At 35.1% G+C, this 72089-nt stretch overlaps 1 protein-coding gene across 1 annotated transcript; it reads right to left on the minus strand.

Annotated features, from left to right (window-relative positions):
* Nucleotides 1-7138: 7138 nt before the first annotated feature.
* Nucleotides 7139-50701, minus strand: LOC306662212 (vomeronasal type-2 receptor 26-like; the record flags this gene model as incomplete). The annotated part of the gene is made up of 11 exons (XM_079141750.1): nt 7139-7248; nt 11755-11856; nt 12645-12762; nt 13592-13889; nt 17548-18454; nt 24939-25062; nt 25671-25892; nt 43481-44293; nt 47920-48217; nt 48698-48858; nt 50657-50701. The coding sequence occupies 11 exons, from the start codon at nt 50699-50701 to the stop codon at nt 7139-7141; spliced, it is 3198 nt and encodes a 1065-aa protein (XP_078997876.1).
* Nucleotides 50702-72089: the final 21388 nt, after the last annotated feature.

Consider the following 72089-nt stretch of genomic DNA (forward strand, 5'->3'; position numbering starts at 1 on the left):
ACAGAGAAACAACGTGTATCCCATTTGTTTACAATAAAAAAAAAGAGAGAAAAAAAATTTTTAGGCATTTGAATTTTTTTGCAAAATATTAGAATATACTTCCCAAGTTATTTCCAGCAATATATTTAGGATTTTAATTTTTTAATCATTTTGGTTGACACAAATTTATTTTATTTTAACATGTATTATCTAATTACTAGCTAATTTGAGCATATTTTAATATTTATGCTTTCAATTTGGATTTGGTCTTTTGAGAACTCTTGAATGGCTCTGTTTTCCCCTATTAATACAAAATTGAAAGTTTCTTTCATCGTAAAGATTATTCTCCATTTTCTAAGCAATTTTTTCCAGTCTATTTAAATCAGTCAAATCATTGACATTGAAATTGTACTATTTTTGACATCCCCAAAATTATAAGCTTAGGGGAAAAAGTCTGATTTGCCCTTCTGTTGTTCATGTAACTATATAAGTATGCTTTATGATGATTTCAATTTTTTCAGTAAAGATAAAATTAATTTTTAATAATGTTTGACATGTTTTGTTTTCTCCCATGTGGATATTGAGTTTGTAGCACCCATTTTATATGTTTGCTTTTCCTCTTTATTCTATATCACACTTATGTTTCTGTATAGTTTTTATTATATTCTTATGTTACTTTTGAGTTCATCAATCATTTATTTTAGCCTTCATCTTATTAATTCCGTTTCCTAATAGTTTTAGATGATGCTTTAAATATACAGTCATCCCATCCTATCAATGCGAGCAGGTTCCAGAACCCACATATATGCCAAAATTTGTGGCTAGCCAAGACCCTTCTATAAAATGGTACAGATTTGCATATAACCTAGCACATCCTCTAGTATACTTTAAACCTCTCTAGAGTACTTAAGGTATCTAACAATGTAAATGTGATGTCAATAGTTGTTATACTATATTACTAAGGGAAAAAACATGTAAAAAAGTCTTTTTGTGTTCAGCGCAGGTGAATTTTTTTCAAAAACAATTTTTTTCATGGTTGGTTAAATCCACAGTTGTGGGGCCAATGAATACAAAGGACTGACTGTGTTAGTGACTTCATTTAGTAATACACACATTCAGTGTTTTACATTTTCTTTTCACCACCCAATTTTAACATCATTTGATGCAAAGTATTTTTCCTTTACTCTAATATCTAGATTCTTACTGGTTTACCTTACTTTTCTCTTTGATTGAAGAGTTCCTGAAAAATGTTTTTCTCCTAACTTCAAAGTCATTAAGATCCCTCTGACCACTTTTAATTATTTCTTTTTAATTTGTATTATTTAGGAAAAATAGAAGTGATGTTTTTGATTAAGTAGTTCCTAGTCTGGCAGGATACACACTCCACAACCAGCACACTTGTTTAGCTCTAACACCTTTGAACTGTGTGGCTTTGCGTGGGGTTATATAATGTACTTGTGTTTCAGTTTATTCATCCTTATAGTGGCTGTAATGATATTGCCCAGTTTATGTGACAGTTTTTAGGACTAAATGAATTGACAGATTTTCTAATATTTAAAAATTTAAACGAATAAATATTTTTTCAAAAATAACAAAATCTATAACTTTTTCTTTATCCCTGTTACTGGTAAAAGGTTATTTATAGATATTTCCTAATTTTAAATAAACAATTGAACTTAAGAAGTGTTTAATGATGGTACACCTTTGAAGAATGATTCTGTTCCACCTGTTTTAGTAGCTTTCAAGATAGTTTTAATATCTTGCTTTTGAAATATCATTCTTTAACCTCCTCCCATTGATACTGCTTTCAAAAGAATTTTATTGTCCATTTATTAATTGGGTCATTTGGGAGATTATTTTTGTGTTGAATTTTGTTAGTTCTTTATAGATTCTGGATATTAATCTCCTGTTGGAGGAATAGCTGGCAAACATCTTCTCTTACTGCACACTCTTAATCACTTTCTCTGCTGTGCAGAAAGTTTTTAATTTAATTTCATTTCACTTATTAATTATTGCCTTTATTTCTTGCACTGTAGGGGTCTTTTCAGGAAGTTGGTGCCTGTGCCAATAAGTTGGAGGTTGACCCTATGTTTTCTTCTGGCTGTTGCAAAGTTTCTGATCCATTTCCTAGGACTTTGATCCACTTTGAGTGGAGTTTTGTGCAGAGTGAAAGATAAGGATCTAACTCCATTCTTCTAAGAACTAATTTCTTGCTTCCCCAGTACCAATTATTAAAAAGGTTATCTTTTCTCCAACACTTTTTTTGTCACCTTTTTCAAGTATCAGATGACTGTACCTATGTGAGTTTTGTGGTCAGCTTTTTCATTCCTGTCACCAAAAGACCTGAGAAGAACAATTAGAGGAGGAAAAGTTTATTTAGGGGTTCATGGTTTCTGAGGTCTTAGTCCACAGATGGTTAGCCCCATTCCTTAGGGACTTGAGGTGAGGCAGGACATCATGGCAGAAGAATGTGGCAGAGAAAAGAAGCTGGGGACATCACAGCAAGAAGCGGGAGAGAGAGAGAGAGAGAGAGAGAGAGAGAGCACTCTGCTCAACAAGGTCAAAATATAAACACAAAAGCCACACTCCTGGGACCCTCCTCCTCCAGCCATATCCTCCCTGCCTACAGTTACCATCAAGTAAATCCCTATCAAGGTATTAAGGCCCTGAGTAGATTGAACTTCTTATACCACAATGATTTCATTTCTAAACTTTCTGGCACTGGCTGACACATAAGCTGTTGGAGGACACCTAATACTAAATATAACTTTAAGTTTGTCTCTAGAAATTCCTTTGGTCTTCATTCCTATTTTGATGTCAATGTCATGCTGTTTTAGTTATTATAGTTCTGTAGTATAATTTGGACTCTAATGTTTTGATGCCCCCAGCATCACTCTTCTTGCTCAGGATTGCATTGCCTGCTTTGGATCTTTTATTCTTCCAATGAATGTTAGAGCTGTTTTGTTCCAGTTCTGTGAAAAATATCATTGGTATTTTGATGGGTTTGCACTGACTTTGTTTAATGCTTTTGGTAATAATATCATTTTGACAATATTAATTCTGCCTCTCCAAGAACATGGGAGGTTTTCCATTTTCTAAGGTCTTCTTCAGTTTCTTTCTTCAGGGCTCTGTATTTTTCACTGCAGAGATCTTTCACCTCCTTGGTCAAATTTATTCCCAAATGTTTTATTTATTTTTCCCTACGTTATTTTGAATGGGATAGTTTTCCTGATGTCTTTTTTCAGTAGATTCATTATTGAAATATTGTAAAGTGATTGATTTATTATGATTTTATATTCTGACACTTTGCTCAATTCATTTATCAGTTGTAGAGATCTTCTGGTAGAGTTTCTTTTTTTTGTTTTTTTCTAATTTGGAGGGGGAGGTTTTCTAGATATAGGACAATGTCATCACCAATAGGTTATTTGATTTCTTTTCATATTTGTACCCTTTTAATTTCCTTTTCTTGCCTGATTTCTCTGACTAGAGTTTCATAAACTATATTAAATAGGAATGGTGAGAGTAGGCATCCTTGTCTTATTCCTGATGTCAGAGGAAATGCTTTGTGTTTTTATTGGTTCTCTATGATGTTGGCCTTGGGTTTCTTGTCTATAGTCTTTACAATGTTAAGGTAAGTTCCTTTTATCCCTGGTTTCTTCAGCATTTGTTATGTGAATGGGTGCTGTATTTTGTCAAGTGATTTTTCTGAATCTCTTCAGATGATCATATGATTCTTGTCCTTAACTCTATTTATATGATAAATTAAATTTATTGATTTGTGTCTGTTGAACCAACCTAGTATCCCTAGGATGAAGCCCACTTGATTGTGGTGTATTTTTTTTACTGTGTTTTTGAATGTGGTATGCTAATATTTTATCGAGTATTTTTATATTTATGTTCATCACAGTTATTGGTCTGAAGATTTCTTTCCTTACTGTCTTTGGCTGGTTTTGGTATCAGGGTGACACTGGCTTCATAGAATGAATTTGGCAATGTTTCCTTCCTTTCAATTTTATGGAATTATTTGAGAAATATTGGCTTCAGTTCTTCTTTAAAGGTCTGGTACAGCTCAGCTGAAAATCTTTCTGGTCCTGGGCTTTTTTTTTTTGTTGGAAGGCTTTTAATTGCTGCTTCAATCTCATTGCTTTATATTGTTCTGTAGTTTTTCTATAACCTCATGGTTAAATTTGGGTAGGGAATATATGTCTAGAAATTTGTCAATATCTTCTGCATTTTCCAGTTTGTTTGAGTATAATTTTTCAAAATAATTTCTAATGATCCTATGGATTTCAGAAGTGTCTGTGGTAGTATCATTCTTCATGTTTAATTATGTTGAGTTGGGTCTTTTCTCTCTTTCCTTTGGTTAGTCAGGCTAAAGTGTTATCAATCTTATTTATCTATGGCAGTGTCATGTTTTGAAGGCAGAGATATTTTAATTCCTGGATAGCCAGATAACTGGTCAGAGATATGTGTTCTAATACCAGTTCACTTCCAATTAGGACTATAATTCAAAAGTAGTACATAATCTTACATAATAAATGTTAAGTATGCAGATTTATAATATAGAAATGTGTTCAGGGAAGCAAAATAGAGCAAGGTCACCATAATAGAAATGAATTCAAATCCGTATTCCCAATGCATCAGAGAGGACTTGAATAACACTCCTTAAATCCCTCTGGCTGCACATGCAGATTAGTTCAGTAATTAATGTGGGGCTGATTCTGGAAATGGGTGTCAAAAATTTCGTCTGAGAAAAATAAAGGACCTGACAACTTTATGTAAGGATAGGTTCAATGAGTATTTAAGAGACCTTATAAAATCTAAAAGTTGTAACCACTTTGAAGTCCTTTTCAAGATTTCTATTTTCTATTACTAGATTAGACCATATTTAGTGATCTTAATCAGAAAATCTAAACTTTTATTTATCTCTGATTAAAATATAAGGAAAGATAGTAGACTGAGACAGACAGTATTACCCTATGTACATGTATGATTACATGAATGGTGTGAATCTACATTGTGTACAACCATAGAAATGAATTTGTATACAATGAATCAAAATTTAGTCTGTAAAAATAAAAATCAAAAATATACTGAAACCCAAAGCTATTTTCTTAAATATTTTATTTCTTTAGTCATTCATTTATGACTAAAAAAATATTCATTGATACTGGGTACATAGTGAATGACTTAATCTCTACAACTCTGGAATTTTTCTAAGAGGGAATTGTTACAACTAATAAGATATTTACAAAAAGATAGGGAATAGTATATTGAAGGAAAATGTATAACTTTGAATAGAAGAAACCTAAATTTCTCAGGAACCTATGAAATGCTCCTAGAGGAACTATACACTGAACCTGAAAGATGAATGACACTATAACATGAAAAAGAATGAAATTTCAAGTAAAAAGGGAAGTACTATGAAAGATGAGGTAAGAAGTCACAAGTCTGAGAACAGTAGAAGGTGAGCCCAAGGCAAGAACCCAAATCCAGCTGAAGCAAGAGGGATAGGCAAACAGATCATGAAAATCTTGCAGGACATTTAAGAGTTTGGAATTCATTCTAAAGAAATATATCTTTGACAAGCTTTAAACAGACAGTGTTGTATGGGTTTTTAAATATCTCTGGCTTCTGTGAGGAAAAGGTGGTTGGGATTTGGACTGCTTTAGGTTTTGTGAAATTATGTACATGTTTCAGGGAAAAGACAGTGGTGGCTTTGGATTACTATCAAAAGGCAGGGGAGGGCTGGGGAGATAGCTCAGTTGGTAGAGTGCTTGCTTCACAAGCACAAGACCCTGGGTTCAATCCCCAGCACTGCAAAAAAGAAAAAAGAAAAAAAAAAGGCAGTGTAAATAAATGTGGATAGGTTTGGTTTGTGAGCTATTTTCAAATTGTGAATAGATGACATTTGTAGGTTGATGAGTTATGGAAAACACAGTGTAGGGAGGAACCAAAGATAATTCTGACTTGGGTAACTGGAGAGAAACAGGGGGATACCTAGTGATTCTGGGGCTCACGATAGAGTTCAAAGTGGAAGATGAGGCTGAGGAGGCTTCAGAACAAGTACTACAGTTAAGCCATGTGTGGAGGAATCAATGGGAAAACAGTGTGTAGTAGAAGACATAAAATACAGTGGAACAAATGAAAATGAGGAGTTTTCATGCTCAAAACAGACAAGAAAAACACTAGGATATGGTATTATGCAGGTTAACAATAGTGATTATTTTGGAAATAACACTGTTAAAGTGTGTCAGACACAGTCAATAGGTCATGAAGCTGACAACCTGTTCTTGAGAATTATAAATACTAATGTCATTACAAATTATAGCAAAACTAATGTAAGCTAGCGAATTGACAGGAATTGGTACGTCAAATGAGAAACTTTACTCGTTCAGTAGACATTACTTTCTCTAAATTTGGCTGTGGAAGAAATATTTAGTCTGATTCTTTTTTATTTGTTGTTTCTTTTAATGTAGAGGTTCAAATACCAAAATGTTGATGGAGATTTCCACTCATCAACAATAAGTCCCAGGAACAATATTCTGTTGCTTCTCAATAAGTTGCACTAGGCATGTGCACTTAAAGACTTATAGTCATGTATTATCAAAGCACATATTTTTATTCTTTCTAGTAACTCTCCCTTTAGAATATGACTTCCTGTCAAAAGTCAAATATGTAGAATGGGCTGTAATGGAAACAGTAAGAACAAACTTTCCTGACACATGAAAAGAGGATCTTGTCAATGTTGAGAGAGTTTTTAATAGTTTTCTCTCATGTGTCTTTATTTCTGTTTTCTTTCTCTTTTTATTCATTAGCTTATGTTGCTGGATATACGTGTGTATACATATATATATATATATATATATAAAAAACTGTATCATATTTGTATAATATATAATATCATTTAGAAATACTAATGATTTTATTTTGTCATTTTTTTCTAGTATTTTTTCACCAAAGATTTCTCCTCTATAAATTTCATGTGGATAGATGTAAGCTGATTCACATTGTTTTTTAAAAAACTAATGTGCTGCTTAAAGAATATAACATTTCTGAGATTGAATTTTGTAGAAACCTACCTATTAAGATTTTTATCTAATGACCTGTCTGAACATAACAACTAGCATTTTTCAAACTTCAGTCAATATGTTTCTGCTTATTCTGCGCTGAATCCAGGTTTTAGTTCAGATAAAGAATGTGTTTTGGCAATAATCGCTCCTTTCAGTTCCTCAGGTTCTGCAAATCTTTCATTCCTCATTCCTGATCCTATAAACCAATGGGTGGCAAATGCCTTCTGTGTGAATGATGATACTGGATTTGGCATTTCATCAACAGTCTCCTTGAAAGCTTCCCTGTCTTCGTTGAAATCATTGTCTTCTTTTCTTTTTTTTTTATTATTTAAACAAATGGGATACATGTTGTTTATTTGTACATGGAGTCAAGGCATACCATTTGTGTAATCATAAATTTACATAGGGCAATGTTGTTTGATTCCTTCTGTTATTTTTCCCTTCCCCCCCACCCCGCCCACCCCCTTTTCCCTCTATACAGTCCCTCCTACCTCCATTCTTACCACCCTCCTTATCCCTAACCCTAAACCTAACCCTAACCCTAATGCTAACCCCATGATATGTCCTCATCCGCTTATCAGCGAGATCATTTGTCCTCTAGTTTTTTGAGATTGGCTTATCTCACTTAGCATGATATTCTCCAATTTCATCCATTTGCCTGCAAATGCAATAATTTTATCATTCTTCATGGTGGAGTAATATTCCATTGTATATATGCCACAGTTTCTTTATCCATTCATCAACTGAAGGGAATCTAGGTTGGTTGCACAATCTGGCTATGGTGAATTGAGCAGCTATGAACATTGATGTGTCTGTATCTCTGTAGTATGCTGATTTCTAAGTCCTTTGGGTATAGGCCAAGGAGTGGGATAGCTGGGTCAAATGGTGGTTCCATTCCAAGCTTTCTGAGTAATCTCCACACGGCTTTCCAGAGTGGCTGCACTAATTTGCAACCCCACCAGCAATGTATGAGTGTACCATTTTCCCCACATCCTTGCCAACAACTATTGTTGCTTGTGTTCTTGATAATTGCCATTCTAATTGGGGTGAGATGAAATCTTAGGGTAGTTTTGATTTGCATTTCTCTTATTACTACAGATGTTGAACATGTTTTCATATATCTGTTGATTGCTTGTAGATCTTCTTCTGTGAAGTGTCTGTTCATTTCCTTAGCCCATTTGTTGATTGGATTATTTGTATTCTTGGTGTAGAGTTATTTGAGTTCTTTATAGATTCTGGAAATTAGCACTCTATCTGAAGTATGAGTGGCAAAGATATTCTCCCACTCTGTAGGCTCTCTCTTCACATTACTGATAGCTTTCTTTGCTGAGAGAAAGCTTTTTAGTTTGAATCTATCCCAGTTGTTGATTCTTGCTTTTATTTCTTGTGCTATGAGAGTCCTGTTAAGGAAGTCTGATCCTAAGCCAAAAAGTTGAAGGTTTGGACCTAATTTTTCTTCGATAAGATGAAGGGTCTCTGGTCTGATTCCGAGGTCCTTGATCCATTTTGAGTTGAGTTTTATGCAGGGTGAGAGATAGGGGTTTAATTTCATTCTTGCATATGGTTTTCCAGTTTTCCCAGCACCAATTATTGAAGAGGCTATCTTTTCTCCATTGCATACTTTTGGTACCTTTGTCTAGTATGAAAAAATTGTATTTATTTGGGTTTGTGTCAATGTCCTCTATTCTGTACCATTGATCTACCTGTCTATTTTGGTACCCAATACCATGCCATTTCTGTTACTATTGCTTTGTAATAGAGTTGAAGATGTGGTATTGCGATACCCCCTGCTTCACTCTTTCTACTGAGGATTGCTTTAGCTATTTTGGGTTTCTTATTCTTCCAGATGAATTTCATAATTGCTTGCTCTATTTCTGTAAGGTACATTATTGGGATTTTTTTTTTTTTTTTTTTTTTTTTTATTGTAAACAAATGGGATACATGTTGTTTCTCTGTTTGTACATGGCGTAAAGGCATACCATTTGTGTAATCATAAATTTACATAGAGCAATGTTGTTTGATTCATTCTGTTATTTTTTTCCCTTCCCCCCACCCCTCCCACCCCTCTTTACCCTCTATACAGTAGTTCCTTCCTCTATACTTGCCCCCCTCCCTAACCCTAACTCTAACCCTTCCCTCCCACCCATTATGTGTCAACCTCCACTTATTAGCGATATCATTCGTCCTTTGGCTTTTGAGATTGGCTTATCTCACTTAGCATGATATTCTCCAATTTCATCCATTTGCCTGCAAATGTCATAATTTTATCATTCTTTATGGCTGAGTAATATTCCATAGTATATATATACCACAGTTTCTTTATCCACTCATCAATTGAAGGGCATCTAGGTTGGTTCCACAGTCTGGCTATTGTGAATTGAGCAGCTATGAACATGATGTGGCTGTATTTCTGTAGTATGCAGATTTTTAAGTCCTTTGGGTATAGGCCAAGGAGTGGGATAGCTGGGTCAAATGGTGGTTCCATTCCAAGTTTTCTAAGGAATCTCCACACTGCTTTCCATAGCGGCTGCACTAATTTGCAGCCCCACCAGCAGTGTATGAGTGTACCTTTCTCCCCACATCCTCGCCAACCACCTGTTGTTGCTCGTATTCTTGATAATCGCCATTCTAATTGGGGTGAGATGGAACCTTAGGGTGGTTTTTGATTGCATTTCTCTATTACTAGAGATGTTGAACATTTTCCATATGTTTGTTGATTGCTTGTAGATCTTCTTCTGTGAAGTGTCTATTCATTTCCTTAGCCCATTTGTTGACTGGACGTTTGAATTCTTGGAGTAGAGTTTTTTGAGTTCTTTATAGATTCTGGAGATTAGTGCTCTATCTGAAGTATGATTGGCAAAGATATTCTCCCACTCTGTAGGCTCTTTCTTCACATTGCTGATAGTTTCCTTTGCTGAGAGAAAGCTTTTTAGTTTGAATCTATCCCAGTGGTTGATTCTAGCTTTTATTTCTTGTGCTATGGGAGTCCTGTTAAGGAAGTCTGGTCCTAGACCAACAAGATGAAGATTTGGACCTACTTTTTCTTCTATAATCTGCAGGGTCTCTGGTCTGATTCCGAGGTCCTTAATCCATTTTGAGTTTAGTTTCGTGCATGGTGAGAGATATGGGTTTAGTTTCATTCTGTTGCATATGGATTTCCAATTCTCCCAGCACCATTTGTTGAAGAGGCTATCTTTTCTCCATTGCATATTTTTGGCCCCTTTGTCTAGTATGAGCAAATTGTATTTATTGGGTTTGTGTCCGTGTCCCTCTATTCTGTACCATTGATCTACCTTTCTATTTTGGTACCAATACCATTGCCGTTTTGTTACTATTGCTTTGTAGTAGAGTTGAAGATCTGGTATTGCAATACCCCCTGTTTCACTCTTCCTGCTAAGGATTGCTTTAGCTATTCTGGGTTTCTTATTCTTCCAGATGAATTTCATAATTGCTTGCTCTATTTCTGTAAGGTACATCATTGGGATTTTAATTGGAATTGCATGGAATCTGTACAGCACTTTAGGTAGTATGGCCATTTTGACAATATTAATTCTTCCTATCCAAGAACATGGGAGATCTTTCCATCTTCTAAGGTTTTCTTTAATTTCTTTCTTTAGTGTTCTGTAGTTCTCATTGTAGAGGTCTTTCACCTCTTTTGTGAGATTGATTCCCAAGTATTTTATTTTTTTCGATGCTATTGTGAATGGGGTACTTTTCCTAATTTTTCCTAATTTCTCTTTCTGAAGATTCATCACTTATGTATAAAAATGCATTGGATTTATGAGCATTGATCTTGTTGCATTCATATTTGTACATAGGAAAATTATTTTGGATTCATTCTACATTTTTCCTTTTCTTTCTCTCCTTCCCTTTATTCCCCTTTGTCTGATATACTTAGTATCTATTCTTCCATGCCCCCCTTATTGTTAACTTCCACATATCAGTGAACATCATTTCATTCTAACTTTTACTTATTTCTAATAGTCTAAATAGTTTATTCATATCTATGAAGATAAATATATTTTAGTATTTATAAGTTTTTAAAAATATTCTAATATTATCAGTTCAAAATACCTTCTATCCTCCATATTTTTTATTACTCTTCCGGGAATCCAGATCTTCTTATTCTATCCTGGTTATCTTTACGTTTGCCTGCCTGGGCTGCATTCTGGGAAATTTCTTCAAAGGTACTTTTCTTACACTAATTCTCACTTCAGTTTTGTCCAAGCTGATACTTCCCAATTCAATGACTTTTTAATCTAATATTTTACTCTTCATTTTTAAAGAAGTTTAAAAAAAACTTTTTTAAAGATAGTGTTTTCTTACTGCTCTCTGATTTTTTCTTACTTTTGATGGTTTTTGTAATCTGATATATCTTGCTCAGGTTTAAGGTATACAACATAGTAATTTTTATATTTTGCATTTGGTTATTTCACAACCTAAGAATCCTGAGAGTTCGATTACAGGATACTTTATTACATAGAAAATTGACATATGTTCAAGAAGATAGGCAGGGGGTGCCACCAACCTGAACCACTTACCCACCTTCTAGTTTTGCCTGTGACCTAGGGCAGTGAAAGGGTAAGGTGTTCTCTTTCACAGATTTCAAGATTCAAACCTCTGAAATTCTTATTTAATGTATTTTTGATTCATATATCAGTGTAGAATTTCCACAATTAGAATAATTTTCAGAAATGCTTACCTGTTTTATTGATAATCTCCCCATCTGGGAGGGAAACAATCAAAACAACAAAATCATTTTCCATCAATGGCTCTTTTTCTGAATCCAGATGGACAACTTTAACTGCAAGCAGTAGAGGGAGTCTGTGTGGAAGAATGGTAAGAGAAAATTGGTCAATAAACACCATTCAGTAACAGCATATAGGGGAAAGATTTTAGAACTTCTGTGTTGTGTAACAATTTAACCAAGAACTACTGAAATTTTAGAAAATGTTCAATGACTGTAATGTTCCTCATTACTATGCCTTATCTCTCTTTCCCTGATAACATGCTGAGATGTTAGGGAGAATATAGTCTTAGTGGCAATTAAAATATATGTGAATATAGTAGTAAATCAAGTGACACATTATGTCCAAGTGAAGAGAATATTTTCTGCTCAAATATCCATTTCATGTTTCTCATCTGATCCAGTCATTTTCATTATCAAAGTCAAGGACTTTCTAGAATCTATCTACCCTAGAAAAGTTCTATACGGACATTTTCTTACCATGTAGTAAGCATGTGTATCTGATCATTATAGACACAGTCAGCCTGTTCAATTAATTCAAAATAAATCTAGTTTACACAATGATTCTGAGGCCAGAAAGTTCATATTTGGTATTCCAGCAAAGCATGAACTAGCTTTGAGTCTCTGCCTAGTGGAATTCGGGAGCTTGCCTAAATCATGCTCTCATGAGAGCACTTTGTTCTATGGAATATTATTATCTTTCCTACTTGATATCTTTCCTACTTCAATGATGGTTACCTCATTGTATGGCTCACCCCACATTATCAAGCTATCATTTAAGGAAAGATGCGGAATGCTATGTGATTCAAATATGAACTGTCCAACTTTTACTTGTTTTTTAGTACCATCTGGCAAAGACTGATAATTGAATATGTCAAGTGTGGTTGTTGAAATTTTCTCATTCACGACTCTCTTATTACCAAAACTTATTTCAAGTTGACCTTTTTGCAAAAATGAATGGAGCTGAAAGTGAAAAAAAAGTTTTAGAACATGAATATGCAAACCATAGAAATAGGAGACCTTATCACTTCTACCACCATCATTTCTCCTAGCTAATTATTCCAGTGATTTTCTTTCATTAGTTGGTCTATCAAATACCTTTATAGAAATTAATATGCTTAAGACATGGGCATTCTTACTTCATATATATTAACATATACTTTTATATAATATATATAATAATTTTAAGATGTTTTATGTAAACTTCATGATAACCACAAAACAAAAATCTGTGGTAGATACACAAAAGAAAAAGAGAAAAGTGGATCCAAACACACATGACAGGAAATTATAAATGAAGAAAACAAGAGAACGTTATTCTCCTTATTAAAACTACAAAAGAATCAGAAAGCAATAACAAAATGACAAGTCTTTACTGTCAATAATTGCTTTAAATGTAATTACAATCATTTGTTGACTAATGATAGAGATACAGTCTGCAAAAAATGTGTCAGTAGAAAAATTCGTTATTAGGAAAACCTTATAGAGTGTACCTGAACAAAGTAAGGTGACTACAACATCACTAGAAAATATAATTTATGGGCGAACCTTATCTATGAGGTTTATTACTGACTGAATCACTACCATTTGGCATGTCACTATATTTAAATGGACTGAATTCTCCAATCAAAAGAATAAAGTGGTTAAATGAACTTTAAAAACAAGAAGATCCAACCAGATGCTGCCTACAAGAAACTACATTATTATGAAGTGCCATATTGTTTCTACAAGCATAAATTAAATTTGATTTATATTATTATGTTTAATATAAAAACAGAAATTCTTCATTTACCTGGGGGACATTGTAGAGACTTAGCACCTGAGAACTCTGAGCTGTTATTCCTGTTGAAACGCCTCCTACCACAGCCACCAGCTTGTTTCTCTTCTCAGACGTACAGTCATAATTAGGAACTGGAGGACTCTTTCCTGAAAGCAGAGACATGGAACTCTCCACAGCCTTCATCTCAATAAAGTCAACATTGAAGAGGTGGAATCCCAGAGACATATTGAACAACATATTCTGATCCTTGTTAATTTTCTCTACAGCAAACAGCATGGCCAGCAACTGCTGATAATACTTAGTAAGATCCCTAGAAAACAAAGGTGCAAAGACTCCTTTGTTTTTTGGATTTTTATTTCTAAAAAAGGTAAGATTCATACAAAGAATGTGCATGATAATATAAGAAGAAAATAAAATATTTGAGGTTGAAAATGTTGAGAAATTTGGTACCTAAAAGAAATCAGAATGATAATCTGATGATTTACAGTCAAATTTATAATTTTGGTTTTTGATGTGCAGCTGAAGGCTGAATAAGTAAGGTCAGGGATGAAGTAAATGGAAAATGGCAGACATTAAATTTGCAATTTAATTTCCTTTCCTTGGATAAGAAGACGATTTCATGGAAAGTATTTTTTTCTAGATTACTCAAGTTAATACACAAAAGTAGTATCAAATAAACCAATTCAAATGGAGACAATAAAAATGTTCTCAATGTCATGCCCTGCCCCTTTATACAAAAAAAAAAAAAAAAAAAAAAAAAAAAAAAAAAACCCAAGAATTCTCAACATAGGGTGATATTTAAACTTTCTTGGGCATTTCAGAGAAGTCAAACACATACACATGAACATAATCTGGTTGTAGAATTTATTGTTAAAGCCAAATATGCTTCTGGTGTCACCATCAGTCATTCTTAGGGAAAAAAGTTCACCTATTATGAAATCTCCATTTTGATAGAGATAGGAAGGAGATAGGAAGGAGAAGCAGGTACATTTAGTGAAGAATAGAATTTTCTTTCTGGGATACCAAGAGGATAACACCCAGCAGAAGAAAAGAAACTGGCAATTTCATATTAACACTGATAAATATAATTGATTTAACTTCAGAAATACACTTGAGAATCTTTCAAGAACTAATTAATGTAAAGAGTACTTGAACAGTCTATTCCAAACATATTACTTTCCAATCAGTGTGGGACAAAATTACAAAGCATTTACCTTGGTCTGATACAAATATGGTAATATTTAAACATTCCTTCTTTCCTGGGAGTATTTTCAACTTGTGCCTGCTCAGCCTCAATTCATGTCCCATTCCTAGAGTTAGTGCAAGTCCCAAGCAGTCACAGTGGCTCTAACTTAGCACTTTGTATACAGAGTCTCATAAGAAAAATATTTAATTCAATATAAGTGTTAAGCAATAATTTAATAATAAAGTATTAGGAATTTTGTATCCTCAATGGATACTCTGTGTTCATTGTTTTTGATCTAATAAACGTGTGGCTTCTGATGATCACCAACTAATCTGGGTACTTGCTAATCTCCAAAGGATGACTTTGCTGAGTCTGATCCAAACTTGAGTAAAAGTATCTACTGAATATGACATTCACTGTATTAAAGGTTCAGTTCTTCACATTCACTTCTATCTCTTTCCATGGATATATTATAAAATAGATGCCTAAATATAATATTGACAAATTTTATCAGGATGTTGAAGGACTGCACACAAAGTTCTGTGTATTCATGTTCTTCATAATTTCTAGAAAGTTGGCATCTTCTGGCTCATAGACTGTGAAACACATGTAGTTATATTTAGTGGCAAGGTGAACAGGGGGTATCTAACTTGCCTCCATCCATCAAGCCAAGAACTCTGGCCTGTGCTTGTCGCTTTTGCATTTTCTAATGTGTAAAAGGTTGCTGCTTGGGTTGTCCTCCACCCTGGCCTCTGATATAACAGAAGATGAGTGCCAAGGCCCCTCTGCTTTTGCTTCTGACCCTTTATAATGAGTTCTCCCAATTCAGGCTGCCAACGCAGCACTTTAGAGGGAAGAGCACAATGGAGAGTTTTGATGAAGTCCATCAAACTGAATTGAATTATGGAGCCAGATAGGCTTTCTGCTAGTTCATGTCTTTAAAGTAAGTTAGGTGGCCTAGGGGCTATAATAGCTTTTTCACACTAAATGTAATACCATTTAGAAAATTACTTTCTCAGTAAAATGTTATAAGTTACCTTTATGTAAAAGTAAATGCAGACTACTCTTGGGTAAATTAGTGTTTCAGGGCAATGGAATCATTTGCTGTACAGAATGGAATGAGTGCTATCCTAGTGACCTGCAATTCTTTTTAAAAAATGTTTAATTTGTTCTAATTAGTTATACATGACAGTAGAATGCATTTATGTATATTGATAAATCATACATAAATGGAAAAAAATTTCTCATTCTTCTGATTGTATATATTACAATTCTTAATGCTCCTTCCAAGTGGGTCCATACAAAGGAGTAGACATCCTGACTGGAAAAAATTTTTCCAGTTTAATTATAATTCATGGAGAAGGGAAAAACCAAGGGTTCATAGGAGAACAAAGTGCTCTCCTTATCTTCTTTAAGGAGAACTAGGAGCACACCACAATACTGTGTGTGTAAATATTTCCACAATGGATTCAAGATACAGAACAGTGCACCACCCTACAATTTCCAGGGGAAAATGCCTTTGAAAGGGGGAAAGAGGGAAGGAAGAGAAATTTTGTGTGGCTGATATAATGGTATATTTAAAGACAAAAACAAAAGGTTTTTAAGGGATCTGAATAATCATAAACACACTGATAAGGAGAATGAACTTTATAAATGCTCTAATATAACTTCTTGGTAATATGCAAATCATTGCCCCAGTGGATCTCTAATATGATTTTCCTCAGAAGTTTAACAAACTACCATGTTAACCAGTGTCTATTAATATTTTCAACATTCATCTTATGTGTTAATTAAATCTTCAAATGCTAAAAGTAGAGAAGAAAATACAGAAACAGGCACACACAGAGAGACCTGCAGGTACACACACACTTAGGCAAAACATAATAATTAGAGAAAATTGAGAAAAAGAGTAATTTTGAGAAAAGACAAAGAGGAGAAAACCACCTTACCCATACAGGAGGAAATATAAGAGTTAAATCTGACTTTTCCACAAAGCATACAAGCAAGAAAAGAGGGGAGTAAAATTTAAAGTTGTACATGTATGAATATATCACAGTACATTCCAATTTTATATGTGACTATCATGAATCAATCAAAAAATAAATAAATGGAAGACCAATGGAGTAGTAAAAGGGGCTTGGGGTAGTGAAGAAGAAATGGAAGGGGATAGTACTGGGGATTGAAATGAAGAATGTTATATACATTTATGATCTGTCAAAATGAACTCCACTATTATGTCTAACTACAGTGCACTAAAAATAATTTAAAAAATAAAATGGCTGTTCCTTTAGGGTAGTTCCTCCCTTTGCTGATTTCACCATTACCCTATGTAAATGTATGATTATACAAATGGTATGCCTCTACTTCATGTACAAACAGAGAACAAGTTGTACCCCATTTGTTTACAATAAAAAAATAATACTTAAATTTTAAAAAATAATAAAATGGCTTTTACATGAATCATTCAATTTTCACTCTAATCTCTTGTTACATTTGCTAATATACAAAGATGGGAAGATTGTGATTCAAAGAAAGGTTTAGTAATCACTGTGAACATCACAATTATTCATCAGGATGGTTGAATTTAAATATTTGTCTATCTGATCCCAGAGTTTTGTTCACTATAACTTGTTGCCTCCAATAATGACAGGGACACATTAACAAAAGGAAACTGTCATTATTTTAATAAGATGAATTTCTTTCACGCCACACTTTAGAATTTTTATTTCCACACTACAATTTATTTCACATTGATAGGTCACCTAAAAATCATTTTATTTGCTTAATTGCAGGAATTTGTTCCAGTAACTTTTTTCTTGGATTGTCATCTGCTCTCAGTAAGATCACATAGCACTTGGGAAGAAATATACAACACAACAAACCAGCACCAGAAGCCAAGATTGAAAAAATTTCCAAAGCTACCATGTTTTTGCCCTTGATGCTCAGGTAGGTAGGTATGAAACAAATCCACACACTACAGAAGACCAGCATGCTGAATGTGATCAGTTTTGCCTCATTGAATCTGTCTGGTAACCTCCTGGCCAGAAAAGCACTAATCAAGCTGAGAAGTGCCAGAAACCCCAAGTAACCCAGTACACAGTAGAAGGCAGCCGGGGAGCCTTCATTACACTGAAGGATGATTTGACCAAACTCTGATTGAGTGTCCATGTCAGGGAAAGGGGGAGAAGTTCCCAGCCAGATTGTGCAAATGCACACTTGAATGAGGGAGCCAGTGACGACTATGGCATTGGAGAATCGGGTCACCATCCACATTTGAAATATGCCTCCTGGTTTGACAGCTTTGAAGGCCACAACCACAATGAAGGTCTTTGCCAAAATAGCAGAAACAGCTACAGAAAATACAGCTCCAAAGAACGTTTGTCTCAGAATACAGGAGACTGGGCTAGGTTGACCAATAAACATCAAGGAGCAAAAGAAGCAGAGCATCAAGGAAACAAGGAGGAGGTAACTGAGGTTTCTGTTATTTGCTCTGACGATGGGTGTGTCTCGATATTCAATAAACAGTCCTAAAATCAGAGCAGTGAGGACAGAAAGACCAATGGCCACCGAGATCAAAACAGCCCCAAGCGGATCTTCATGGGACAAAAATGTTAGAATTTTAGGGAGACACTGATTCCTCTGGTCATTTGAATACTGGTCTTCAAGACACTTGACACATTGGTCCATATCTAAAAGAAATAGAGGTGAATTTATGATGTTCTGTGAATCATTTGCCAAATATATGTATAAAAGTAGCATATCTTGAATAGAGTTGTAATTGAATTTGATGAACATTTGCTCAGTTACCTTCATGGGACAATACCATTAAACAAATTCATAAATAAATAAATGCTTTCATATACTGGTAAAAATTATCCATTACAAATGAATCCAGAAAACATAAAGAGAGTGAGATGAGTCGAACTATTAAGAATTTTGAAATTGCTGATGAGGAAAAACCACACATCATATGAAAAATATATTTGATATTATCTGAAAAGCAAACATTCTGATTATGGAAGATTTAGAAAATTAATGATTCTAACATTATCAAATATTTGTATTAGAAACCATGTAAGAATTTTAAGTTCTATGCTGATTTCAATAATATTGTTACAAGTGATATACCATTATTTTACTACTTATAGTACAGAATACTACTGAAAAGAATAAATTTTAGAGGCTTTTAAAATCTTATAATGAAATATATTTATTTTGGTTAGCTCTTCAAAACTTCATTGCAATTTGAAAGAATTCTATTAAAATGCAAAATTATTTTACATGTAATTTTCCATGCATATTTATGATACAACTTTATGTTTCATTCTTCTTTTTAAAGAAAACCTAGCAGCATTCTCCACATATTCTCTTCATTTAAAAGTAGATGTACAGGTAAGATGGTGGTGCAGAGAAATCTGCATTCCAAACTGTGCTGGAGTGTGGAAATAAAGCAGTGAGTGTATAGCTTCTTAGCTCTGGGGGTAAAAGAGGGATTATACTAAAATTTAATATCGCATGCTCAAAGCAGCTGAGGGATTCAGAAATTTTGGTAGAATAAACAAAGAGGAAAGATCACCACCACTGGCCACCAGAAAAGACTCACCCAAAGGAAGTGGGAGTAAAGGAAAGTGCATTCCAACTTCTACTAATGTGTGTCTTGGTATGGAGAAATCTAGCCCTTGAAAGTTTTGCTTGGTGCTTAGAAAGGGTACTCTGTATCTCACCTGGTCTCAGAGAGCTGAGGCAGCAGCTATTTTGAGGTGAGCAAGTTGCTGTAGGGTCTGTAGGACCCAGAGATCACAAAACACACACATCCACACACACACACACTCCAACCACAATATCACACAGGTGCCTATCAAAGGACCTAGGCTATGCCTAATGAAACATGAGAGAAACAGGCTTGGAGTAGACTATGACCAAGGGGATTCAGAGTGGGAAGGGCAAAGGGGAGACTTTGTTTCTGGCCGGGAGTCTGAGTGAGAAGAGATGAATTCATTGAGGGGTTAAACCTGGGAAGACTGTGCTCCTGGGCAGCAGTGAGCAGAAGATCAGGCCCCTATGCCCCATAATTTGATGTCTTGTGAGGCACTTGAGAACCAAATCCACCAAAGAGATCAGCTATTCTCTAGCTGATCTATGGGCTGATCAATCTAGTCTCTCCAAAGAAAACCCCACCCAACAAAGTCTGATTAGACCTGAGGCCTGACTAGACCTCAGCACCACCCGCTGGAACTCCCCTCACAAAATGTTGCAAAAGCAGTACCCAGAGAGGGTACTGAACTGGTCGGACAGGTGAAAACACAAACGGAGTGTATGTATTCACCCATTCCATCTCAAAGTGGCAAGAAGTGAAACTGAGTCTTACATTAAACAGCTTCAATCTTAGGCTGCTCTGGTAACCCAGAGATCAAAACAAAAACAGGAAGGAGTTAATATCCTCTATCAGTACATATACCTGTATTCTACTCAGTAGAGAAGGTTTATTCAGTATTCACCAAGATTTGGTTTTTTAATTATATTTTTACTTATTTCTTGTGTGTGTGTGTGTGTGCATGTGTGTGTGTGTGTGTGTGTGAGAGAGAGAGAGAGAGAGAGAGAGAGAGAGAGAGAGAGAGAGAGAGAGAAAGGCGGGGAAGGGAGAAAATGTGTGAATTCTGACTGTGCTGATTGGTTCAGAGAAATATACATACACTTATTTCTCTCATTTTCTCTCATAGTTAGCATTTTTTAAATCCAATTCTCTTTTCCTAGCATTGTCTTATGAGGGTTTTGGGGTTTTTTTGTTGTTTTTTTTTTGTTGTTGTTGTTGTTTGTTTGTTTTTGGTTGTATGTCTTAATTTGATTTTATATTATTTTCATTTGCCCATTTTTCTTGTTTCTCTTTCTCTCTTGTCTTCTCTTCCTAACGGCCAAAGTCTATTTGTTCTCTCACCCTCTCTGCCAATACCTTACTCTTTTATTTTCCCCTCCATCTATATAAACATTACCCACTACATCTCTTCTGCATTCTCTCTGTTCACTTTCTGAAATTGTAAAAGTTTTTTATAACTTCCTTCAGTTATTTCCCCTAAATAACTGTATTTTTATCATCATTCAGAACTAATTGATTTATATAACTTCTGCCCCACCATTAATGCTAATACAATCATTATTTCTGTGGTTGAAATAGTTGACACCCACAAGAAAGAACTTGTTCAAGGTTATTGCTTTCACTGTTGACAATTGCTGAATCCACCATTCCTCTTTATTAGTGGCAATTAATGTTGAGTATATCACAGTAGGATCTGTGTATTTACTTAAACACTGTTTATTGTTTCTTCTTTACAACAGTTGTTGCAATTTATTTTGCCCTGTTCAGTGAAGTGCTGAGACCCTAGAAGAACACTAAAAGTTCACAGGTTAGAGCTGCTAAACTAAACATTTTTGACATTACTCCAAATGAAAGAAGTGAGGAAATAAACCCCAAAACCATCAACAAGAAACCAAAGAGTAACAACCAGAGAGGAAGCTCAGTTACCACCTCTTGGCATTTAACCATACACCAAAAACAGAAAATTCCCAGAAAAATAAGATGATTATACACACACACACACACACACACACACACAAACACATGCAAAAAACAAGACTTAGAGGAGTGCACCTCAATTGATGCATAATACCAAGACCTCTGAAAACATGAGAAAACAGGAAACAGGCAAACAAATCTCTCCCCCAAATCTACAGTCTCCCCAAAAAGGATCCCACCATTGAGGAGGAGGATGAAACCCTAGAGAAAGATTATAAAACCAATTATAAAACCAGGTATTCTGGTACCAGCCAAAGAAGATTTTAAGCAAAAATAAATAAGAAAAGAAAAAGAAGACCATTATAACGTAGTAAAGATAACATATTCAATAAGAAGATATAACCATAGTAAACATGTATGCACAAACTGACAGCACACCTGATTATGTAAAGAAATAATCCATGATAAATTCTAGATAGACTACAACACAATAATACTGGGTGATTTTAACACATCCTTATCACCAATAGGGAGGAGATCATCAAAATATAAAATCAATAAGAATATCTCCAATTTAAATAACACTATGAATCAAATGGACCTAAAAACTACCTACAGAATATTTCACCCCAGTGAATTTACCTTCTTCTCAGCTGCACATAGAACTTTTTCCAAAACAGACCATATACTAGACCACAAATAAAATCTTAGCAAATGCAAAAAAAATTGATATAATACCATGTATACTATCAGATCATAATGGAATGAAACTAAATATCAACAAGAAAATAATAGAAACCACATAAACCCATGGAGATTGAACAATACTCTCTTCAATGAAGAATGGATCAAAAAATGAGAATAGACGTCAAGAAATTTTTACAAGTGAATGAGAACAAAGGCAATATATCAAAATCTCTGGGACAGTATGAAAGCAGTTCTAAGAGGAAAATTTATAACACTGAGTGCCTACATTACAAAATTAGGGAGATTCCAAATAAATCAACTTATATTCTATCTCAAGCTCTTAGAAAAAGAAGAACACACTAACCCCCAAACATATAGAAAGCAGAAAACAATCAAGATCTGAACCTAAGTTATTAAAATAGGGAATAAGAAATATTATGCAAGATTAATGCAACAAAGTTGATTCTTTGAAAAGATAAATAGGATCGATAGCCAAACTGACTGAAGAAAAAGACTCAAATCAACAAAACCAGAGATGAAAAAGGAGATCTCATCAGAAACCCTTCTGGAATCCAAAGGACTATTAAAGCCTACTTTAAAAATTTATACTACAATAAATTGGAAAATGTGGAAAACATTGATAAATTTCCAGACATATACGACCTGCCCAATTTGAATCAGGAAGACACAGAAAAACTAACCACATCAATATCAAATAATGAAATTGAAAGAGCAATTAAAAGCCTTCCAACAAACCCCAGGCACAGATGGGTTCTTAATTGAATTCTACTAGATCTTTTCAGAAGACTAACAAAAGAAATTCTCCTTATAATTACTCCATGAAATTGAAAGGGAGGGAAGGAACACTCCCAAATACATTCCAGGAGGCCAGTCTAATCTCCATATCAAAACCAGAAAAAGATGCTTCAAAAAAGGAATACTACAGATTTATATCCCTGATGAACATACACAAAAATTCATTTAAAAAATATTAGCAATAAGCTGGGGTGGTAGCTCAGTGGTAGCACACTTGCCTAGCATGTGTGAAGCACTGGGTTCAATCCTCAGTACTGCATAAAAATAAATAAATAAAATAAGGTTATTGTGTCCATGCACAACTAAAAAAATTTTTAAATATAGCAAGCCACAATCAAAAACATACCAAGAAGATAATACACCATGATCAAGTGGGTTTTATTCCAACAATGCAAGGTTTGTTCAGAATATTCAAATCAATAAAAGTAATTCACTACTTAAACAGAAATAAGGACAAGAAGCACTTGATCAGCTCAAAATATGCAGAAAAGGATTTTGAGAAAATCCAACACCCATTCATGTAAAAAACACTGAAGAAGCTAGGAATCAAAGGAAATTACCTCAGTATTGTAAAGGTCACTTATGACAAACCCAGAGCCAACAACATTAGACTGAATGTCAACAAACCAAAACATTTCCTTTAAAATAAAAAATAAGACAAGGTTTTCCATTCTCAAAACTTCTTTTCAATATGATCCCCAAAACATTAGCCAGAGTGATTAGGCCAGAAAAGGAAATCAAAGGGATCCAAATAAAAAGGAAGTCAAAAGATCTCTGTTTACTGACAGTATGATCCTACACCTAGAAGATCCAAAAACTCCATGAGAAGATTTCTAGAACACATAAATGAATTCATGAAAGCAGCAGGATACAAGATCAACTCCATAAATCAAAATCTTTCCTATACTCCATCAGTAACTCATCTGAGGAAATCAGGAAAATCATCCCATTCACAGTGACCGAAAAAGAATTGAATAAGGGGGACTAAATCTAACCAAGAAGGTAAAAGAGCTCTACAATGAATATTGTAGAACACTGATGGAAAAAATAGAAGAGGACCTTAGAAGATGGAAGGGTATTCCATGTTCTTGGACAAGCAGAATTAATATTGTCAAAATGGTCATACTACCAAAAATGTAATTCCCATAAAATACCAATGACATTGAAATTAGAAAAAAAAAATTCTTAAATTCATTTGGAACAATAAGATACCTGGAATAGAAAATCCTGTTTTATTTTCCTCTCTCTCAAGACAAAGTTAAAGATTTTAACATAGAACAGGTGTAAATATTGGCTATCTTATAAAAGACTATCTCTCAATTCTACTGTCTGCATTGTGACTTTACAAACTACATTTATAAATATATATATATATATATATATATGCTTATTCTTAATGAAGTGATATTAATTCTTATAATCTGGGTTCAAGATTTTTACTGACTGTAAAATGTACCTAAATTCTGAGGATGCTATACAGTCGAAGTTAAACTTTCTACCCAGATGATGATTAACTTTGATTTTCATAAGAAGGACTCTAGCTGACAGGAATCTCTAAAGCAAATCTGACAGGTTGCGTTTAACAGAAAAGTTGCTTTTCTGTGGAAAAGATAACAAAACTCAAGAGACTGTGATTACTATTTTAAATCTTTTACACAGACTGTATTATTTTGCTTTTATTAATGATTTCTAGTTTTTTTGAACTGAGAACTAACTTTTCAAAAATCTTCTGTCACTTAGAATTGAGTGAAAAATGAGGTCTTCCGATGCTGACTCCACTGTTAAATCCCCTCAATGTAGGATAATTCAGGCCAAAGAATGAGACAATGCTCCCTCAATGTGGAAGTCAAGACATTTGGAAAATTATCAGCACTGTTTTCAGAGGAAGTCATTCAGAGACATGCGGAAACTCACATGGACTCACTTGTCTATTCTTTCCCCTTCCCACAATAAATAAGTAAGTAAGTAAGTAAGTAAATAGCTCTAAAATCCTGCTTCTACACGGAGCTATTATATTTTTCAGAATTTCCTGGAACAATGAAAATGTAAGGTATGAAATTCTCCAGGTTTATGCCTCTGAAATTCTTATTTCATTTACTGTTGATTCATTCAATATCATATACCATTTCCACATTTAGAATAATTTTCAGACTGCCTACCTGTTTCATTGGCAATCTCGCCATCTGGGCACGGAATACAATCAAAACAGCAAAATGGTTTTCCTTCAAGAGCAGTTTTTCTGAATCCAACTGTACAACTCTTACTACAACCAGCAGAGGGAGTCTGTGTCAGAGACATGAGAAGAAGGAAAAGAAATCAATATACAAGATTCGGTAATAGCATGGAAGTAGAAGATTGTAGAACTGTGTGCAAAAGACAACTTAACTTTTATAAAACGTTAACTGGTTGTAATATTCCTCATAGCTATGCCTCATCTCTCTTTTCTTTATAATATCACTGAAATATTCAGGACAAATAAACAGTGGAAATAAAAATGTGAGCATATAACAAATCAAATCACAATTTATTATTTCAATATGAAGACTATTTTAATCTGAAATCAGACATTTAGGCCCTCTCATCTGAGACAGTCATTTTCATGACCACCATGCTGTGAACTTTCTAGAATCTTTCCTACAACATGGCTAAATTGATATTTTCTTACCATATAGGCAACAGATCTATTTCATCATTACAGCAATCCATTTAATTAATTAAAATAAATTTTCACAATAATTCTGAGGCAAGAAAGTTCACATATTGGGTGTTACAGAAAAACACTGAATAAAATGTCTCTACCTAAATGAATCCAGAAGTTTACTTAAATCCTACTCTGAGAGTACTTTGTTCTGCAGAATAACACTATGGTGCCCTCTTAAGAGGCTGCTTACCTCATTGTAGTGCTCACCCCACATTATCAGTTCATCTTTTAAGGAAAGGTGCTGAACACCGCATGATTCAAATATGAACTCTCCAACTTCCACGTGGGCTTTAATGCCATTCAATAATGACTGATAATTGAAAATGTTAAACTTGGTTGTAATTTTTTCATTCACAATTTTCTCCTTACCAGTACTTTTTACAAGATGGCGTTTTTGCAAAAATGGGTGGAGCTGAAAGTTAAAATTACTTTTCAGAACTTGTCTTAGCAAAGCATAGAAATAGAAGTAAACATTATTAGATCAACCGCCCCCTTTCCTCTAGCCATGTGTTATAACAGACTTCTTTTATTGGTTGGTCTAGTGAAGATTCATATAAAGATTAATATGCACCAGATGTGGGTCTACATGCTTTATGTATATTAACATATAATTCTTAAAAATCTCTGTTACTTTTCTATATAATATTCACTTTACAAATCGAAAAACATTTTGCTAAGGTTATACATCTACTCAGTGAAGAAACCAGAACACTTCAATCTCTAGGTCATAACTTTAAAGGAAAAAATAGAAATTGAGATCAGGGATTTTAAAATATACACTTAATGGTCCTCATAAAATATATTCTTATTCTTTCACAGGTATAAAATAAAACATTCTAAAATTAAAACAATGAAGTCAATAAAATATGATTTTTTAAACTTTTTATGAAAATAAGCTACATTTCCATAAGTAAACATACTTTTATAATTTTGTCAGTTTTATATAGTTAATTGATGACAAATAATTGGGATATTTTATAGAAAATTTTGTTTTAAAGTTATGTATTTGTTGATGGAAAATAATAATTCTATCATATTGCAGAAAAAAGTAAGTTTTTCTATACTAAGCTAAAAGTGTCAAAATTTCCAACTAGAAAAAGTTTTGAAGGGATGCCTAAGAAGTACTTGTTGATTGATAGCTTGCTTATGAATTCACTTAATCATTTATTGTAATTATGTTGTAGCAAGGGTTCATTTCATTCTTCAAACATAATGTTTTCTGTTTTGCCACTAAGTTTAAAACTGGATTTTTTTTCTTTCTCTTCTCCCTCTACCTCCACACCACCATCCTGGGGCAGACAAGATTACCCTTTCTCCCATCCTAGGTTGACGTATTGGTCCTTTAGTAAACACACAAAAATATGAATTCAGAATTCAGGCATTATAACAGAAAACCTAAGAAAAAGTTATTGTCCAAGTCTGTAAGTGAATTAAAACCCCTGAGAAGGCACATTTGGCATGTAGTCTTTAAACTTTTTAAAAACCCTCTCTTCCTTCTGATGAGCAGAGTCATAAGACAGAAGCTCCTGCATTTCTACTTTCCTAGCAAATCGATAAAACATACTTTTCCTTTTTCTCAAAACCATGTCCTATTATTGGCTTGACATCAGGACTGAGTTTTCAGGACAGTATGACATCTCATTCCACAGAGAATTTATATCAAAAAGACAGGATTTCAAATTTCACAAGAAAGACTCTAAAATTAGCATGTAGATTAATGTCTGTGGAAGTAAGAAAAATTGCAAACTAAATACAGATTGATAATTATGTGACAGTTGGATGTAGTTATTGATCAACTGAAAAGACTGAATAAACTCTTGAAGATACACATAGTTTTAAAAATGAACAATAGTTCATGTGTATAAATATACAAATATGTTGGAGAAAAATAATGTTCAGATTTTTTGTGCATCTACTAAAACAAAATCATTTTATTATGTATATTAATAATGCTCAAAAGAACAAACTAAAAATGTTAAGGAAATAAAACAAAATGACTATAAACCTGGAAAATAAAAATGGAGGTTTCTTATGAAAATTAAAGGAAAATTAGTAAAGTAAATGAATCTCAACACTATGTACAACAAAGTGAAGAAAATATTTAAAAAAATAGAGGCAGACAGCTTCCAAATCTGAAGAGAAAGAGCTTCTAAGTGAGGTAGGTCATAAAAAAGGATTTTACTTGGATTTAATACCAGACACTTAGACTAGCTTAGGGACTCACAAACTTGGATAGAAGAAAACAAAGAAAGAAAGCAAAAAGAAAACCCCACAGGCACTGGTGGCAGCCGGGATGGGTCCACCATTGGCAAATTGAATGGGGGCCTAAGAGAACACATGCTTTAGGTGGAACTCTGGCATATCCTGATACAGAGAAAACAGAAATCCAAAACATCATTTAACTGATTATACAACAACAATATATAACAATCATAAATATTTATGTCCCAAACAAAGGAGCATCTGCATATGTCAAAAAAAAAAAAAAAAAAACTTCTCAACTTCAAAAGCTATAGAACTAAAAAATACAATTGATACTTTAGACTTAACAGACATGTATAGAATATTTAATCCATCAATGACCGAGTACACTTTCCTCTCAGCAACATAGTGATCATTTTCTAAAATAGATCATATCTTAAGAAATGAATCAACTCTCAAGAAATACAAAAAAGAGATAATACCTTGCATTCTATCAGATCATAGTGGGATGAAATTAGAAATCACCACCCACTGCCTCTGCTGACTCAGCATACCCTCACTGGGACTCCCCAGCTTCTTTGGAGGCTGGTGCAGGCATTTTGAATTATTCCTGAGGGCATGGTCATCATCATTGGAAGGGTGACTCCCTTTGTGAGACACATACAAGAGACTGGCGACCCTTTGACAGGTACCTCTATTTAATCACATACATCCTACACCCTTTCCCATCTTCTTGTTCACAACTAGAAACACTGTAAAGATCAATCAAACTCATCCTGTTTATTACAATAATGTTAAGGTCTTTATAGGGGCTACTTGGTTCAGGTCTGCATTTTCTCTGTATTAGGTGCTACTGGTATTGCTCTCCCCTTCAAAGGAGAGATATTGGAAAATTGTAGATTCATAATAAGCCTGCAGGGGAAAAACTTCAGTACCTTTGATCTTCACTGCTACAGAGGAATATATAGAAACAATAAGAAAAAACAAGGGAAGAAAGTGTCCCTAACAAACCAAGATGCTATTGTGATAGAATCCAATGACAGCATGGCAGTAGAAATGACAGAAAAAGAGTTTAGAATCTGCATAATTAAAATGATCCTTGAAGCAAGACTAGATAAGAGAACAAATGCAGGCCATGCATGATCATTCCAGTAAATAGTTAAAAGAGTAAATGCAGGAAGCAAAAGAACATTTCAATAAAGAGATAGAGATTCTGAAAAAAAACAAACAACAGAAATACTTGAAATGAATGAAATGATAAACCAAATTAAAAATGCAATAGAAAGTATCACCAACAGAATAGACCTAGTGGAAGACAGAATCTTAGACAATGAAGACAAAATATTTAATCTTGAAAATAAATTTGAACAAACTGAGAAGTTGTTAAGAAGTCATGAATGGAACCTCCAAGAATTATGGGATATCATGAAAAGACCAAATTTAAGAATTATTGGGATTGAGGAAGGCACAGAGTTACAAACCAAAAGAATGAAATAATATCAGAAATAAAATTTCAATGAAATAATATCAGAAAATTTTCCAAACCTGAAGAATGAAATGGAAAATCAAATACAAGAGGCTTATAGAACATCAGGTGCACAAAATCACAACAGATCCACACCAAGACACATTATAATGAAAATACCTCACATAAAAGATAAAGATAGGATTTTAAAGGCTGAGAGAGAAAAGCATCAGATTACTTATAAGGGGAAACCAATATGGATATCAGCAGATTTCTCAGCCCAGGCTCTAAAAGCAAGAAGGACCTGGAACAATATATATCAAGCTCTGAAAGAACACGAATGCCAACCAAGAATCCAATAGTCCACAAAACTAACCTTCAGATGTGATAATGAAATAAAATCTTTCCACGATAAACAAAAGTTAAAAGAATTTACAAATAGAAAGCCTGCACTACAGAATGTTCTCAACAAAATATTCCATGAGGAGGAAATGAAAAACAATAACACAAGTCAGCAAAGGGAGGAACTACCCTAAAGGAAAAGTCAATCAAAGGAGAAACCAAGTCAAGTTAAAAACCAAAAATAAACCAAAATGACCAGGAATACAAATCATATCACAATAATAACCCTGAAAGTTAATGGCCTAAACTCAATAATCAAAAGACATAGACTGGCAGATTGAATTAAAAAGAAAGACCCAACAATATTTTGCCTTCAAGAGACTCATTTCATAGAAAAAGACATTCACAGACTAAAGGTGAAAGGATGGGGAAAAACATACCATGCAAATGTACCCCCCCCCAAAAAAGGAGGGGTCTCCATCTTCATATCAGATAAAGTGGACTTCAAACCTAAGTTAGTCAGAAGGGATAAAGAAGGACAGTTCATACTGCTTAAGGGAAGCATAAAACAACAAGACATAACAATCATAAATATCTATGCCCCAAACAATGAAGCACTGATGTCCATCAAACAAACTCTTCTCAATTTTAAGAATCAAATAGATGAAAACATAATAATAGTGTGGAACTTTAACACACCGCTCTCACCACTGGATAGATCCTCCAAATAAAAACTGAACAAAAAAACTATAGAACTAAATAATACAATGATATAGACTTATTGGACATTTACAGAGTATTTCATCCATCATGGAGCAAATATACTTTCTTCTCAGCAGCTCATGGATCCTTCTCCAAAATAGACCATATGCTATGCCACAAAGAAGTCATTAGTAAATACAAAAAATAGAGATGCTACCTTGTATCCTATCAGACCATAATGGAATGCAATTAGAAATCAATGATTAAATAATGAAAAAATCTACTCATACACCTGGAGACTAAATAATATGCTATTGAATGATGCAATGATAACAGAAGACATCAGGGAAGAAATAAAATGATTCTTAGAGGTAAATGAGAACAATGACACAACATATCAAAATCTCTGGGATACTATGATAACAGTACTAAGCAGTACTAAGAGGAAAGTTCATTGCATTGAGTTGATACATTAAAAAAATAAAAAGTCAATAACTAAATGACCTAACATTACATCTCAAAGCCCTAGAAAAAGAAGAATAGATCAACACCAAAAATAGTAGAAGACAGAAAATAATTAAAATCAGAGCTAAAATCAATGAAATAGAAATAAGAGAATTCAAAAAACTGACAAAACAAAAAGTTGGTTCTTTAAAAAAGTAAACGAAATTGATAAATCCTGAGCCACACTAACAAAGAGGAGAGAGAAAACTCAAATTACTAGAATTCGTGATGATAAAGGAAAGATCACAACAGACACCATAGAAATACATAATATAAACTGCTTCGAAAATCTATACTCCAAAAAATAGAAAATATCAGATATTGACAAATTTTTAGAGACATATGATCCTCCCAAACTGAATCAGGGAGATGTACACGATCTAAACAGATCAATTTCAAGCACCGAAATAGAAGCCATCAAAAGACTACCAACCAAGAAAAGCCCAGGACCAGATGGATTCTCAGCCGAATTCTACAAGACCTTTAAAGAAGAATTACAATACCAATACTCCTCAAAGTATTCCAGGAAATAGAAAAGGAGGAAACACTTCCAAATTCATTCTATAAAGCTAATATCACTCTGATACCAAAACCAGAGAAAAACTCATAAAGGAAAGAAAACTTTAGACCAATATCCCTGACGAACATAGAAGCAAAAAACCTTAACAAAATATTGGCAAATCGTATACTAAAATATCTTAAAAAGATAGTACACCATGATTAAGTGGGGTTTATCCCAGGGATGCAAGATTGGTTCAACATCCAGAAATCAATAAATATATTTCATCACATCAGTAGACTTAAAGTTAAGAATCACATGATTATTTCAATAGATGCTGAGAAAGTGTTTGATAAAATACAGCACCCCTTCATGCTTAAAACACTAGAAAAAGTAGGAATAGTAGGAACATACCTCAACATTGTAAAGACTATCTATGCTAAGCCCATAGCAACATCTTTCTTAAAGGAGAAAAAAAATGAAAGCATTCATTCCCTCTAAAAACTGGAACAAGACAGGGTGCTCTCTTTCACCACTTTTATTCAACATCATTCTTGAAACACTTGCCAGAGCAATTAAAGAGACCAAATAAATTACAGGGATATAAATAGGAAAAAAGAACTTAAGCTGTCACTATTTGCTGATGACATGATCCTATATTTAGAGGATCCAAAAAACTCCACTAGAAAACTACTAGAACTCATAAATGAATCCAGCAAAGTAGCAGGATATAAAATCAATATTCATAAATCTAATGCATTTCTATTTATAAGTGATGAATCCTCTGAAAGAGAAATTAGGATATCCATTACATTCACGCCAAAAAAAAAAAAAAAAAAAAAAAAAAAAAAAAAACAAAAAAAAACTTGGTCATCAATCTCACAAAAGAGGTGAAAGATCTCTACAATGAAAACTACAGAATACTAAAGAAAGAAATTGAAGAAAACCTTAGAAGATGGAAAGATTTCCCATGTTCTTGGATAGGCAGAATTAACACTGTCAAAATAGCCATTCTACCAAAGGTTCTATTCAAATTCAATGCAATTGCTATTAAAATCCCAATGACTATCCTAATAGAAATAGAGAAAGCAATCATGAACTTCAACTGGAAGAATAAGAGACCTCAAATAGCCAATAAAATCCTGAATAGAAAAAGTTAAACAGGAGGTATCACAATACCAGATATTATATTACAGAGCAATAGTAACAGAAATGGCATGGTGTTGGCACCAAAAAAGACAGGCAGACCAATGGTACAGAATAGAAGACACAGAGACAAAACCACATAAATACAGTCACCTCATATTAGACAAAGGAGCCAAAAATATACAATGGAGAAAAGATAGCCTCTTCAACAAATGGTGCTGGCAAAACGGGAAATCCATATGCAGTAAAATGAAATTAAAACTCTATCTCTCACCCTGCACAAAACTCAACTCAAAATGGATCAAGGACATAAGAATTAGACCAGAGACCCTGCACCAAATAGAAGAATAAGTAGGCCCAAGTTGTTCATCAAGTTGGTTTAGGATAAGACTTCCTCAACAAGGTTCCCAAAGCATAAGAAATCAAAACAAGAATCAATAAATGGGATAGACTGAAACTAAAAAGCTTTTTCTGAGCTAAGGATACAATCAAGAAGGTGAAGAGAGATATATATTACCTAAACAAATTGAGCCAAGATGATGTAGAAAAAAATAGTGTCCAATATCAAACAATTAGTTTGAAGTAGCAATTAAAAGCCTTGCAACAAAGAAAAGCCTAAGACTGGATGGATTTGCAATCAATTTCCAAAACACAGTTAAAGAAGAACTAATGCCAAGCTTTCTCACATTATTCCATGACATGAAAAGTGAGGGAATATTCCCAAAATCATTCTATGAAGTATCACCCTGATACCAAAAACAGAGTCACATGAAGGGAAGAAAATTACAGACCAATATCTATGATGCATATAGACACAAATATACTTAATGGAATATTTATAGACTACACATAAAAGCACATTAAAAAGATTATACACCATGATCAGTGGGTTTCATTCCAGGGATGCAAGTTTGGGTCAACATATGCAAATCAGTAAATGTAATTCAATGCAAAAATAGAATTAAGTATAAGAATTACATGTTAATCTCAACAGATGCAAGAAAAAGCCTTCAGCAAAATCCAGGCCCCATTCACATAGCAAACACTGGAAAAACTGGGAGTGGAAAGAATTTACCTCAATATTATAAAGGCTACTAATGAAAAACCCAAAACCAACATCATTCTAAAGAGAGAAAAATCTGAATGCTTTTTCTCTAAAATGAGAAACAAGGCAAGGATATGCACTCACCATTTTTATCAATATTATTCTTGAAATTCTAACCAGAGTGATCCTGTAAGAGGGAAATGAAAGGGATAAAATAGGAAAAGAAGTCAAATTATCTGTTTTGCTAATGACATCTTGTATGCAGAATACCCAAAAATTCCACAAGATTTCTAGCACTGATAAACTAATTCAGCAAAGTAGCAGGATACATCATCAGACAAAAATCAACAGCTTTCTTATACTTCAATAATGAATCTGCCAAGAGAAAAATCAGGAAGATTGTTTCACTTACAATAACCTCAAAAGAAAATGTAGCAATAAATCAAACCAAGGAAGTGAAAGAACTCTACAATAAAAACTATAGAACACTGAAGCTTCCTTCCTATAAAAAAGAGCTTCAAAAATGGAAAAATCTCCTAGGTTCATAGAAAAGCAGAATTAGTATTGCCAAAATGTCCATATTACCAAGAACAATGTACAGATTAAATGAAAACCCAATACAAATACCAATGACATTTTTCACAGAACAAGAAAAAAAGCCCTAAAATTCATATGGAAGATTAAAATACCCAGCATAAACAAAGCAATATGAGCAAGAAAAGCAATGGTGGAGGCATCACAAAACTTGATATCAAATTGTACTGCAGAGATATGGTAACAAAAAGAGAATGGTATTGGCATTAAAACACACATGAAAACCAATGGAATAGAATAGAAGAAACAGAGACATACCCACATAGATAGTCATCTGATAATTGATAAGGGTGCCAAAACTGACAGTGAAGAAAAGATCAGTTTTTACAAATGATGCTGAGAAAACTGGATATCCACATGTAGAAGAATTAAACTGGATCACTGTCTCTAAAAATGCACAAAAGTTAACTCAAGTTGGATCAAAGACTTAGGAATTAGACAATAAATTTACATCTACTTGAAAACAACACAGGCTCAAATTCCAACATATTGGTGCAGGCACCATCTTCATTAATAAGACCCCCCTAAACCTTAAGAAATAAAACCAGAAACAATAAGTAGGAAGTCTTGAATTTAAAAATCTTCTTCAGAACAAAGGAGAAAAGAGTGAGAAGAGAAAGTCTAAAGAATGTGCAAAAATCTTTGACTGTTACTCCTTTGCAATGGATTAATATTCAAAATACATAAAGGGGGGCGATCCAAGATGGCGGACTAGAGGGTGACTGCATCTCCTGTCGCTCTAGAACCCAGGATTCAAGAAGGGGAGGCATTGAGAGACTTGGACTAAAATAGAGCCAAGAGGTGAGTCCCCCCAACCAGGTGAAGCTTGGCCTGGGCCGCAAGCCTGGATAGGGCCAGCTTATCAGAGTAGGGCAGGGCAGCTAGAGTCTTCCCCAGGCAGCCCTGCTCACTCAGGGGGTGGACTCCTCCCACATGGCCAGCTTTTCCAGCTTCTCAGAGCAGGCCCCCCAGTGAGACCCTTTCTGCACAGAACCAGCTCCAAGTCACAGAGCCAGCGCTGCAAGCTTTGACCCACAGGCAGCTTCAGGGACCAGGACAGGGCAGCCAGGGACTTCCCCAAGCAGCCCGGCCCCCTCCGGCAGGAGGCACCTTTCAACGCTAGCTTCTCAGAGCAGACCACCCAGTGAGAGCCTTTCTACACAGAGCCAGCCACAAGTCCCCGAGCCAACGGAGAGCTACGACCCACTGGAAGCATCTGGAACCAGGGCAGGGCAGCTAGAGACTTCTCTAGGCAGCCCTGTCCACTCAGGTCGCAGGCTCTTTCCACCGGGCCATCCAAGATGGCGGACTAGAGGGTGACTGCATCTCTAGTCACTCCAGAACCCAGGATACAAGAAGGGGTGGCATTCAGAGACTCGGACTAAAATAGAGCCACGGGGTGAGTCTTCCCCACTGGGTGAAGCTCAGCCTGGGCGCCAGGCAGGAATAGGGGCTGCTTATTAGAGCAGGGCAGGGCAGCTAGAGTCTTCCCCAGGGAGCCCTGCACACTCTGGTGGTGGGCTCCTCCCACAGGGCCAGCTTATTGGAGCAGGCCCCCCAGTGAGAGCCTTTCCACACAGAGCCAGCTCCAAGCCCTGGAACCAGTAGGGGGTTAGGGGCAGCTTTCTTTGGAAGCACTGCATTTTCAAGTTCCTACAAGACTTCAGGCTACTGAAATCTGGGAGGTGATACACTGGATATCTACAGGAACACTATAAGCCAATAGAGGAAATCTGCAATATCACAGAGTCCCATTGACATCGGAACAATATGAGAAAACAAAGGAAGAAAATGTCCCAAACAAACCTAGATACTATATCAATAAAACCCAATGACAGCATAGCAGAAGAAATGTCAGAAAGGGACTTCAGAATGTACATAATTAAAACAATCAGGGATGCAAACGAGGAGATGAAAGAGCAAATGCAGGCATTGAAGGAAAAGATGAAAGAGCAAATGCAGGCATTAAATGATTGCACCAATCAATAGTTAAAAGAGCAAATATGGGAGGCAAGAGATCATTTCAATAAAGAGTTAGAGATACTGAAAAAAAAACAAACAAACAGAAATCCTTGAAATGAAGGACACAATGAACCAAGTTAAAAACTCCACAGAAAGCATAACCAATAGGATAGAACACCTGGAAGACAGAACCTCAGATATTGAAGACAAAATATTTAATCTTGAAAACAAAGTTGAACAAACAGAGAAAATGGTAAGAATTCATGAACAGAATCTACAAGAATTATGGGATATCATGAAAAGGCCAAATTTAAGAATAAATGGGATTGAGGAAGGCTTAGAGAAACAAACCAAAGGAATGAACGATCTATTCAATGAAATAATATCAGAAAATTTCCCAAATCTGAAGATTAAATGGAACACCAAGTTCAAGAGGCTTATAGGACTCCAAATGTACAAAATTTCAACAGACCCACACCAAGGCACATTATTATGAAAATATCTAACATAGAAAATAAAGATAGAATTTTACAGGCCGCAAGAAAAAGAATCAAATTACATTCAGGGGGAAACCAATAAGAATATCAGCAGATTTTTCAATCCAGACCGTAAAAGCTAGAAGGGCCTGGAACAACATTTACCAAGCCTTGAAAGAAAACGGATGCCAACCAAGAATCTTATACCCAGCAAAACTTACTTTCAGATTTGACGATGAAATAAGATCCTTCCATGATAAACAAAAGCTAAAGGAATTTACAAAAAGAAAGCCAGCATTACAGAACATTCTCAGCATAATATTCCATGAGGAAGAGATGAAAAACAATGATGCAAATCAGCAATGGGAGGAACTAGCCTAAAGGAATAGCCAAAAGAAGGAGAAACCAAATCCTGTCAAAAAACAAAAATGAGTCAAATGACTGGGAATTCAAATCATATCACAATAATAACCCTGAATGTTAATGGCCTGAACTCATCAATCAAAAGGCATAGACTGGCAGATTGGATTAAAAAGAATAATCCAAAAATATGCTGCCTGCGAGAGACTCATCTCATAGAGATACCCATAGACTAAAGTGAAAGGATGGGAAAAAATATACCATGCACATGGACACAGCAAAAAAGCTGGAGTATCCATTTTCATTTCAGATAATGTGGACTTCAAGCCAAAACTAGTCAGAAGGGATAAAGAAGGACATTACATACTGCTTAAGGGAAACATAAATCAGCAAGACATAACAATCATAAATATCTATGCCCCGAACATTGGCTCATCCATGTATGTCAAACAAGTCCTTCTTAATTCCAGAAATCAAATAGACCACAACACAATAACACTAGGCGATTTTAACACACCTCTTTCATCACTGGATAGATCGTCCAAACAAAAATTGAATAAAGAAACCATAGATCTCAATAACACAATCAACTATATAGACTTAACGGACACATATAGAATATACCATCCAACAAAGAACGAATACACTTTCTTCTTAGCAGCACATGGATCCTTCTCTAAAATAGACCATGTTGTATGCCACGAAGCTACGGTTAGCAAATACAAGAAGATAGAGATACTACCTTGTACTCTATCAGATCATAATGGATTGAAATTAGAAATAAATGACAGAATAAAAAGCAGAAACTTCTCCAATACCTGGAGATTAAATAATACACTATTATATGATGAATGGATAACAGAAGACATCAGGAGGGAAATAAAAAAATTCTTAGAAGTAAACAAGAACAAAGACCCATCATACCAAAATCTGTGGGACACTATGAAAGCAGTACTTAGAGGAAGATTTAATTCATGGGGCGCATTCAACAAAATAAGTAGAAATCAACAAAAAAAACGACTTAACACTACAGCTCAAAGCCCTAGAAAAAGAGCAGACCAAAACCAAAAGTAGTAGAAGACAAGAAATAGTTAAAATCAGAGCCAAAATAAACGAAATTGAAACAAAAGAAGCAATCGGAAAAATTAACAATAAATAGTTGGTTCTATGAAAAAATAAACAAAATTGATAAGCCATTAGCCACACTAACAAAGAGAAAGAGGGAGAAAATTCAAATTACTAAAATTCGGAATGAACAAGGAAATATCACAACAGACATGACTGAAATACAAAACATAATTAGAAGCTATTTTGAAAATCTATACTCCAACAAAACAGAAAACCTCGAAGACATCAACAAGTTTCTAGAGACATATGAATTACCTAAACTGAATGAGGAGGACATACACAACTTAAAGAAATCAATTTCAAGCAATGAAATAGAAGAGGTCATCAAAAGTCTACCCACAAAGAAAAGTCCAGGACCAGATGGGTTCTCAGTCGAGTTCTACAAAACCTTTAAAGAAGAGCTCATTCCAAATACTTCTCAAAGAACCCTCCCAAACTCATTCTATAAAGCCAATATCACCCTGATACCTAAACCAGACAGAGACTCATCAAGGAAAGAAAATTTCAGACCAATATCCTTAATGAACATCGACACAAAAATTCTCAACAAAATTTTAGCAAATCGCATACAAAAATATATTAACAAGATAGTGCACCACGATCAAGTGGGTTTTATCCCAGGGATGCAAGGTTGGTTCAACATCCGGAAATCAATAAATGTCATTCACCATATCAACAGACTAAAAGTTAACAATCACATGATATGTTAACAATAGATGCAGAAAAAGCATTCGATAAAATACAGCATCCCTTCATGCTAAAAACACTAGAAAAAATTAGGGTAGTGGGAACATTCCTTAACATTGTAAAGGCCTTCTGTGCTAAGCCCATGGCCAATATCATTCTAAATGGTGAAAAACTGAAAGCATTCCCCCTAAAAACAGGAACAAGGCAGGGATGCCCTCTTTCACCACTTCTATTCAACATTGTCCTGGAGACTCTAGCCAGAGCAATTAGACAAACCAAAGAAATTAAAGTGATATGAATTGGAGTAGAAGAACCCAAACTATCCCTGTTCACTGATGACATGATTATGTATTTAGAGGAACCTGGAAATTCCACCAGAAAACTTTTAGAACTCATAAGTGAATTCAGTAAAGTAGCAGGTTACAAGATCAATGCTCATAAATCCAATGTATTTTTATACGTTAAGTGATGAATCTTCAGAAAGAGAAATTAGGAAAACTACCCCATTCGCAATAGCATCGAAAAAATAAAATACTTGGAAATCAATCTCACAAAAGAGGTGAAAGACCTCTACAATGAGAACTACAGAACACTAAAGAAAGAAATTAAAGAAAACCTTAGAAGATGGAAAGATCTCCCATGTTCTTGGATAGGCAGAATTAATATTGTCAAAATGGCCATACTACCTAAAGTGCTATACAAATTCAATGCAATTCCAATTAAAGTCCCAATAATGTACCTTACAGAAATAAAGCAAGCAATTATGAAATTCATCTGGAAGAATAAAAAAATCCAGAATAGCTAAAGCAATCCTCATTAGAAAGAGCGAAGCAGAGGGTATCGCAATACCAGATCTTCAACTCTATTACAAAGCAATAGTAACAAAAAATGGCATGGTATTGGTACCAAAATAGACAGGTAGATCAATGGTACAGAATAGAGGACATGGACACAAACCCAAATAAATACAATTTTCTCATACTAGACAAAGTGGCCCAAAATATGCAATGGAGAAAAGATAGCCTCTTCAACAATCGGTTCTGGGAAAACTGGAAAACCATATAAACAGAATGAAATTAAACCCCTATCTCTCACCCTGCACAAAATTCAACTCAAAATGGATCAAGCACCTCAGAATCAGACCAGAGACCCTGCATCTTCTAGAAGAAAAAGTAGGTCCAAACCTTCAACTTGTTGACTTAGTATCAGACTTCCTTAACAGGACTCCCATAGCACAAAAAATGAAAGCAAGAATCAATAACTGGGATAGATTCAAACTAAAATGCTTTGTCTCAGCAAAGGAAACTATTAGTAATATGAAGAGAGAGCCTACAGAGTGGGAGAATATCTTTGCCACTCATACTTCAGATAGAGCACTAATTTCCAGAATCTATAGAGAACTCAAAAAACTCTACACCAAGAATACAAATAATCCAATCAACAAATGGGCTAAGGAAATGAACAGACACTTCACAGAAGAAGATCTACAAGCAATCAACAGATATATGAAAAAATGTTCAACATCTCTAGTAATAAGAGAAATGCAAATCAAAACTACCCTAAGATTTCATCTCACCCCAATTAGAATCGTGATTATCAAGAACACAAGCAACAATTGGTGTTGGCGAGAATGTGGGGGAAAAGGTACGAGCGTACCTTGCTGGTGGGTTTGCAAATTAGCGCAGCCACTCTGGAAAGCAGTATGGAGATTCCTCAGAAAGCTTGGAATAGAACCACCGTTTGACCCAGCTATCCCATTCCTTGGCCTATACCCAAAGGACTTAAAAATCAGCATACTACAGTGATACAGCCATATCAATGTTCATTGCTGCTCATTTCACCATAGCCAGATTGTGGAACCAACCTAGATGCCCTTCAGTTGATGAATGGATAAAGAAACTGTGGTATATATATACAATGGAATATTACTCCACCATGAAGAATGACAAAATTATGGCATTTGCAGGCAAATGGATGAAATTGGAGAATATCATGCTAAGTGAGATAAGCCAATCTCAAAAAAACTAAAGGACGAATGATCTTGCTGATAAGTGGATGAGGACATATAATGGGGGGTAGGAGGGGTTAGCGTTAGGTTTAGGGTTAGGTTTAGGGTTAGGGGTAAGGAGGGTGGTAAGAATGGAGGAAGGAAGGACTGTATAGAGGGAAAAGAGGGGTGGGAGGGGTGGGAGGGGTGGGGGGGGAAGGGAAAAAAATAACAGAATGAATCAAACAACATTGCCCTATGTAAATTTATGATTACACAAATGGTATGCCTTGACTCCATGTACAAATAGAGAAACAACATGTATCCCATTTGTTTACAATAATTAAAAAAAATACATAAAGAACTCAAGAAACACCATAATACAAATCAATTAATTAATTAACAAAGGAATAAACAGGCATTTTTCAAAAGAAGAAATATAAGTAAGTGGCCACAACGTATAAGAAAAACTCTTTATATGAAAAATATGTGAGCTACTCATACACTGCAATTAGGAAAATGAAAATCAAAGATACATTAAGATTTCATCTCACTCCAGTTAGAATGTCAATCATCAAGAATATGAAAAATAAATGCAGATGAATGCAGGGAAAGGTACACTAATATATTCTTTATAGGACTGGAAATTATGACAACCACTTTGGAAAGCAATATGGAAATTGCTCAGAAGACTAGGAATAAAACCACCATATGACTCAGTCATCACACTCCTTGGTATTTACTGTAAAGACTAATCTGAGCACACTATACTGACACAGACATGAATGATTATAGCAGCACAATTCACAGTAGTCAAGTTGATGGTATAGCCGACGTGCCCATCAACAGATAAATAGATTTAAAAAAATGTGGTATCCATATGCACTGGAGTTTTGCTTAACCACAAAGAAGAGTGAAATTGTTTGTGTTTGCTGGAATGTGGGTGGAATTGGAAACATCATGCTAAGTGAAATAAGCAGACTCAGAAATTCAAAGGTCAGATGTTTTCTCCCATATGCAGAAACTAGAGAAAAATAAAGGGGAAAAAAGGAGTGGTGAGGTCCCCATGGAAACAGAAGGGAGAACAATGGAGTTGAGGAATGTAGGGAAGGTTCCTCAAGCTTATCTGACAGCAGTCGCTGACATCATGGTCTAAGTAAGCCAAACAGTCTGAACAGAGAATCTGAGGTAATGGTAAAGACTCGCCATGGAATGAAGGTCTTTGCAGCTGTTGAGGCTGTTTGAGCTGAGGGGAGGCCTCCTTCTGTCCCCCCCCCCCCCCCCCCCCCCCCCCGCTGCCTTACCTCATGCTGTGTGCTGGAGCTTGCCATTCCCCCAGTCCTTTGTCTCAGACCTGTTGCTGGGCAGAATTGCTTAGGCATGCTTGGTTTGTTTACACCACCTCGACCCTCAACGTATAGTGCACCTATAGGCTGACTGTTATACTTTAACAAGTGGGTTAACCTGATTGGATAATGTGCCTATGTATGTCCTGTGCAACCCTAAATGAAATTAGATCAGTGCCTTCAGAGCTCGATCTCCGACGCCTGAGTAAGCCCGCTGGGTGAGGCTAGGTAGGGTAGGCATCGTTCGTCCTCACCCTCAGCGAACCTGTCTCTGAACGTCTACAGAGGAAGGGGTTTAAAAGCAAGAGAGTAGGGAAGGCAAATGAGAAGAATTGTAAAGTGATATTGACTAAATTATGCTGTATTTGTGTATAAAGATACCAGAGTGAATTCTACTTTTACATATATCTATGTATTATCAATTTAAAAATTAAACAGAAAGAAGACCAGTAGAGAAATAAGGGAGAAACACAGAGCAATCATTTCATAATGTACCCATATGTTAAAATATTATGTTGTATACCTTGACTATGTATAATTTTAATTTGTCAACTATGCCACATTTAAGCCAGAAAAAAGAAAAAGTTTCACTGAAGATTATTTTTTCTCAATAACACACATTTAAATTTAGTCCAACATAAAAAAATCAATAAATCATCAACTGTCAGTTAATTCTATGAATAAAACCATAGGTTAACCTATTTTAAAATAATCAATGCAATATATTGTATTAATGCAATTATTAAAATATTAACAGTTGCATGTTTCTATTATTAACTTCTCAATAATGAATGTAGAATGAATAGTCATGAATACATGGCTAGTGTAACTCCACATCATGTACAACCACAAGAATAGGAAATACATTCTACTGTCATGTATAATTAAACAGAGCAAATAAAAATTAAAAAATCATAATTAATCATAAAAAAATTTGTCCTAGGACTCATTTAACAAAAAGGAAAATAAAAAAAATTCTAAAATGAATTATTTGGGTCACACTAAAAGTCCTTCATATTTATGCTTCTAAAAATTCTTTGAATTAAATGTTTTATTTTATACCAAAATAACAAAAATAATAATGAAAAGGTGTCTATATATTATTTTTTTAAAGATGCTTTGGATCTGATTAGCATTTTCTCAGACATTTTGATTCACTGTGTAATGGAAATATTAAGTTACCAAGGTGGGAATAAAGAATCTTCTTAAATTCATTGTGTTTTATAAAGCATCTTTTCACAGTGAGACACAGTGGTACACACCTGTAATTCCAGAGATTCAGAGGCTAAGGAAGGAGGTTAGCAATTTTGAGGCCAATCTCAGCAAGTTAGAAACGTCCTGTCTTAATATTTTTTTAAAAAAAAGGGGTTGAAGATGTTGCTCAGTGGTAGAATATGCCAAGCTACAATCCCAAGTACCACAAAAAAAAAAGAAAGAAAAATTAAAAAAGCATATTTTGCTTAAATGTATAACTGTGAAAACATCATTAATCAAGAAAAAAATGATAAGCCATGACCCGTCTCCCTAGGAAGATATGAGAATGAACTCTTGTTACCTGCCATGGAAGATGAGGAGCAATGCTTGCACCTCTCTCAAGTGATTCTTCTCCCACTCTTAGTGAAAGTTCTTCATGAAGAGCCTGGGCAATGGCATTTACAGCAGAATAGACTTTGTAACTCTGGTGTGAGGCATTCATATCCCAAACATGCAGAGCTCGAGTTGCCAGGCTATCATTTTGTGCACACTGGCTCAATAACCTGATCCTATGTTGATACAGATATGGACATTCAAATAATATAGACCACACATCCTGGATAAAGATGTCATGGGGATATTTTGCAGGCTGAACACTTTTGAGAAAATTGTTAAAACCAGGGATCCCTTCCATGTGTACAGAAAATGATAATCCTCCACCAAAATATGTGTAGCCTTGCTTTTGTCCAAAGGGTAGTAGAGTTATATCCCATTCAGAAGTTGTGACCCAGACATTACCAAATGGCATATTGCAAAATAATTTATATACAAATCTCAGAAGAGAATATGTGTCTCCAAATACAACACTGACATTTGTAAATGTGTATCTTTCCATAAAATGTTGGTTGTTAAAAGTAGCTTCAACAGGAAACTCTGGAATCCTTTCTGCAAATGCAACACAGAGTCCATTGTTGGCCATTTCCTGTGTCATGTCCCTGAGGAACATTTCTCCCCTGATGTCATCTGGAACCACAAGGCCAACCCAGGTCCAACCAAAGTGCAGCAATAGTTGAATGATTCCCTGATACAGAGCTGTAGGATTCATGGGAAACTGGTAAAGAGACTTGAATTGGACTCTGTCTCTGAGGTTGTGGTCAAATGGACCATAGCTGATCTAAAAAGAACACAATATTACTCTAACACAAAAGTATGATGTTTATTCACAAATAATTTATCATCTCTCTTACATTCATTGTGGAAGAAACAAAGCAATTCGGTAAAGAACTTGATTTTAAAAAATACCAATTTACCATATATTACCTATCACTCAATTTGCACTGCTTAACATAGTGTATGTGTATGCACATGCATGTCTCTAATTTTTAAAAAATATATCCAAAGAAAATCACAAATGTTTTCATCTCCTAGTACCACTAATTTTAAAACGAATCTGCAAATTTCATTTGTAAATCAAGAATTTCCCATGTAGAGCTCCAGGCTTTATGGATCACTGAAGTAATTAAATGTTAACACTAAATTTTCCCTTGAAGCCATCAATGTACAGTCAAATCGAGAAAGAGGAGTGCACTAACTATCTTGAAGTTCACTAGCGAAAGATCTGCATTTCTCTAGGTGTCCCTGTGCCTCCCTGTTATACTTTATTAAGTATATATTAAGTATATATATATTAAGTATATATATTAAGTATATATATATATTAAGTATATATATAATATATATTAAGTATATATATTAAGTACAGCATTAACTATTCCAAAATAAAGGTTAAAAGCCTGATTATTTTCCTATAATGTCACATAAAATCTCTCTTTATCCACTACCTTACAACTTCTCCCCATGTTGCTACTCTTTTTGAAAGAAAACACTTCAATTTAGTTATCTATATTACGGTTCCAGTATGAGTCTTGACTTTTCTCTTGAACCTACTCTATCTGGTATCCACTTGCCATCATTTAAAAGGTAGGTCACTAATTACCTAATCTGCCTAATCATGTGATCATTTATCAGGATTTATTTTATTTAATTTATAATTTGTTTAGAACTGTCGATCATACTCTTTTCCTTTAAACATGGTCCTTTATTAGTTTCCAGGATTCCCTTCCATAATTAATTTCCAGGATGAGATATACATCATCATTCAACTTGACTGAATCTTTCAACATCACCCCAAACTTATAATAGAGGGCCCCTTGGCTCAGATTTTAATCTTTCCTTTTTCCACAAACATAATTTCCCTAAATTTCTCTCAAATTTATATCTCTACCAAAATCACAGATTCATATATCCTCTACTAATCAGGCATATAAACTCAAATTTTCAACAGAGAACTCAAACTTATCAATTTCAAAATGATAGTATTAGGGCACAGATGATCAGTAAATGCTTGTCAACTAACCAGATGGATGATGGATGCTTTAAATGTCTTTTTAAAATATTTTTTAAAAAGAAGAGAAAAAGAAAAAATAAATCACAAAAGCATAAAAGAAAAATGAACATCTACTATTTGGAAGAAAGCACAAAGTATTTTTGAAAGCTCAATATTTAATAAATGCACAAAATAAGCCACTTTAATAGCTGCAACAGGATAATAAAATCATCCCATTTTTTTCATTTATGTGATAATACTTTGTTTTATTCCCCTTCAGAACATTCTTTATTTACAGTTAAAACTACAATTTGCCATTTTGATTCAATGGCAATAGATAGCTTTAGGGGCTTCTCTCTAGTCACCTCCAAGAACTGGCCTAGTATGAGGGCATGGGCTCTTAAACCAGGTTATCTCATATAATGCATTCCTAAGATCACACCTGAATATGACAGAGGGGAAAGAGACAGAGAGTAGGAGCCTTAGTTCATAGTGGACTGAAGTGCTTGGTTCTAGCCATCAAGTACATCATTCAGTTTATCATCCAAAGAATGACATACTTAACACTAAAGAGGAGCAATACTAATAATTAAATTATGTAATTCTTGAAACAATTAAAAAACTGACAATTCAGTTTTAATAGTGAACCAATAACATGTTTTACATAAAACATGGTGACATTATTTATATTGTTGTCAAAATAAAAATTCTTTCTAAAAATAAAATTAGCATATCTTGAAGCAATGTGAAACTATTTCTTGAACCTTATTTGAACATCAAATGCAACATAAGCAACATCCACTTTTGATTTCTGATAATTGTACTGATTTTATCAAAGGTATTCTAGGCTTAAAAAATATATACTAAAACATTTAGGAAATCTATTTGTTGAAGTTTGATGATGGGTATATGAAGCACAACAATATATTTTTTGTGTTTGTTTAAAATTTTCCTCCAAAAATTAGTGAAAAACTTTTAAGGTATTAATTTTTTAGGCATGTATTTAAAATTCATATGATAAGAAAAAAGTTTACTTTCTTCCATAGTTTGAAAGATTGCATCTATTTATAGGAAAAGGACCAAAAACAATGAATTTTTAAAACATATAAGAAAATAATAGAATTTGAGCCTCACTATTACATAATCAAATGATAAGATTTAAAATTCATAAAAGAAAAAATAAAATTTACTCAAACATATGAAAATTAAAATTACAACAGAAAAAAAAAAACACTAATAGCTTAATCCAATTTGTTTTAGTCAGTTTTTTTTTTTTTTTTTTTTTTTTTCCTGCTGCAACTAAAAGACCCAACCAACACCACTACAGAGGAGGAAAGGTTTATTTGGGAGCTCACAGTTTCAGAGGTCTTAGTCCACAGAAGGCTGGCTCCAGTCCTTGGGGCTTAAGGTGAGGTTGAACATCATGGCTGGCGAGGGTGGCAGGGGGACACAGCTCACATCATGGTGATCAGGAAGCAGAGAGAGAGACTCCACTCTCCAGATAAAAAATATATACCCCATAGCCACGCCCCAATTCCCACCTCCTCCAGCTACACCCTACCACTTCAATTAATCCGTCTCAGGCCATTAATTCATTGTTTGGGTTAAGGTTCATTTCTCCTCTGAACCTTCCTGCATTGCCTCACATGTGAGCTTTTGGGGCACACCTCATATCCAAACCATAATATTGAAAATGATTTTAAAAATAACTGCAGTAACATGAAGAGGAAAGTAATTGATTCTTATGCACTATTCCTAGTAAACTAATTAATTTCTAAATTATAAATTTTACTCACCATGAATTTCACAAACATGAATACATGTGATGCTGAAATACTATTAGAAAAACATTTGAATAAAATTAAAACTAATCAACAAATTAAAAAAAACAGGAACATAAACTAAAACACTCTTCACAATAGAAAAGAAGTGAAAAAAAATTTAAATGACCATAATAAGCCAAATAACTTCTGAGAAAGAAAGAAATATGTTGCAATGCAACAGATATTGAAGAAAACAACTTATCATGAGTGAAAATTGTTCATAATATTTGCACATTGAAAAAGAGTAAAAATATTGAATAGAATTGCACTATACACAATAAACTTAGGAAACTATAAAATTGCATATGAAAATAAACAGACTAGATGAGAATATCAATATATGGTGACAAAAATTTCTCTTATTAGCGAAATTGCAGGTTACCACATGCTTTTCTTCATTTTAAGTTTTCAAAAGGAAATGTTATTATACAAACACAATTTTATATTATAAATAAATATACTTTATACAAAGATATAAGTAATCAGTACATTAAGAAATCCCATACATTTTTAATAAATATAAATTATATTTGGATATATATTACTATATTACTACTATTAATTTAAAAAAAACACAGATTCTTCATTTACCTGGGGGACATTGTAGAGACTTAGCACCTGAGAACTCTGAGCTGTTATTCCTGTTGAAACGCCTCCTACCACAGCCACCAGCTTGTTTCTCTTCTCAGACCTACAGTCATAATTAGGAACTGGAGGACTCTTTCCTGAAAGCAGAGATATGGAACTCTCCACAGCCTTCATCTCAATAAAGTCAACATTGAAGAGGTGGAATCCCAGAGACATATTGAACAATATATTTAGGTCCTTGTTGATTTTCTCTATAGCAAAAACCATAGCCAGCAGGTGCTGATAATTCTTAGTAAGATCCCTAGAAAGCAAAGGGGCAAAGATAGTTTTCTGGATTTTTATTTCAAACAAACATAAGTATCATACGAGGAACACACCTGAAAATTTAAAATCACATAAAATACTTTGTTTTGAAAGTAGTTAGAAATTTGATGTCTAAAAGTATGAGCCTGACAGTCTGATTTATAGTCAAACTTACAATTTTGGCTTTCTGTTTTACTGCTTAAAACTGAGCAAGTAAGATCAGGGAATAAAGTAAACGGAAAATGGCAGACATTAGATTAAGAATTTCACATTTTCCTTGTATAATAGGACATATTTCAGGGAAAAAACTGTTTTACTACATTAACCATGAAAATACACAAAAGTAGAGTATTAATTGAAAGGATATAAGTAAAAATTCTCAACACCATATCTTACACCTTTATACAAAGAAAAGTAATTCTCAATTGAAAAGTGATTTTATACCTTCTTATGCACTTAAGAAAAGTCATACACTTACACATGAATATGATCTGGTATATAAAATTTATCTCCAAAGCCAAAACTGCTTCCGTCACCTGAAGTCACTCTTAAGGAAAAGAGTCCACCGATAATGAAATCCCCATCTTGATAGTAGCCAGGAAAAACAGGTACATTTAGCGAAAGAATAGAATTTTCTTCCTGGGATACAAAGGAAAGAACAACCAGCAGAGGAAAAACAACAGGTGATTTCATATTAACATTGATAAATATTAATGTAATTTTCAAAACCTCAAAATGAAAATCTTATCAAAAATGAATCAATGCTAAGAATACTTGAACAGTCTGTGTTTAAAACAAATACCTCTCCAATCAGTGTGATATCAAGTTATAAAGGTTTTGCCTTGGCCTGAAGCTAATGTGCTAATATGTAAACACCTTTGTTTTCTGGGGTTGGGTTTGACTAACACCTGCTCAGCCCTCAATTCATGTCCCATTTCTAGTTAGTGTATGTCTCCAAGGAATCAAAAATCTCTAATTTTGCACTTAGCATCTGGAGTCTCATGAGAAAAACAAATTAAAAACAAATTCTGAATAATAAAAAAAACATCAATTTTATATCTTAAGTGGATTTAGGGTAACTAGAAATGCCAGGATAAGTACAACAGATTATACATTGGAATTAGATTGTCATGAGTCATGAAGCTTCATCTAAATGAGTTCTTCATAATTATCAAACATTTAATGAGGTAGGAAGTCACAGAGATCAGGAAAAAGGGTCTCAAAGTGTACAGTCAAGTACAGGTCATTCACTTGACTTTATCATTTAGTACTTTTATAATTTCAGTCAAAGAGGAATTACCTAGTACATAGGTCTGTAAAACAGGCCAAAGTATTTTCATTAGACAAAATCACTTCTGATTATTTCACAGTCATTTAGTGATATATTTCTACTATTTTAAATCATATATACATATGGCATATAATAGGATTTGTGTGTGTGTGTGTGTGTGTGCCACCAAGTGACATCCCCAGCACTCTTTATTATTTTATTTTGAGAGCAGAGCTTTCTAAGTTTCCAAAACTGGCATTGACTTTGCAAACGTCCTGCCTGAGCCTCAAAAGATGCTGATTCTTTGGCATACACCACTGTGCCCAGTTTAGGCTGTTTTCAGATGTATATATATATATCATGATATAATTAACATTTTCATTCCCATATAGTCTTTTCTATAACAATGAAATTTGAATTTGTTTCCTCCATGGAGAAGAAATCAAGGGAATGTTCACAATTAAGAAGTGCATATTATATATGAGAATCTGTGTCTACAGCCTTAGATCTAATGTACACGCATCTAACCACAAGCAAAAATGTATGAGATTTCACCTCTGTTTTCTTCTAATCAAATTAAATCCATTCTTACATCTTATCCAACCCTGTTATCCAGAAATCCCATTTCATCTACTTCCAAGAAGAGGTGACAGCTTCCCTAGAATTACACACACACACATTTTGTTGCTTGGAACATAAAGAAAAGCCCACCTTATCCTAAGCCTATCTGGGCTTCTACTGATCACCATCTAATCAAGGTGCCTGCTGATCTCTGAAGGATGACTCTGATGACTCTAAGCCAAGGTCAAGTAAGGGCAACTACTGTTGTTAATAGTCCTAGTACTCAAAATCCAGCTTCTCTAAGTTCTGGCAGCTATACAGTGATAAAGTATCTTTTGGCTAGTGTGAAATTGTGTGAAATACATGTACTCTTGTGTGTAAATTTACTGTACAAAACTACCAATTGTATAATAATTGATTTTATACGTATTATTGAAATAGTTTCTAAATTGCTTGAGGATATCAAATGCTCCTTCTAATACTACAGATGTATACCTCCAATGTTGCCACCAAATCATCATTGTGTTCTAGAATCAGCTGACAAGAAATCTTAAGAGAAACTCGTAATAACACACATCCTATTGAGGGATCCTTATAACAACATACATCCCAATCCTCTTTGTATACTCTTTGTATCTGAAATTTAGCCATATTTTCTCTAATTCACTCACAAAGACAGTTCAAATGATTTTCCAGAACCATACTCAATTTCTCTATTCTATGTGTTTTCATTTTACTTTCATTGGATATGTTTTAACTTCTTAATGATAGATCATATAATACATAATGAATAGGAAAATTTCTTACAGATTATGCAAATTTCTATTGAGTACATAGAATTACTTTCATTGATTATACAATACTATTTTACTCTATTCATAGATAAATTTTATTTTTTATGCAGAGAAAAATGAGGTCATTATTTTCCAATGTACTTTACAGAAACATTCACTTTCGTGGTCTCATCTAACCAATTTTTGACAAATTTTTTAATTTTTTCCAAAACAAATCATTCACTTATCTTTATCTAAGCCTATAAAAATTAAGTTTTATTTGACCTTGGCCTTCCTTCACATATGGATGAAGAGAATTTAAAAAATAACATTACAGGCTATAATGTGTTAAATCTCAAGAAATCAAACTTAGACATCATGCCCTTTCTGATAGTTTCTATTGCTTTTATAAGTGAAAATATGTCTAATTAATCATAAATACCAAAAAATTTGCACCAATAATTATGATTCATCATAATAAATGATATAATTCACCCAGTAGACAATTTCTCTTTTTTCACTGGTCAAAAACTCTTTGTTAGTAATCACAAATTAAGTATGTAAATATTCTATTGTGTATATCTATAATGATGTAGAAATATTTTAGTCAGTTTTCCAGCACTATAACAAAATGCCTAGTGCACATAATTTATGAAGTAAAGGCAGAGTTACTTTGGCTCATGTTTTTGGAGGCTCAAGTTCAATATTGGGCAGCCCTATGATTTGGGTCTCAGGTGTGGGTGATACATTATGGCAACAGCCACAATCTCCATCAAGGACACACTAGCAATGACCTTAGGATCTCCCATGAGAATTCACCTCTTAAAGATCCAAATCACCCCTCTATAGCAATACCTAGAGACCAAGTCTTTATATATCAACCTCTGGGAATGCAGTCAGGTCTGTGGTGACAAGAAAAAATTAGCAATGAATTAGTCTTTAAAAAATTGAGACATTTAGGGCTGGGGTTGTGACTCAGTGGTGGAGTGCTTGCCTGGCATGTGTAAGGCACTGGGTTCAATCCTCAGGTCCACATATAAATAAATAAAATAAATCAACATCTAAAAAAAATTTTTTTAAAGAAATGACATATTTATTCACCAAAAGAACAAAACTTTTTTAGGTTTCCCTTATTTCCCTAAGGTCAGCTTACATGTGTTGCTGCTTAGTGTTTCATTATTTCCTTGTTTCTTAAGAGAACCTCGAAATTTTCCTATTCGTTATGTATTATATGACCTATCATTAAGAAGTTAAAACATATCCAATGAAAGTAAAATGAAAACACATAGAATAGAGAAATTGAGTATGGTTCTGGAAAATCATTTGAACTGTCTTTGTGAGTGAATTAGAGAAAATATGGCTAAATTTCAGATACAAAGAGTATACAAAGAGGATTGGGATGTATGTTGTTATAAGGATCCCTCAATAGGATGTGTGTTATTACGAGGTTCTCTTAAGATTTCTTTCGGTAAGGAGAAGGAACATGTTGCCCAGTAAATTCCCTTGACCTTATGCAAGAAAGGAAATTCTAGTTTAAGTACCATAGTCACCAAATAAGCTAATATTCCATGCCCACTATTGTTGGATTTTCTGAAAATAGATAAACTGTCCATATTTCAAGAATTATTTTCTAATGGTCACAACTGATACACACCTTGAATCCCAGTGGCTCAGGAGGCTGGAGCAAGAGGTTCCTGAGTTCACAAGTCAGCCTCAGAAACTTAGTGAAAACCTAAGCAACTTAGTGAGACCCTGTATCAAAATAAAAAAAAGACTTGTGATGTCGTTTGTGGTGAAATGCTCCTGGTTTCAATCCCTGTACCAAAACAAAAAAAAAAATTTTAAAGATTAATATTTCCTGGAATCTTACAACTCAAACACTCCTGGAAACAAAAACTGAAAAGAGAGACAGATGAAAAAGAGAGGGAAAGAGAGAGAATGAATTCATCCAAATCATCTCCCTCTCAATGCACAGGTAAAAATTCTCCCTTTTCTTCCATTGATATTTTATTAGAACAGGAGATAAACATGGTGAGGGGGCAGGACAATATAAAAGTACTTAGTGAAGTAAAAAATGAAGACAGAAGGAGTCTGAAGAGGAGAGACTGGGCGGGAGATTTGGGGACTGTGCCAAACTGGAGTTCTGGAAAACTTGTTGACTTGAGTTCAGGGAGAGCTAGCAGACTGCTGTTTCTAACTTTCTGTTATGCCCTGAGTCACATCACTTCTGTGGAACTTACTCATTTTGATTGTAAAATGTGTGTTGTGAAGAGGAAAGAATTACCACAAGACTGTCAGTGTTTTATCTGATTAATTTACATAGAATCTGAAAAAATGAGACACTGCAGAGAATAGGAGAGAGACAAGAATATCAAGGAAGTGGCAGATGAATAAAAGGAGAGGGAGATCAAAAAAGATGAAAGAAGAGAGGGAAATATTTTTTTAACTGGGAGACATAGAAAGGAAAAATTGTATACCTGAATTTATGAGTCAGTCTTAAAATGAGTAATGGATTCACTAGTGGTTCAGACTAGCAACTTTAGCAGAACCTGGAAACTTACTTGTTTGCTCCAAAAGAACTCCTCTTAATTGTTATATCTGGGGGTAGGGCCCCCAAAATTTGTTGCAACAAACCCACCAATTGATTCTTTTGGATGCATGCCAAAGTTTGGAAATTACCCAACACAGACAATGTGAGTAGAAAACTGTAAGGACAAACAAGATTCTCAAATCTATTTTGTATGTTGCCTCAGGAAGATTGACAGTGTTTGAGTCTGTCTTTCTATGGAGAATTCTCCATCAAGCATACTTATGGACTATGACTTGCCTTAAAAGAAATGTTAAAAGAAGTTCTATAGACAGAAACAAAATGAGTAGGCCAGAAGCTTAAATTTATATAAAAAAGAAAGAAGACCAGAGAAGAAAGAGGGAAGATAAAGTTTTAAATTTTATTTTTACTGTCAAAAATCAGAAGTGGTACATAGTAAGACTACTCTTCAACACATAAATAAATAAAGTATATAGCTTCCCCTCTTACTACTAGTTTTGGGCTAGTATCTGATGAGAACTTTGTCCTTGGAGAAGTGCTCAGTTTCCATTCATAGAAACTATACAGTCATAATAATAATAATATGGAATATGGAATTATAAAGTCTTGATCTCATCAATTCCAAATGGAGAAAAAAATGTTTGAAGAGAAAAATATGGTAAAAGAAATAACATATCGGGCTCTGGTTGTGGTAGAGCACTTGACTAGCATGTGTGAGGCACTGGTTTTGATCATCAGCACCACAAAATTAATTAATTAATTAATTAATTAAAGGCCTAAAAATACAATAATATTATTTTAAAAAAGAAATAACATATCTCCTATTTTTAAATTAAAATATATTTTTTGGCAGGGGCTAATTACCTTTTTATTTTTTTTATTTTTACAGACTGCATTTTGATTTATTGTACACAAATGGGCACAACTTTTCATTTCTATGGTCATGCATGATGTAGTTTCATACCATTCATGTAATCATACATGTACATAGTGCAATGATGTCTGTCTCGCTCCACCATCCTTCATACCCCTGCCCCCTCCTCCCTCTCATTTCCCTCTACATAATCCAAAGCTCTTTCACTCATCTCTCACCCCCACACCCACACCCCCATTATGTATCATCATCCACTTATCAGGGAAAACATTTGGCCTTTGGTTTTCTTGAAGAGTTAGTAAAATGCATTGCCTGAAAAGTTTTATGAGTTACTAAAATAAATCTGAGAATAGAAAAATAAAAGTATAAATGTTCCATAATTATATGGGAAATATATTCTTCTCACTAGTAAAGAGGTCAGTGTGAATTAATCTATACATAAATTGACATTTATTTTCTACTGGGCTGGGAATGTGTAAAATGAATAAAAACTGCCAGGACTGCAAAAGACAATGAAGATTGTGCATACTCATAAACTGAAGGAAGATAAACTGATACATCATGTTTGAAAATTATGGCATATATATCATTTTAACAGAATAATTTCTCTTTTCTTAGAATACAGATAGATTTATTAATTGACTATTGATTTTACAGCCATTTCACCTTAAGACAATGTTAACAGATTTGTGAGTTGGGGAAGGTAATGGAAGGGCAGCATTCAGGGAGGAAATAGTATAAATGATGATGCAAAAGGAATCTTAGTTCAAAGATACTCTGCTACAGCCAAGAGGACTGGGTGGGGGCTGGGTGTCTGGGGTATGATGAAGTAATGCCACAGTCAGCTGCAGCTCTACTGACAACAAGGACAGGGAGGAAATCTTTCTGAGACCAGCATGTAGGGAGGAGGCCAACTCCAGAACAACTGTGATCTGTGTGTCCCCTCAAGGTCCACCCTCTTAACTGAATAAAATTTTTTTGTAAGTTTACTCCACAAACAAGGTACCTGTGTAAAAGGAAATATCTAAAACTCCTGGTCCTAGTATTCTGTCAAAGAATAACCTCAAAACTATCCCATTTTGGGGAGTTTTTCAAGATGGCAGAACAGAGGTCACTTTCCTGACTGCTCCATGGTCTGAAACTGAGAAAGCAGATAGGCAGCTTCTCAGCAAGGTAAGTAGAAAAAGGGGGTAGGGTACTTTGCGGGATTTAATACTGGACATTTAGAGCAGATTGGGGACTCAGAAGGTTGGATATAATAAAATAAGAAAGAAATCCCAAGTGCTACCTGCTGCTGCCACTGTGGCCAGAGATATCAGCCAGAACTTTCCCTCCATGAGCAAAGTAGAGGAATAAGGGAATTAAAGGAACCACATTTTTAGGAGACCTGAGGCATGTGTGAGTATGGAGAGATCAGAGATCAAAGACACTGCCCAACTAAGCTGAAAGGCATGCTGCACAATATCCTTGCGTGGGAAAGAAACCACATCTCTTCCAAGCTGCCTGCAGAGGATAGAGGAAGGAATCATTTTCCAGTTGTGATACAGGATCTGGAAGCCAGAGGAGCCAATTCCTGGGAAACCTGAATTTGACCTGAAATACAGGCCTGGAAAACTGACACTGCACAACATAGAATGTGCCTAAGCTACCAGGAGAAAATCAATCATAGACAGGGATTTTCACAGGAGAATACTGGTCATGAAAATCATCTGGCTTCTCCCCACCCCTCCAATTCAGTCACTTACCAGACCAACCGGGAGAAACTCACCTGGTCAAGAATTCAAAAGGGTAGTAACTGAACAGACTGAGTTTGGAGACTAAATCCAACATACCAGAACATGGGGTCTGCAGGAGGCAGAGGGGACTAAGAATTGGCTCCTCCACTACACAAGTGGAGCCCAGGGGAGATCCCTAGGGTCCAGTCTTCCCGATAACCTCCCAAAAAATATTCAATGGAAAGTGTCACCAAAAGACTAGACCATTAGAAGACAGAGTTTCAGACAATGAAGACAAAATATATAATCTTGAAAATAAAGTTGACCATGGAGAAAAGTTGTAAAGAGACCATGAAAAGAATTTCTAAGAAATATGGAATAACCTGAAAAGACCAAATTTAAGATTTATCAAAATAGGTGAAAGCTCAGAGATACAACCCAAAGGAATGCACAATCTTTTCAAAGAATTAATATCAGAAAATTTTCCAAACCTAAAGAATGAAAGGGAAAATCAAATACAGGATGTATAGAGAACCTCAAATACACAAAAGTGAAACAGACTCACACCAAGTCACATAATTATGAAAATGCCTAACATAACAGAATTTAGGATAGAATTTTAAAGACTTCTAGAGAAAAATAAGTCTCATGTAGAGGGAAATCAATCCAAATCTCAACTGATTTCTCAACATAGATGCTAACATCTAGGAGGTCTTAACACAATATATACCAAGCTCTGAAAGAAAATGGATGCCAACCAAGAATACTATACACAGTAAAATCAAGCTTTAGATTTGACAGTGAACTAAAAACCCTCTATTATAAACAAGTCAAAAGAATTCACAACTAGCAAGTCTGCACTACAAATCATACTCTATAAAATATTCAATGAAGATATGAAAAAATAAAATTGAAAGCCAGCAAAGGGAGGAACTACACTAGAATAGTCAAAGGACAAACTTATTTAAATTAAAAAACAAATAAATAAAAAATAACAGGATTAAAAATCATTTCTCAATAATAACCCTGGGCCCACCAACCCTGCATGGATCCAGCCCAGTGCCTGCCTGCTCCACGCAGACCCTGTGCCATATCCCTGTGTGGCCTAGCACCACACTGCATCTCCCATCTACCAATGAGTGGCAGCCTCCAACCTGGGACATCTCTGCCACCATCTTGGATTACTTCCAACACCACTGCCATTGTTAGATGGAACAGCTTCCATCTTGGGACACTGGCCAGAGACTAGAAGCTCATTCTCAAGGTACCTACAGGTTAGCCACTGCTACTGCCACCAACTACAGATGTGGTCACTTCCATCTAGGAATAACAGTCAGGACCTGAAAGATTATCACCAAGGACCCTGAAGGCTTGGTTACATTTGAAATATCCCTGCTCAGTGTGCTAATAGCCACCATCTTGCTGCAGAGGCAGGAGAGAGGCTTGCGAGAGATTGGTACGTGGGAAAGTGGTGTGAGGGCATCTTGATCCTGGCTCATCCAGCCAACCAGCCCAGCACCCACCAGGTTCCTGGAATCAACTCAGGAGCACTTGTTGGGACCTGAAATCAGCCTGCTCCGCTACTCCCTATCCAATACATCATTCACCAATCACCTGATCCCACCAGTTTGGCAATCAACAAGGCCTTCTGGCTCCTCAATTCCCAATGTCCCAATCACCCCCAAGCCACCAGCACAGCCCAGTGTTTGCAACAACTTGGCTGGCCCCCAGCACTCAACCCTGGTCCTGATTTGCCTAATACAGAATGAGTTTCTGAGACAAGCACACTGGTCCTTGTTTTCAGCCCTTGGGACCTCTGGAGAGAGAGGTTCCTGCTTGGGAAGTTCAAAAAGCAGAGGCAGGAGAGATACAATTTAGAGGATAAATTATAGACCAGAAATTGTGGGGTCCACAAGTGAGGGAAGGAACCAGGCTCCTGCATCGCATGAGTGGATCCCAAAGGAGAGTCTTCCAGAGGAACTCGCAGTTGTTTTACCATGCCTCCAGGAGTCCTGCCTCCAAGTCTATTCCTCCCAACTTAGTAACTTTCATCATGCTGAGGGTAGAGTCATCAGCAAACTCCAGACAAGCCCACCTATCGGAAGAGAAGGGAAGCAAAGAATATATCAAACTCCAACAGAAACAAGTGTTTAATTTCCCTTCCAGACTTTGTCTTCCTCCCCCTATTTTTTTCTTTTTGTTTTGATTTTTTTTTTATTTCCTTCTCTCACATCCTCATTATCTGGAAATCAAGTACTTTTCATACATCAGGCTACTGAGGACTGGAAGGTTTGAATAGTATAACACAGTTTCGTTGTAGATTTTTTTTTATGACTTGCTCTATCATCCTCTTATAGATCTCTTTCCTCAGAGTCTCTTTCTCCCTTTTCTCATGTTAAGAACCAACTTCTGTTTATCCCTTTTTCATGCTTCCTAAGACCTAGTACCTCTATATTTTTCACTTCATACCTCTTTAACCTCATATCCTATACCCGTCCCCTATTCTTTCTTTGTCCACCATTAGATATTGTAGGCCTTATTGTAAACCTATAGTGAATATTGTAGATAATAATCAAACACATCATCTCTGTTTATTATGACAATACTGTTAACATCTTAATAGAGGCCACTTGGTTTAAGACTGCATATTGTTTGCATTGAGATTTGTTAATATTGATCTCCCCCTAAAAGGTGACGTATTGGAAACCTGTAGGGAAACTACAAATCTATAGGGAGGAAACTCTAATAACTCAGATCCGCACACAAGCGACAAAAAATACAAAGGAAGAACGTGCCTCAAACAAACCAAGATTATCACTAAAATCCACTGACAGCACGGTAGAAAAATGTCAGACAGGGAGTTCGGAATACACATTATTAAAATGATACACAAAGTAAAGGATGATATAAGAGAGAAAATGCAGGCCAAAAAAGATTATTTCCATAAAGAGTTAAAAGGAGAAAATGCAGGAAGCAAAAGATATTTCAATAAAAAGACAGAGATTCTGAAAGTAAAACCAAACAGAAATCCTTGAAATGAAGGAAATAATAAACCAAATTAAAAACTCAATAGAAAGCATCACCAAAAAAAAAAAAAAAAAACTAGATCAATTGGAAGACAAAGCCTAAAGCAACAAAGACAAAATATTTAATATTTTTTTATTTATTTTATTATTTTTTTCATGAGCAAATCAGTGTAATTAGCATTCTCTCTCCCCAAATTTATAATTTCTTTCTTTTTTCTTTTTTTTTTTATTGTAAACAAATGGGATACATGTTGTTTCTCTGTACATGGAGTAAAGGTGTACCATTTGTAAATGGTACATAAATAAATTTACATAGGGTAATGTTGTTTGATTCATTCTGTTATTTTTTACCTTCCCCCCACCCCTCCCACCCCTCTCACCCCTCTTTTCCCTCTGTACAGTCCTTCATTCCTCCATTCTTACCACCCTCCTTAACCCTAACCATAAACCTAACCCTACCCTAACGCTAACCCCTCCGACCCTCCATTATATATCCTCATCTACTTATCAGCAAGATCATTTGTCCTTTAGTTTTTTGAGATTGCCTTATCTCACTTAGCATAATATTCTCCAATTCATCCATTTGCCTGCAAATGCGATAATTTTATCATTCTTTATGGCTGAATAATATTCCATTGTATATATGTGCCACAGTTTCTTTATCCATTCATCAACTGAAGGGCATCTAGGTTGGTTCCACAATCTGGCTATGGTGAATTGAGGAGGAATGAACATTGATGTGGCTGTATCTCTGTAGTATGCTGATTTTAAATCCTTTGGGTATAGGCCAAGGAGTGGGATAGCTGGGTCAAATGGTGGTTCCATTCCAAGCCTTCTGAAGAATCTCCATACTACTTTCCAGAGTGGCTGCACTAATTTGCAACCCCACCAGCAATGTATGAGTGTACCTTTTCCCCGCATCCTCACCAACAACTATTGTTGCTTGTGTTCTTGATAATCACCATTCTAATTGGGGTGAGATGAAATCCTAGGGTAGTTTTGATTTGCATTTCTCTTATTACTAGAGATGTTAAACATTTTTTCATATATCTGTTGATTGCTTGTAGATCTTCTTCTGTGAAGTGTCTGTTCATTTCCTTAGCCCATTTGTTGATTGGATTATTTGTATTCTTGGTGTAGAGTTTTTTGAGTGCTTTATAGATTCTGGAAATTAGCGCTCTATCTGAAGTATGAGTGGCAAAGATTTTCTCCCAATCTGTAGGCTCTCTCTTCATATTACTACCATTTTCCTTTGTTGAGAGAAAGCTTTTTAGTTCGAATCTATCCACTTATTGATTCTTGCTTTTATTTCTTGTGCTATGGGAGTCCTGTTAAGGAAGTCTGATCCTAAGCCAACAAGTTGAAGATTTGGACCTACTTTTTCTTCTATAAGATGCAGGGTCTCTGGTCTGATTCCAAAGTCCTTGATCCATTTTGAGTTGAATTTTGTGCAGGGTGAGAGATAAGGGTTTAATTTCATTCTGTTGCATATGGTTTTCCAGTTTTCCCAGCACCATTTGTTGAAGAGGCTATCTTTTCTCCATTGCATATTTTTGGCACCTTTGCCTAGTATAAGAAAATTGTATTTATTTGGGTTTGTGTCCATGTCCTCTATTCTGTACCATTGATTTACCTGTCTATTTTGGTACCAATACCATGCCGTTTTTGTTACTATTGCTTTGTAGTAGAGTTGAAGATCTCGTATTGCGATACCCCCTGCTTTGCTCTTTCTAATGAGGATTGCTTTAGCTATTCTGGGATTTTTATCCTTCCAGATGAATTTCATAATTGCTTGCACTATTTCTGTAAGGTACATTATTGGGATTTTAATTGGAATTGCATGGAATCTGTACAGCACTTTAGGTAGTATGGCCATTTTGACAATATTAATTCTTCCCATCCAAGAACATGGGAGATCATTCCATCTTCTAAGGTTTTCTTTAATTTCTTTCTTTAGCGTTCTGTACTTCTCATTGTAGAGGTCTTTCACCTCTTTTGTGAGATTGATTCCCAAGTATTTCATTTTTTTCGAGGCTATTGTAAATGGGGTAGTTTTCCTAATTTCTCTTTCTGAAGATTGAATTCACTTATGAGTTCTAAAAGTGTTCTGGTGGAATTTCCAGGTTCCTCTAAATATATAATCATATCATGAGAAACAGGGATAGTTTGAATTCTTCTTTTCCAATTTGTATCACTATAATTTTTTGGTTTGTCTAATTGCTCTGGCTAGAGTTTCAAGGATGATGTTGCATAGAGTGGTGAAAGAGGACATCCCTACCTTGTTCCAGTTTTTAGGGGGAATGCTTTCAGTTTTTCACCATTTAGAATGATATTGACCATGAGCTTAGCATAGATGGCCTTTACAATGTTAAGGAATGTTCCCACTACCCCAATTTTTTTCTAGTGTTTTGAGCATGAAGCGATGCTGTATTTTATCAAATGTTTTTTCTGCATCTGTTGAAATAATCACGTGATTCTTAACTTTAAGTCTGTTGATATCGTGAATGACATTTATTGATTTCCGGATGTTGAACCAACCTTGCATCCCTGGGATAAAACCCACTTGATCGTGGTGCACTATCTTTTTAATATATTTTTGTTTGCGATTTGTTAAAATTTTGTTGAGAATTTCTGCGTCGATGTTCATTAAGGATATTGGTCTGAAATTTTCTTTCCTCGATGTGTCTGTCTGGTTTAGGTATGAGGGTGATATTGGCTTTATAGAATGAGTTTCGGAGGGTTCTGTCCTCTTCTATTTCATGGAATACTTTCAGGAGAATTGGAATGAGCTCTTCTTTAAAGGTTTTGTAGAACTCGGCTGAGAACCCATCTGGTCCTGGACTTTTCTTTGTTGGTAGGCTTTTGATGACCTCTTCTATTTCATTGCTTGAAATTGATTTATTTAAGTTGTGTATGTCCTCCTCGTTCAGTTTAGGTAATTCATATGTCTCTAGAAACTTGTTGATGTCTTCAAGGTTTTCTGTTTTGTTGGAGTATAGATTTTCAAAATAGCTTCTAATTATGTTTTGTATTTCACTCGTGTCTGTTGTGATATTTCCTTCTTCATTCCGAATTTGGTAATTTGAGTTTTCTCCCTCTTTCTCTTTGTTAGTGTGACTAAGGGTTTATCAATTTTGTTTATTTTTTCAAAGAATCAACTATTTATTTTGTTAATTTTTCTAATTGTTTCTTTTCTTTCAATTTCGTTGATTTCGGCTCTTTTTTGAACTATTTCCTGTCTTCTACTACTTTTGGTGTTGGTCTGCTCTTCTTTGTCTAGGGCTTTGAGCTGTAGTGTTAAGTCATTTATTTGTTTATTTCTACTTCTTTTGTTGAATGCACCCCATGAAATAAATCTTCCTCTAAGTATGGCTTTCATAGTGTCCCAGAGATTTTGATATGATGTGTCTTTGTTCTCGTTTACTTCTAAGAATTGTTTTATTTCCCTCCTGATGTCTTCTGTTATCCATTCATCATATAATAGCATATTATTTAATCTCCAGGTATTGGAGAAGTTTCTGTTTTTTATCCTGTCATTTTTTCTACTTTCAATCCATTATGATCTGATAGAATACAAGGTAGTATCTCTATCTTCTTGTATTTGCTAACAATAGCTTTGTGGCATAAAATATGGTCTATTTTAGAGAAGGATCCATGTGCTGCTGAGAAGAAAGTGTATTCATTATTTGTTGGATGGTATATTCTATATGTGTCCATTAAGTCTAAATTGTTTATGTGTTATTGAGATCTATGGTTTCTTTATTCAATTTTTGTTTGTACAATCTATCCAGCAGTGAGAGAGGTGTGTTAAAATCGCCTAGTATTATTGTGTTGTGGTCTATTTGATTTCTGGAATTGAGAAGGATTTGTTTGACATACATGGATGAGACACTGTTTGGGGCATAGATATTTATGATTGTTATGTCTTGCTGATTTATGTTTCCCTTAAGCAGTATGTAATGTCCTTCTTTATCCCTTCTGACTCTTTTTGGCTTGAAGTCCACATTATCTGAAATGAGGATGGATACTCCAGCTTTTTTACTGTGTCCATGTGCATGATATGTTTTTTCCCATCCTTTCACCTTTATTCTATGGGTATCTCTTTCTATGATGAGTCTCTCGCAGGCAGCATATTGTTGGATTTTTCTTTTTTATCCATTCTGCCAGTCTATGTCTTTTGATTGATGAGTTCAGGCCATTAACATTCAGGGTTATTATTGTGATATGATTTGTATTCCCAGTCATTTGACTCATTTTTGTTTTTTGACAGGATTTGGTTTCTCCTTCTTTTGGCTATTCCTTTAGGCTAGTTCCTCCCGTTGCTGATTTGCATCGTTGTTTTTCATCTCTTCCTCATGGAATATTATGCTGAGAATGTTCTGTAATGCCAGCTTTCTTTTTGTAAATACCTTTAGCTTTTGTTTATCATGGAAGGATCTTATTTCATCATCAGATTTTACTTTCAGATTTGAAAGTAAGTTTTGCTGGGTATAGGATTCTAGGTTGGCGTCCGTTTTCTTTCAGGGATTGGTAAATGTTGTTTCAGGCCCATCTAGCTTTTAGGGTCTGAATTGAAAAATCTGCTGATATTCTTATTGTTTTCTCCCTGAGTGTAATTTGATTCTTTTCTCTCGTGGCCTTAAAATTCTGTCTTTATTTTGTATGTTAGGTATTTTCATAATAATGTGCCTTGGTGTGGGTCTGTTGTAATTTTGTATATTTGGAGTCCTATAAGCCTCTTGAACTTGATTTTCCATTTCATTCTTCAGATTGGGGAAATTTTCTGATATTATTTCATTGAATAGATTGTTCATTCCTTTGGTTTGTTTCTCTAAGCCTTCCTCAATCCCAATAATCCTTAATTTGGCTTTTTCATGATATCCCATAGTTCTTGTAGATTCTGTTCATGATTTCTTACCATCTTCTCTGTTTGGTCAACTTTGTTTTCAAGATTAAATATTTTGTCTTCAATATCCGAGGTTCTGTCTTCCAGGTGTTCTATCCTATTGGTTATGCTTTCTATGGAGTTTTTAACTTGGTTTATTGTTTCCTTCATTTCAAGGATTTCTGTTTGTTTGTTTTTTCAGTATCTCTAACTCTTTATTGAAATGATCTCTTGCCTCCCGTATTTGCTCTTTTAGCTGTTGATTGGTGCAATCATTTAATGCCTGCATTTGCTCTTTCATCTTTTCCTTCAATGCCTGCATTTGCTCTTTCATCTCCTCACTTGCTTCCCTGATTGTTTTAATTATGTACATTCTGAACTCCCTTTCTGACATTTCTTCTGCTGTGCTGTCATTAGGTTTTATTGATATAGTATCTAGGTTTGTTTGGGACATTTTCTTCCCTTGTTTTCTCATATTGTCAGATGTCAGGGGAACTCTGAGATATTTCAGATTTCCTCTATTGGCTTATAGTGTCCCTGTAGATTTCCAGTATATCACCTCCAAGCCTTCAGTATCCTCAAGTCTTGGAGTTACTTGATAATGCAGTGCTTCCGAAGAAAGCTGCCCATAGCCCGCTACTGGTTCCAGGGCTTGGAGCTGGCTCTGTGCCGAAAGGCTCTCACTGGTCAGTCTGCTCCGAGAAGCTGACCGTGAAAGGAGCCTGCCGCTGGAGGGAGCAGGGCTGCTTGGGGAAGTCCCTGGCTGCCCTATCCTGGTCACTGAAGCTGCCTGCAAGCTGGAACTCACCCCTGGCTCTGGGACATGGAGCTGGCTCTGTGCAGAAAGGGTCTCACTGGGGAGCCTCCTCTGAGAAGCTGGCTGTGTGGGAGGAGCCCACCGCCGGAGGGAGCAGGGCTACCTGGGGAAGACTCTAGGTGCTCTGCCCTGCTCTGAGAAGCCGCCTCTATCCGGGCCTGCCACCTTTGCCAAGCTTCACCCCCTGGGGGACACTCACCCCTTGGCTCTATTTTAGTTGGAGTCTCTCAATGCCTCCCTTTCTTGAATCCTGTATTCTTGCTCGACAGGAGATGCAGTCACCCTCTAGTCTGCCATCTTGGATTGTCCCGTGGAAAGAGCCTGCGGCCTGAGGGGGCAGGGCCACCTGGAGAAGTCTCTGGCTGCCCTGCCCTGGTCCCAGAGGCTGCCTGCGAGCCGGAGCTCTCTGCGGCTCCAGGACTTGTGGCTGGCTCTGTGTAGAAAGGCTCTCACTGGGCTGTCTGCTCTGAGAAGCTAGCCTTGAAAGGCGCCTGTTGCAGGAGGGAGTAGGTCTGCTTGGGGAAGTCAAAATATTTAATCTTGAAAATAAAATTGACCACACAGAGATGATGGTAGGAAATCATGAACAGAAACTCCAAGAATTTGGGGATAACATGAAGAGACCAAATTTAGAGTTACTGGATTGAGAAAGTCACTGAGACACAAATGAAAGGAATGAACAATCTATTCAACAAAATAATATCAGAAAATTTCTCAAACCTGAGGAATGAAATGAAAATCAAATGCAATATGCTTTCTGGACACCAAATGTACAGAATTACAATGGATCTATACCAAGGCACATTATAATGAAAATGCCCAGCATACAAAATGTAGATCGAATTTTAAAGGCCACTAGAGAAAAGTATCAGATTACATATAGGAGGAAATCAATTTGGATATCAGCAGGTTTGTCAAACCAGACCCTAAAAACTAGAAGGTCCTGAAATAATATACACCAAGCTCTAAAATAAAATATATGCCAACCAAGAATCTTATACCCAGCAAAAGTTAGCTTCAGATTTGATGATGAAATAGAAACCTTACATAATAAACGAACTTTAAAAGAATTTTAAAATAGAAAGCCTGCACTACAGAACATTCTCAGCAAAATATTCCATGAGGATGAAATGAAACACAACAGTGAAAGTCAGCAAAGGGAGGAACTACATTAAAGGTAAAACCAATCAAAGGAGAAACCAAGACAAGTTTAAAACCAGAAATAAGTAAAAATGACTGGGAATACAAATCATGTCTCAATAATAACCCTGAATGTTAATGACTTAAACTCATTAATCAAAAGACATAGACTGGCAAATTGGAATTTTTAAAAAAGACCCAACAATATGCTGCCTTCCAAAAACTCATACCATAGGAAAAGACATCCACAGACTGAAGGTGAAAGGATGGTAAAAAACATATCATGTACAGGGACTCAGCAAAAAAGCAGGGGTCTCTATCCTCATATGAGATAAAGGGGATTTCAGACCAAAGTTAGAAGGGATAAAGGAGGACATTTCATACTACTTAAGGGAATCATAAATCAACAAGATAGAACAATCATAAATATTTATACCCCATACAATGGAGCATCTATGCACCTCAAACAAATCCTTTTCAATTTCAGGAGTCAAATAGAGGACAACACAATAAGAGTGGATAACTTTAACACACCTCTCTTACCACTAGATATATCTTCCTTCTGAACAAAGAAATATTATAACTCAATAATACAATAAATAATTTAGATTTAACAGACATATATAAATTATTTCATCCATTAACAAGTGAATACACTTTTTTTCAGCTGCACATGCATTCTTCTCTAAAATAGACCATATGCTATTCCACAAAGCAACTCTTAGCAATACAAAAAAAAATACAGATACTACCCTGCATTCTATCAGATCAGATTCTACCAGATCAAATCTTGCATTAGATTTCTAATGCAATTAGAAATCAATGGCAAACCTAAAAATAGAAATTACTCCAACACCTGGAGATTAAATAGTACACTAATGAATGATGCATGAATAGCAGACGACATCAGATAGGAGATTAAAAAAATATATATTCTTAGAATCACAGTCTCTGAGACAGGAGTCCACTGTACTTCTCCTTTGCTAGCAAAACAATAAAACTTCTTTTTCCTTTTTCTCAAAACCATGTCCTCATTTCCTGCCACTCTGGGACAAAAGAGTGGATTGGAATACTGAACCTCATAGGGTTGCCTTTACATTTGAGAAAACCTTATCTGGGGCCCATTACACTCCTTGTCTGTTGGTTAACTAGCCTATCTTAGTAGGGATGGAAGATGAAAGCTGTCAGTCACAATGATTGAATCAATGGATTCCAGTATTTTAAATTATAATCTGGAGACAAAAGAGTCTCCCCTTTTTAAGATCTGCCTTATTTGGCCAGGGGACACTTCTGTGTACTGCTCTGCCTGTTGCCACAGAGCTAAAATACAAAGGTCTCCCTGAGTCCCCATGAACTCAAGCACTTGTGTAATGGCTCTACTGATTTCTGAAGAAAGGTCCCTAATAATCTCTATATGGTCAGTGTGACCTTCATTAGACAGAGTGCCCTAGTTACATAGGTATATAAAGAGAGAGTCTCTGAGTACAATTGACAGAGGGGAACTCCCTTAAAATTGATGGCATTATGATGATGAAAAGGGAGACTGGTCAAACAACAATAACCTGTGTTTCTACCCCTTGAATGCAAACAGGAAGGAAAAAAGTTTTAAGGCACAGTTTTTTAAATATGACAAACTGTCTGATCCCTCTCCTGGGATAAGTTTTGTTTTGTAAGATAAATGTACAGATAGCATGCTCACCCAAAAATAACAACTCTATTTGCAAGTGCCTCTCAGGAAAAAGAAAACAGAACCTGCTCTGCTGGAGATCTACTAGAAGTGAGTAAGGCCCTTTAGGCCAAAGGGACCCTGAGAAAAGTGATCAATATTATCTTAGTCAATATTTGTTTTAGGAGGAAATAAATTGTGTTGTGGGTAACCCCTTAAGAAAAAGACATTCATTCTCTTCTGGTCAGTTGTTTAAATTATAAAATGAGTCAGCCTTGCCAGATATTCTATTCTGCCTCTTCTGCCTGTTAAAAAACCTCACACTGATGAGTACCAATTTGTGAAAGACTTGACAACTATAAAATATTAAAGTGTTATGTCCACTGCTTTTAGAGTTTTTCTTCATCAGAGAAACAGATGACTTAAGATCTTGACCAGGCTTGATTTTCAAAAATAACCTAAATATGCATGACTATATATATATATATATATATATATGTATATATATATATATATACACACACACACATCTGAAACTAAATGTGTTTTTCTGTAAAAGTTTATAAAATGAAAGTTCATTTCAGTTTAAGCAGAGTGGTATATTTTATATATTGCATCTGGCATAAAAGGGCAACATTGCTATTTAAAAAACTGACATATCTGCTTTAAGTCTAATTCTAAATATTAATTAATTAATGTTATTAATTCTGTTATTAATTAATACTTTTAGTACTGTTATTGATTAATGCTAATACTAATACTATAATTAATACTAAATCTAAATATTAATAATGTTATTAATACTGTTCCCTAAACATATAAGAGATTTAAGGCTATTCTTGCTCTTCGCTAGTACTGCTAAACTCTGCAAGCCTATAAATATCTGTGGTTTCTGAATTCTATAAAAATTAAACCTAGTTAATAGAAGGACATCTGTGTAATAGTGATGCTAACTATTAGTTTTGTGTATATTAAGTATACTCATGTTCTTCTAGTATACATATTTTAAAATATAAAGCTTGGAAAAGCACTTTACCAAGCTGATGTTCTCCAAACTAAAGTTTTCTAAAATGATAATTTTGAAACTTATAGAAATAATACATTTAATTGGGAATTTGTATTACTTAATATTCTGTAACTGGATTTGTTATCAATAGGATGTATGCAAAATTTTATGTTACTTTTTATACTGGGGTAGAAATATAAATGTATTTTTAAAAGATGAGAGACTGATCTGTTTAAAGGTGGATATTGTAAAACATGAAAACATTTTGTGCTCCCCTTCCCAAAAAAAAGGTTTAAAGATCTTTAGGATTTTCTTTGATTCATGTATCAGATGTGATGTCGTATTGTTATTTGTGAAGAGCCCCTCCTTACCTGAGGTAGGGCTCTGCCTCCCACCTTACTCCCTGTTAGAATGGCTCCAAAATACACTAGACTTCAACTCATTTAAAGTTGTGTTCAACAGATTAATTTTTCTTGTAAAGATTACTCTGATCTCAAAATAAACAGAAGATATAAGATAACTAAGTGAGGTTTGACATTACAAAAAATTATGTTTCTTGGACCACAGCTATTACACAAACTGAATGTTTTTGCTATTGCTAATTTTATTTTGTATTTTTCTTGTAAACTTTACCTATTATCTATTAGTGCCTTATAAAAGTGTAACTTCTTTTTTTTTAATAATGTATTTTTTATTGTAAACAAATGGGGTACATATTGTTTCTCTGTTTGTACATGGCGTAAAGGCATACCATTTGTGTAATCATAAATTGACATAGAGTAATGTTGTTTGATTCATTCTGTTATTTTTTCCCTTCCCCCCACCCCTCCCACCCCTCTTTTCCCTCTATACAGTGCTTCCTTCCTCCATACGTGCCCCCCTCCCTAACCCTAACTCTAACCCTAACACTAACCCTTCCCTCCCCCCATTATGTGTCATCATCCACTTATTAGCGATATCATTCTTCCTTTGGCTTTTTGAGATTGGCTTATCTCACTTAGCATGATATTCTCCAATTTCATCCATTTGCCTGCAAATGCCATAATTTTATCATTCTTTATGGCTGAGTAATATTCCATTGTATATATATACCACAGCTTCTTTATCCACTCATCAATTGAAGGGCATCTAGGTTGGTTCCACAGTCTGGCTATTGTGAATTGAGCAGCTATGAACATTGATGTGGCTGTATCTCTGTAGTATGCTGATTTTAAGTCCTTTGGGTATAGGCCAAGGAGTGGGCTAGCTGGGTCAAATGGTGGTTCCATTCCAAGTTTTCTAAGGAATCTCCACACTGCTTTCCAGAGTGGCTGCACTAATTTGCAGCCCCACCAGCAATGTATGAGTGTACCTTTCTCCCCATATCCTCGCCAACACCTGTTGTTGCTTGTATTCTTGATAATCGCCATTCTAATTGGGGTGAGATGGAATCTTAGGGTGGTTTTGATTTGCATTTCTCTTATTACTAGAGATGTTGAGCATTTTTTCATATATCTGTTGATTGCTTGTAGATCTTCTTCTGTGAAGTGTCTATTCATTTCCTTAGCCCATTTGTCGACTGGATTATTTGTATTCTTAGAGTAGAGTTTTTTGAGATCTTTATAGATTCTGGAGATTAGTGCTCTATCTGAAGTATGATTGGCAAAGATATTCTCCCACTCTGTAGGCTCTTTCTTCACATTGCTGATAGTTTCCTTTGCTGAGAGAAAGCTTTTTAGTTTGAATCTATCCCAGTTATTGATTCTTGCTTTTATTTCTTGTGCTATGGGAGTCCTGTTAAGGAGTCTGGTCCTAAGCCGACATGTTGAAGATCTGGACCTACTTTTTCTTCTATAATCTGCAGGGTGTCTGGTCTGATTCCGAGGTCCTTAATCCATTTTGAGTTTAGTTTCGTGCATGGTGACAGGTATGGATTTAGTTTCATTCTGTTGCATATGGATTTCCAATTCTCCCAGCACCATTTGTTGAAGAGGCTATCTTTTCTCCATTGCATATTTTTGGCCCCTTTGTCTAGTATGAGAAAATTGTATTTATTTGGGTTTGTGTCCGTGTCCTCTATTCTGTACCATTGATCTACCTTTCTATTTTGGTACCAATACCATGCCGTTTTGGTTACTATTGCTTTGTAGTAGAGTTGAAGATCTGGTATTGCAATACCCCCTGTTTCACTCTTCCTGCTAAGTATTGCTTTAGCTATTCTGGGTTTCTTATTCTTCCAGATGAATTTCATAATTGCTTGCTCTATTTCTGTAAGGTACGTCATTGGGATTTTAATTGGAATTGCATTGAATTTGTATAGCACTTTAGGTAGTATGGCCATTTTGACAATATTAATTCTTCCTATCCAAGAACATGGAAGATCTTTCCATCTTCTAAAGTGTTCTTTAATTTCTTTCTTTAGTGTTCTGTAGTTCTCATTGTAGAGGTCTTTCACCTCTTTTGTGAGATTGATTCCCAAGTATTTTATTTTTTTCGAGGCTATTGTGAATGGGATAGTTTTCCTAATTTCTCTTTCTGAAGATTCATCACTTATGTATAAAAATGCGTTGGATTTATGAGCATTGATCTTGTAACCTGCTACTTTACTGAATTCACTTATGAGTTCTAAGAGTTTTCTGGTGGAATTTCCAGGTTCCTCTAAATATATAATCATGTCATCAGTGAACAGGGATAGTTTGAGTTCTTCTATAAAAGTGTAACTTCTATTATAACAACCTGAGTTAATCTGAAATAATAGGCCATCATCTACAGAGGACAGAGAGGATGTAAGTCTAACTGACAGTACTAATACTGACCCCAAGTAAGCAAAAGAGGTAAATAACTATTAAATTATAGATATTGAAGTTACAACTTATTACTTCCTCTTTAAGACTGGTGAGACTGGCTTGCTGGATGTTTAAAACCAAAAACTTGGAGACTAAAGTCAAGAAAGTAAAAGGGTCAAGGAAAAAGCAGCCAATATTTGATTCTTGCCCTCTAAGGTCAGCCAACCCACAGAATAATCTAAGAGCCCATCTAAGGGCTCCGAAACTCCAGTGAGTCACCTGATCTGCCCATCAAGGAGACCAAGTGGACATTAGAGAACAGAAAGTTAACTGGTACACATTCTGCAAAGAGGAGACTGAAATGCCTGATGCTTCCAAGAGATATGTGGTCATCAAAACTGTGACCTGACCCATCCTGGCACATAGTACCACTGACAGAGGAAACCTAAAAGACCCAGAAGGCTTGGCACATTTCCCCAAGAGTGATCTCTGAAGAATCTCAGGTGACTCTTAAGAATAGATAGGAACAAGGTCAGTTTTGACAAGTGTGGACTTAAACACCTGGCAGAAGAATATAGCCTAAGCACAGTCCTACACAGACAACTAAAAGAAAAAGTAGTGTTTTTCTGGTTTTTTTTTTTTTCTTTAAATACAGCTTAAGATGTACACTGTGTCAGCCTTACCAAAAGTAAATAAAGTTGGAGGGTGTAAAGGAAGGGTTCTTGTGGGAGTGCCTAATATTTAACTTTCACAAAGGACTGTAGAGACACAAGTTTGTCCTGTTTCAGAAACTTGCTGAAAAACTAATTGATTTTATATTAATT

Source organism: Sciurus vulgaris, assembly GCF_902686455.1.
Source record: "Sciurus vulgaris genome assembly, chromosome: 5".
Lineage (NCBI taxonomy): Eukaryota > Metazoa > Chordata > Mammalia > Rodentia > Sciuridae > Sciurus > Sciurus vulgaris.